Consider the following 72,089-nt stretch of genomic DNA (forward strand, 5'->3'; position numbering starts at 1 on the left):
CTATTCATACACATAAATGCTTATTTAAAAAATCAGTTTCAGCACTTTAAGTTTATAAGTTATCTATAATCAACTTATCCAAATGGGCTCTTAATCTCCCAAAGGACCACATAACTCAAAGTTGTAACTTTGTAAGGTCGAAATTATCTTGAAAATGTATTTAACCATGAAAAAAAATAGATAGAAATTGAAATAAAAAGAGAGTTGGTTTACAACCGGCTTGACCAGTTAGTGGGTAACTTATGAACGCACATTGCGCCACACATTATAGGCATTTTTATAAAGGATTTAGGGCGAAATACAGAACCGTTTTTTGCTGACTCACCCCCAATCCATTCCCTTATTCCTTTCCATTGTTTTTTTAAGCCAACTATTATGTACTAGTACTACTTAATTTACTCATTTCGATACTACACAAACATTTGAAAGAAAAATAAAAAATAAAAACCCAACAAAACATACCCCCACCGAAAAAAGAAGAGGTTTTAAAAGAGGCTCTGCTCTCCTCTGTGACTGTTCAAACTTCATCCCCCTGCTTAGCAGTACACACCACTCTCATGTAAACAAGAGGCTCCTTTTTAAGGTGTTTTCATACACAAAAAGTAATCTAATCTCTCTCTCTAGTCTATACAAAAGAAAAACCCTTTCGTTGTCTTTTTTCCATTGGAAAATCAATGGGTTCGTTTGTGGGCAGCCGTTTGTGTTGCATTGTTCTGCTCTTCACTCTTTGCTTCGCCGCTGACCCTTATGTCAATTTTGAGTTGGAGTACTCCTACATCACTGTTTCTCCTCTTGGCGTTCCCCAACAGGTTCCCCCACTTTCCTCCTCCCTCTCTGATTTGCATGAACCAACCGATTTTTTTTTTTGCTTTATTAGAAAAAAGAATCTTTATCCTCTTGCTAGTCAAGGAAGATTTGAGAAAAAAAGAACCCTTTTTTAAAAATATTTTCTTGGGTTATCGGGTTTTAACTTATGTGGTATGTTCCCATGGAGTTCTCTTTTTTTTCTTTTCGCTTTTACCCTTTATAACTGTTCATAATTTTGATACTTTGGTAGATGAAAAAGGTTAGGATCTCATTAGAGATACATGTCAATTTCAATTTCTCCTGATGTAATACTTTTTAAAGATTTTGTTCTTTATCTAGTGCTACTATCATCTGGTGTGTAAAAGTTTCAAGGGACCACTTATTAGGATCACTATTTGGGTCCCTTGTGTTAGTCAATTTTGGTCCATAGTGGTGATTTTTAGTTTTTGCTTCAGACCAAAATGCTAGAGTTACTTTAAAAGGTTTGCTAAATTTTGGTACATAGAATGGTGATTTTTGTACACATTTTGCTTGTATAGTTTATATATTCAGTTATATGATTATGAATTGGACCTAAAATTTACTAGGTGATTTCTTCCCCGGTACTTGTACTGGTTGGGAGGTTGTAGTTGAGGTACCCAGTAGGCCAGTACAATAGTTGTGTATTTACTGTATTGTGCTAAAAAAAACTTATTTAGGTGCTATGCACAAATATTTGCTGTCCTGTGTTTCAATTTTCCCAGAATGAGGGAGATAAATAAATAGAAAACAGGCTCTGACTGTTGGTTGATAGACCATGGTTTGACATATAATTGCAGGTTATAGCTGTGAATGGGAAATTTCCAGGTCCTGTCCTTAACGTTACGACCAATTATAATGTCGTGGTGAACGTGAAGAACAAATTGGACGAAAATCTTCTTGTCACTTGGTAAGTTTCATGTTATAATTTTAAGCACATTTTCTATGTTTAATAGGAAGATTGAGTGTTGACTTATGTGATATTAATAGCCTGTTTGGCCAAGATTATCCCCAAGCCAAAAGTGGTGCTTTTTTCGTCAATTTGAGGCGTTTGGCCAAGCTTTTTTTTTGGGGGGAAAAAGTGCTTTTGGCTAGGAGCAAAAACAGTTTTGAAGAAGGAGAAAAAGTAACTTCTCCCTAGAAGCAGAAGCAGTTTTGATTTTTTTTTCCTACCAAAAATACCCCTTGCAAAATATTATATATACCAAAATAACCTTACTTAGTTTAAACTAATAAGTAATATAAAATAATTTTTTGATATATTTAAATTATCTTGAAAGAATAAAGTACTTTTAAATTTTATTTTATATTTTACTTAATAATAAATATTTGTAATTATTTATCTACTTATATAATATTAACTATTAAGCAAATCTCTTTATGTCCTTATCTGTAATTTGACACTTAAAAAAGCACTTTTTGAAAAGCTTGATCAAACATAAATTATTGTTTAAAAGTATTTTTCAAATTGATTAGCCAAATGCAAACTGCCTTTCTCCAAAACTACTTTTTTTGAAAAGCTAACACTTTTGAAAAAAATATTTCTCAAAATAAACTTATTTTTCCAGTTTGGCCAAACAAGCTATAAATGTTATATACTTTAGGATTTTAGTTTTTTCTTTTGAATTTTTGCAGGCCTGGAATTCAGATGCGACGCAGTTCCTGGCAAGATGGTGTTCTTGGTACAAATTGCCCTATCCCTGCTAAATGGAACTTCACTTACCAGTTTCAAGTAAAGGATCAGATTGGTAGCTTCTTCTATTCTCCTTCCCTCAACCTACAGAGGGCTTCTGGTGGTTTCGGTTCTTTTATTATCACGAACCGTAACATTATCCCTATTCCTTTTAGTCCTCCTGATGGGGATATAGTCATAATTATTGGAGATTGGTACACTCGCGACCATAAAGTTAGTGTCTCTTCCATTTTTAGTTTTCTTTTTCAAGCAGTTAGACTTGTGAACTTACTTGTACCAGCTCTGATTTACTTTCAAATTGTAGGCTTTGAGGAAGGACCTTGATGCTGGAAAGCAATTGGCGATGCCAGATGGAGTACTTATTAATGGAAAAGGCCCATTTAGATACAACACGACGTTTGTGCCTGATGGGATTGATTATGAAACGATAAATGTTAATCCAGGTCAAGCTCTTCAGAACTTGCTAAATAAGTCTCAAAACTTGATGTAGTTGATTGGTTGCCCTTATACTGGCGCTTTGACAGGAAAATAAGCCTCATGAATTTGATCCGTCCACTTGAAATTGTTTTCTGATCACCTTTAGTTGTCTTTATCCTTTGTGTTTTTTAGTAAATGAAAAAAAAGTCACATTATGGAAGTGATAACAATTTTATTGGATTCTTTTGTATATTCAACTTTTGTTTTTCTTTCTAGCCTGTATCAAGCTTGTAGAAAGTTGAAGTGTGGTTGATGTCATATAAACATTGCAAAGTAGCAGATTTGTGAAAGCTGTTAGATTAAGAACTGGACCTTGTTATTTAACATTATCATCTTATTTGAAAGCAAATAATTTGAATGTTTCTGTTTGTTGTTTGACATAAATCTTAACCCTTTGCATGTGATAATATGTCGTTTTGCAGGCAAAACCTATCGGGTTCGGGTGCACAATGTTGGAGTCTCTACTTGTTTGAATTTTAGGATTCAAAATCATAATTTACTCTTGGTGGAGACGGAGGGATATTACACTTCACAGCAGAATTATACTAGTGTAGATATTCATGTCGGGCAATCTTACACATTTATGGTTACCATGGATCAGAATGCAAGTAGTGATTACTACATTGTGGCGAGTGCTAGGTTTGTAAATCAATCACTCTGGCAGAAAGTAACTGGCGTTGCTGTTTTGCACTATTCCAACTCCAAAGGAAAGGCAGCTGGCCCCCTTCCGGACCCTCCAAATGATGCTTTTGACACATCTTTTGCACTGAATCAGGCCATGTCCATCAGGTTCATTGACTGTTTCCTTTCCCTACCTATTGATTTCACTATATTGTTCAAGTAATACAAATTGGTATACTACTTAAGATGACTAATTTGGCTTGGAATTTGCAATTATTTCTTTCTATTCAATAATGTGATGCAATGTCTGTAGGCAAAATGTTTCTGCAAGTGGAGCTCGGCCGAATCCTCAGGGATCTTTCCATTATGGTCAAATTAATGTCACAGATGTTTATTTGTTAAAGAGTGTGCCACCAGTGGTAATTGATGGAAAACTTCGAGCTACATATAACGGGATTTCATTTAAAAATCCTGAAACTCCAATAAGGCTTGCCGATGTATACCATGTGAAGGGTGACTACAAGCTTGATTTCCCAACCAAGCCAATGAACAGACCACCCAAGGTGGATACGTCCGTTATCAATGCAACATACAAAGGATTTATAGAAGTCATATTGCAGAACAATGACACTGTGGCGCAGAGCTTTCACATGGATGGTTACTCATTTTTTGTTGTTGGGTATAGCTTTTGCTTTAAAAATGTATCATTCTATTATTTGTACCTTTCCGTCAAGTGAATGTTAATGGTAGTTATTTTCCTGTCTGCTGCAGGATGGGTTTTGGAGAATGGACAGAGAATAACAGGGGCTCTTATAATCGGTGGGATGCAATTTTCCGGTCTACAACTCAGGTTTGTTCTTCTGTAGTTGTCTTTGCGCATATAACCCTCTACTAGGTTGAAGGCTTTCAATTACTGTTTTTCCTTTGCTCATTTTGTATCTATGTAGCTCCTCTCTCTACTTACCTGTTCGCGTTCCTTTTAGGTTTTTCCTGGAGGATGGACAGCAATCATGGCATCTCTTGACAACGTTGGTGTATGGAACCTCAGAGCAGAAAACCTGGACAGGTGGTATTTAGGGCAGGAAACTTATATGAGAATCATTAATCCCGAAGATCATAGCAATAAAACAGAATTGCCAGTTCCTAGCAATGCTCTCTACTGTGGTGCCCTTGCTTCTAAGCAGAAGTATGATATTATCGGTTATTATCTCTTCTGTTACACATATTTTTGGTTACTCCTAACGCTCCTCTAAATTGATCATGCATGTATTTCAGGGCACAGAAAACATCTTCAGCGACAACCATATTTAGAAGCTCAGAGCTGTATCTTACGTTTATGTTGGTATTCTCTGCTGTTATCAGTCTCCTATGCTAGAGTTCAATTTCAGCTTGTGAAAAACATTGGAATAGCTGGAATTGGGAATTCACTTTCTTGTGGGGAGGAATGTGCTGATAGGATTTATGCTTCTTAATTTTTTTTCTTTTCCTTGAGAAAGTTAATTAATCATTAGTTTGCACAGTGTCCCTCCTTTTTTTTTTTTTCATTTTTTTTTAAAGCTTTGGAAAAATGTGAAGCCAACTAACAGACAGTATTTCGCGGGGGATCCATCATTCTTTGTCTCAATTACTGCATAGTTATTAGATATTATGATGAGCAACCCTTTGTGATTATTCTGGTTTGTTCTCTAATTTAATTTGGTATCATTAGTTCCTTTTACTTTGATCTTTTGAGATAAAACTCTTGTAATTATTTTGTTATTTCTAGAAGCTTTGTTGTGCCTCAAATTATAATTATTTGGTTTTAGGCCTATATCTGATGGCCTATTTAGCTTGAAAATTGGTCAAGTTTGAGATCAAGCATTCAAATATTTTTGGGTCAGTCTCATAGTGTTAGAGCCCATATCATTAAGTATAGGCCTCTGGTATTTACAAGGGATTTTTTCCTTCCTATACAATATTTGAAACTTATTTACTAAAATTGTCCCAATTTTCTATATTATCCGCCCTAAATAAGGTTTGCTTACAATTTGTATACAATCCATTATTAGTGCCTTAAATTAGGGACTGAGTTAGACCATTTTTGTCTTAAATTAAGGGATTCACTTACACCTTTTTCCTTTCCTTTTTTTAAAAAAAAAAAATTAAATTAAACACATATTTATCTAACAACAAACGTCCTTCGCTGACCAAATTCATTAACGATCTACATCCTTCGAGGATAATCCATTATGCCATAGTAGTAATATACAAGAGACACCAAATCATTGAACTCACGTTTAGATTTGATGCTATAAATTTGGCCACCTTCTAATTTCTCCAACCATTGGACTAAGGGAAGAAAACTGATCCTAATAGAATTTTGAATTCACCATTGTTTAGTGACTATTAACTTCCTATAACTACCATATACATAATTACTTCCTATAGCTACTAATCAGTTGTTACGATAGTGTATTTGCGTTGCTGTATTCATAAATACAGCAGCAAAAAGTGCCTAAAATCAGTGCAGTCTAGCTGTACGCACATGTATTCACATGTATTCGCGCCATGTATTCATGAATACAGTAACGACAATCACCTTAAAAGTAGGTATGTCCAACTGTCTAATAACGGAAATAATATCAATTAGCGTGATACACTCCTAATATAACTCAACAAAATCAATTCTAACATGCCTCATTATCTACCCAATTAATTAGAATAATTTTTTAGTTGTATATATCTGTTGTATTTAACTTTTGTATTTAGTGTGTTTCAATAAAAAAAATTATTGTTGCATTCATTAGATTCAATGTTTGTATTTACTGTATTCGCTATTTTATATTCAGTATATTCAAATGTATTTGTATTAACATTATTTTAGTTATTCCTAATACATGTTATTATTGCTGTATTATGTATATTTTATTGGTTGTATTCACTGTATTTTTATTTGTATTCAGTGTATTTTACTGTATTTTATTGTATTTTAAAATTAAATGTATTCACTGTTTATATTTTGTACTATTTTAATGTTTGTATTTAATGTATTTCAATGTTTATATGCATACTGTATGTACAGTAGGCATGAATACATGTGTATTCAGTTGTATTAAAAAAATACAGATCTTCAAAATACATAAATACAGATGGCGTGAATTTGTACAGATCTTCGAGTGAATTTGTACAAAATATAATGTATTTGTATTATTGTATGTGACTAAAATAGCAAAGAAGGAAGAAAGTTCGTCGGAGATGGCGTTTTCCGGCCAAAAAGAGAAGAAAGTTCGTCGGATCCGTACAATAAATTTTTGATAAGAGTTCATTACATTGTTCCTTTCCGTTCGAAAATTTACTCTTTTCTGTTTCATGGCTGCCTTCTACTCTATTCTAATGTCTCGTCGGCCATCAATACTAGGGCGTGTATCTTGAGTTGCTCGATGAGAGAGAGAAGGAAGAGAGGGAGAAAGAAGAAAAAAATATGAGAGAGAATCCTGTGTTAATTGAAAGAAAGAGGTAGGAAAAACATAAATAGCGTATTTCATGCCTCAATGGTAGTATATACCATAAATCTCTATTTTGCTATAAAATATAAAAGGTAGCTATAGAAAATAATATTTTAAAATAATTTTAGTTTATAATAAATATGGTGTATACCTTTGCTATAGGAGATAAAATTTCTATTCAGAAATCTAGGAACCAACAAACTGATTAGTGCTCAAGATGGAAGACATATTCTGTCAAGCGCTATAATTTACTAGTGTCCAACTTCTATTCCTTCTTCACAGTAAGCATTTGAGAAGCTGGATCCAATACCCAACCCAATTTGTATAGTATAACAACATACAAATTAAAAATAAATTTCGTACAAGTTTAATATATATATATATATATATATATATATATATATTTGGTACATTCACAACAACATATAAACTAAAAATAAATTTTATACTACTAATTATATAGTATACAACTAATTTGTAACTTATCTATAACTTTCATACATTATTTTTACCCAGGTAAATACAACTATAACATCATACAACTTAAATACAATTTTCATACAAATTTTATACAATATGTCTTTTGTATGTTTTTTTGTATATATATTTTGTATTTGGTGTGTTCTTCTTCCTCTTAATACAATTTTGATACATATTTTTCAACTTTCATACAACATTCAAATAAAACATATATATAACTACAACAAAATATAACTTAAATACAACTTAAATACAATTTATATATAACTATAATACAATTTCGTAAGTATATTATATGTCATGTTCTTCTTCTTCAATTGTTTACAACAAATTTTAGAAGTTTTTTAATGGTTGTCAATGGTGAGAGTCAAACACCTTCAAAATTTATTGATTGGCAATTTTAATTTGAACACCAATTGTGCAAGGAAAAATTCTAAGTTAAAACTTTATAGTAAAACGATTGACATCCATTGATGAATTCCATTAAAACTATATACAACAAGAAAGGATAAAAATCAGAGAACATCAAAGTGGGGAAAGAACAGAGAAGGACAAATAGAGAGACGGAGAGAGAGAGTATGTATATTCCTTCTTCAATTCCTAATATAAAGGGATACTCATTTAAAACTAATTTGTATATAATTGGTAAATTGTATATGACCATGTAATTAAGTTAAAAAAACTTGATTAGGGAGGGTAAATAAGTTTTCTATATAGTATTGATCGGTAAAAACACTTACAACAAAGCTAATCATCAGAGTTGCTGCTTTTCTGTATCGCCTTTGAAAAACAATGATCTCTCATTATATTTTTTACAATAACAATATTGTTAGGAGGCTATAAGTCTCGACTATTCTACTGAGTAGACTCAAATCAAGGATTTGAACTTAATGAGTTTGAGTTTAGAGTTCTACTACCTCTTATTTAATTTACTGGGTCTAAAATCAATTATTCGTACGTATATGCTGAATTCTTTTATAACATATACAAGTTCGGAGCTGAAGGTACTGAGTTTGAGTGTTCGAACCTGTGTATATTGTATACTAGATATCCACTTCCGATTATCGGACACCTGTTACCTTCTATTAGCACAAGTATAAGTTGACTTTGCGCACCAAAACTTAAGGCAGATGAGAAAGATATCCATTACCGAAGCTCAGGGCCTGATGTGATACCTCATTCATCATTGAAAATCCTTTGGTGGAATTCTTCCAATCCATACTTTCCCTTTGGTACTAAACTCACTCAAAAATTTGGAAAGTGCTTTCATACTTTATCCACCATTACAACTTCTCTCTATCATATTACCTCGCCTTTCTTATAAGCAGCAGCTTGTCTTTTACCCAACATTGCATCATGCCCTCAACAGATACTCTCCCTCATTTGCTAATTAACTTTCAAATATAACCGGCTGTAAATACCAATTAATTACATTACACAATAAGAAAAGCAGATCACTAGATAGACCCTTATAATATTAAGATCCAAAAATACATACATAAAGAAAGGGATATAGAACCTTAGAGTGCATATGGCAAACGAGCAGGTTAATTCCTTTTATCAGCACTTGTAGCTGGAATTCACACAAACAATCAACTACTTTGACCCAGAGGCGGATGTGACTGGTGATATAGGATTCATCTGAACTCAGTACTTCAGACGCAAAGCATAAATTATGTGTAAAAATTCATTAAAATTATAAAATTAGTATTTATGAACCCATAATTTTAAACATACAATGACTTCAATGCTAAAAACCTTAAAGATTGAACCCATAAAACTTAAATTTTGGATCCATCTCTGCTTTGACCTTCGTACTTCGAAACACTCTAAACAAAGTGGAATGGAGGGAGTAACCGAATAATTTAACATGTTAGCAAATATTTCTACGCTCATTAAGACTGATAGTCTAATAACGATATATTTGTATGGGTCAAAATCTGTCTCAGTGAGATTTAGTATGAAGCGGTATCGTGGAAAGCGATATGGTCAAGATCGATTAGTAGATAACGGGGCTCGTAGCCGAGTAGTCAATAACGGCCGAGGTCGAGTATTAAGGGCAGTGTTTAACTGCTAGTTTTTGCAATAGAATATTCAGAAGAATATTCTATTGAATATTCTTGGTGTCTGTACTTTTAGGGTTGACTAGGGAATGTCCCATATAAATAGAAAAAGAGATAGGGATAGATAGGGAGATAATATTCTCTCATAAGAATATTCTTGGAAAAGAAGACTCTCTTTCTAAATAAAAGACAATCACTACCTTTTTAAAGAGATTCGATTGTCTACTATTCCACACTTTTTCCATTAGATCCGAGAAGGATCCCAACATTCTAGCATTTGTCTATCATTCATCATTGTCAGAAAGAAGAATCATCCACCTCATTCAATATTGGGTGAATCATTCTCCTTATTTACTTTAATGCCATTTATCGTTATTTATTGCTTAATATTCCCCCATCATTAATGATCTTTAAACATTGAATATACATCACATTTAATCTTCTCTCAACACTGCTCTTGTGTTATTTGTGTTAATCGATTATAGACCAGAAGTTATTATCATTAACTAGGTTTAGCCCTTCGTCATACAAAATTAATTAGTTTAATCAAAAATCTATATTTTTTGGTCAAATAATTTGGCGCCGTCTGTGGGAATACCTAGTTAAGTTTTTAGTTTCTTCTAGATCTATAACTGGCACAGTTCATAAAAAAAGAGCTCCTACTTGACATGGCAGGTAATGGAGAAGAAAGAATGAAGGCAGTGGTCGATCTCACTACCAACCTCTTAAACACCATCAATGAGGTCTCCGTAACCGAAGGAAAAGACATAACGCCTAACACCTATCCCCGGCGAAGTGGGTCGCCCCTCCCTCACGTCAGTATCACAAAATCCAGTGGTAAAGGAGCTTCCACGTCTACAACGGAAGAGGCGCCACTAGCGGTGAAGAAGCTACTCGAGGCTTGGCTGACAAATACGCTGACCAGCATCCTCGACAAGCCCACCCAGGAGCCAGTTAGAGAAAATGAAAGGACTTGCATTGCACCAGAAATGACCAAGCAGCACGACTCTCCCCCTCCAGTAACAGGTATAACTCACAATATTAATAATGCAGGTAACGATACCCTCACGACCATTTTAAGGAAAATGGAAGAAATGGAAAATGAAAACAAAATGCTTCGGGATCAAATGAGAGAACACCAAAAAAGAGTCAACAAAATACTGGGTGCCCCAAAACTCTTGCCAAAAAGAGACGCTGGTCGGTTCGTTGAGCAACCCTACAGTGATGAAGCCGCCCCACATGCCATACCCAAGACCTTTAAGATGCCGCCTTATCTTAAAATTTATGACGGTACGGCCGACCCCGAAGATCATGTAACTCACTATGTCACCGCGGTAAAGGGCAATGATTTTGCCAAAGAACAAGTATCCTCCATCTTGTTGAAAAAGTACGGCGAAACCCTTACCGGAGGAGCATTAATTTAGTATTCACAACTGCCCGCGTGCTCCATTAAAACATTCGAAGAGATGGCCGACAAGTTTGTAACGGCCTATGCTGGGGCTAAAAAGTCGGAGGCAAGAGTGAATGATATATTTGCCATCAATTAATCACTCGAAGAGGGATTGAGGGATTTTCTCGCTCGATTTAACAGAGTAAGGATGACCTTACCGAATGTATCGAAAGGAATAGCTGTAGTAGCTTTCCAGAACGGGCTGAACAGGAATGGCTCAAGGGTGACCAGAAAACTATTAAGTCGGCTTATGAAATATCCTCCAACCACTTGGGATGTAATAAACAACGCCTACTGTGCCGAGGTCCATGCCGACGAAGACGACCTGAATGGGCCAACCCATCGATTGACCTCGGTATAAGCCGAAACCAGGAAAGATCGAAGAAATAATGCCAGGAGAGATCTTGCAGCTCCACGATCCAATCGAGAAAGGCATCAGCCATATGTCAGAAGCGCCATCATACCCCCTCCCTCCACGAAGAAGGCCCATCTAGGCCAAGGACAGGGACTCACCGAAACGAGAGAGGTATGTCCCCTTTACTATCCACTCACAATTTTTGTGTGTCACCCTCAGAAATAGTTTACGCATTGAAGAAGCTCGGACCAAAAGTAAAGTGGCCACAAAAGATGAGGTCAGATACAAGCACTAGAAAATCAAACGCCCTCTGTGAGTTCCACCAAGAGCGAGGTCACAAAACTGGGGACTGCATCGCCCTAAGACAGGAGGTCGTGGACGTGCTTCATCAAGGACACCTCAAAGAATTGTTGAGTGACCGAAGGAGGACCAACTTTTCCCGAGGACATGAACAACACCAGGGACCGCCGAAACCACTCTCACTGACTCGCACCATTCACATGATCATCGGGGGCGGGATGACGTTTTGATCAACAACGTAAAGTTCACCACAACCCACAAGCTCAAACGGTCAATCACTCATGAACGGTACGACGAACTCGAACAAAGTATCATCTTCGATAAGTCAGATACCCATGTTTTGGATTTCCCTCACTATGATGCCCTTGTAATCACTTTACGAATATTAGATACAAATGTAAGACACATTATGGTGGACGATGGGAGCGGCGCATGCATTGTCCATCCTCGAGTATTTGCACAAATGAAACTCGAGGATAAGATAGTGTCGCGCTACATCACGCTAACAGGTTTTAACAATGCAGTTGAACGAACATCCGGGAAAATCACACTCCCTGTCCTGGCTGGCGGTGTCACTCTGGAAACCACATTCCACATCATGGACCAGGATACGACGTACAACGCCGTAATAGGTCGACCTTGGATACACGCCATGAGGGCTATCCCCTCCAGCTTGTACTAAATTATCAAATTTCCAACCCCATGGGGAGTATTCAGCATACGAGAAGAACAACGCACATCTCGAGAATGCTATTGCATCACCTTAGATTGTACATATATCCAACAAATGAAGGGCAAAGCAGAGGATGCATAATAATTTACAGGGTCGAGGTCGAGCTGTGATGAAAAAACGGATGTTATCAGAGATCTCAAAACAATAGATGCCAAGGGATCAACCGTAGAAGACCTCGACCCCGTCCAACTTGATGAAAACGACCACAGCAAGAAAGCCTACGCCGGCCGCAAGCTTCATGTACCTGGTAAATTTCGTCAATTCTTAACTGCTAATGCGGACTTGTTTGCTTTTTTCTATGTACACATGCCAGGTATCCCGAAGGAGGTCACCACACACAAGTTGAACGTCGACCCGTTCTACCCCTGGTAAGGCATGTTAGGTGAAAGTTCAATTCCATAATAAATGATACAGTCCGCGAAGAGATCAAAAAATTGTTAGAAAATGGCTCCATCAGGGAATCAAAATACCCCCAATGGGTCGCCAATGTGGTCATGGTAAAAAAGAAGAACGTAAAGTGGCAGATGTGTGTAGACTTTACGAATTTAAACAAAGCATGCCCCAAAGATTCATTTCCGCTACCTCATAGTGACCAGCTCATTGACGCAACGACCAGGCATGAACTGTTGAGCTTATTGGATGCCTACTCGGTCTACAATCAGATCCTCATAGAAAAGGAGGACCATGAGAGACCACCTTCATTACCCACCAAGGAACGTACTGCTACAGGGTGATGCCCTTCAGACTGAAAAATGTGGGGGCGACATACCAAAGGTTGGTGACCAAAATGTTTAAAGACCAACTCGGAAAGACCATGGAAGTCTACATAGACGACATGTTGGTCAAGTCCAAAAGGAAAGAAGATCACATCAACCACCTGAAAGAAGCCTTCGATATACTCAGGCGGTACAGAATGAAGCTGAATACTGAAAAGTGTGCATTCGACGTGACCTCAGGAAAATTCTTGGGCTTCCTAGTATCGCAAAGGGGTATTGAGGTCAACCCCGACCAAATCAAAGCCATAGAAGGAATACCAGAGCACTGAACCAGCAAAAAACAGGTTCAGAAGTTGACCGACCACATTGCCGCCATGTCGAGATTCATCTCACGATCATCTGATAGATGCCATAAGTTTTTCGGCATACTCAAGAAAGACAACGAGCTCCAATGGACATTTGAGTGCGTTCAAGCCCTGAAGGAATTAAAGGCTTATATATCGTCACCGCCGTTGCTTTCCAAAGCGGAACTGGGGGAATGCCTTCTCGTCTACCTCGCCATATCTGAAGTAGCAGTGAGTGCAGTCCTGGTCCGAGAAGATAAAGGTACGCAATCCCCCATCTATTACATTAGCAGAACCTTAATCAACGCCGAGATGAGGTATCCCCATCTCGAAAAATTGGCCCTGGCCTTGGTCTTAGTTTCACGTGAGCTTAGACCCTACTTTCAGTGCCATCCCATCTTGGTAGTCACAACTTTCCCCTTGCGAAGTATTTTGCATAAGCCTGAGCTATTGGGCAGGTTAGCCAAGTGAGCCATAAAATTAAGCGAGCATGATATCACATATCAACCGTGGATGGCGATAAAATCACAAGTCCTTGACGACTTTGTCGCTGACTTTAGCGCAAAAATAATGCCCAAAGTCGAAAAAAAAGCCGCCCACGCTTCTTTGCGAACACAAGATCTATGGATTTTGTATACCGACGGTGCTTCTAATGCGTCAGGGGTTGGACTAGGACTTGTGCTCGAAGTCTAGACAGGCGAAGTGGTTCGCCAGTCCATAAGGTGCCCGAACATGACTAACAACGAGGCCGAGTATGAGGCCGTGATTGCAGGGTTAAGGCTAGCACTCAAGTATGGGGCGAGGCGGGTCATCCTATGCTGCGACTCTCAACTCGTCGTCAACCAAGTCAGAGGGACTTTCCAGATCAAAGAGCAAAGGTTACAAAAATACCAGGCCGAGATTTGCAAACTACTGCTCGAGTTCGACGAGTGCTGGCTCGACCAAATCCCTCGAGCACAAAACATCGAAGCAGACGACCTCGCCAAATTAGTGGCAGCAACTAAAAGCATAACCGGATAAGGAAACGTGGTCACCCTCCTCCACCCATCGATAGATCAAATCGAGGTAAGGACTATAAATCTAACCTAGGACTGGCGCAACCGTATTGTTACATACTTACCGGACGATGTACTCCCAGATGATAAAAAAAAAACCAAGAAGCTCCAGATGCAAGCGGCCAGGTACAACATCATCCACGACGACCTATACAAATGGATGTATGATGCCCCCTAGAGAAATGCTTAGGCCCGAATCAGACGCGGCGCGTCCTAGAAGAAGTCCATGAAGGCCACTGCGGAGCTCACTTAGGCAATCGAGCTCTATTCAGATGTCTCATACGGGCAGGTTACTACTGGCCCACCATGAAAAAAGAGGCCGTAGACTTCGTGAAAAAATGCGAACAGTGCTAAAAAATATGCCCCAATGATCCATCAAGCGGGCGAGCATCTCCACTCAGTCACCTCCCATTGGCCTTTCATCAAATGAGGAATGGACATCGTCGGCCCCCTCCCTGCGGGGCAAGGTAACGTACGATTTCTTTTGGTTTTAACTGACTATTTTTCTAAATGGGTAGAAGCATGAACATTCACCCAAATACGCGAACAGGAAGTGATAACCTTCATATGGAAAACATTGTGTGCCGCGTCGGCCTCCCCAAAGAGATCAGTTGCGACAACGGACCCCAATTTACGAAAAAAAGGTTGCCGAATATTTTGAGAAGTGGCATATCAAAAGAATACTCTCCATACCGTACCACCCCGTGGGCAACGGGCAAGCAGAATCCTCTAATAAATCAATACTTAACATCATGAAGAAAAATCTTGAGGACGCCAAGGGATTATGGCCTGAGCTATTACCAGAAGTCTTCCTCAGCATCACCAGCTTGTGGTGTAGCAGGGTCATAGCCACAAGAAAACCGAGCTTCACATGCCTTAGCACATGCATTCTCTAAATCGGCTTTCGAAATAGCCCCTGTCCCCATCAGATCCCTGAATATATCTAGTTGGGCCTCGGTATGAATCCATTCCTCATACAGATCTTGAGGAACATCTGGAAAAGCAGTACGGGATGAGGACGGCTGCGCCAATAACTGTGCCTTTTCGGCCTCGAGGGCAACAACTCGATCACTAAGGTCCGCAACCTCTTTTTCTACCTCCCCAAATCCACTCATCAAGCCGCTCCTCTCTGAGCCTAGCCGTCCCCATAGTGCAATCCCGTTCAGAACGGATAACACGGATCGTGTCCTTTAAATCTGCAGCTTTACACGTAGCTGATAACTGGGTCGACTCCACTTTCTCCAAATCCGCTACCTTCTCGGCGACCTCGCCACTCAAAACGGCCGCTCGAAGTTGACACTCCTCTAGCTCGGCACGCATCGAGACCACTTGGGCCTGAAGGTCGGCGCATTGGGCCTCAACCCCCCTACTCACCTCGAGCTCCTCCTCTTTGTCCTTTAGCGCCCCCTCGAGCTTACTACATTTTTTGATGACCTTCACCAATTTGTCTTCCTTCTCCTTTAGCTCGTTTCGGAGGTCCCGGAAGTTGCTACTACCACCAAGTCACCGGCAAAGCTCACGGTGCTTATTATGATATTCGCGATATTTCCGCTCCTTCTTTTGGAAAATAGCCTTACGCCTCTCCTCTCGGCGGGAACTTTCAATCTTCAAGATCACGGTCTGAAAAGAAAGCCAGAGCGGGTAAGAACAAAGTTAGAATCAACATAAAAAATAACTAAATAAGGAAACGGAATACCAAACATACCCTAAGAGCAAGACCGGCTATGCTCTTTGACAAAGTGGAATCCTTCAGTTTCTCGAGGGTCTTACCCTCCACATCGGAACAGAGTGGACCAAGAGAAGGGACCACATCCTCTGTGACAACTAATAGATCCCGGTCCAAAGGGATCGCAATAGTCCGTGTGCTCCCTTCCAACCTCACCTCAAGCCGGGTGAGCCCTTCCTCAATCATCCTAACCTCCTCGGTGTCCATATCGGAGCCCATCTCATGATCGTCTTCGGCAACACTTTTGCCTTTGGTATCAACCCGAGAGGAAGGGTCCTCGGTCGGTAACGAGGTCGATGTCTCACCCCCTTGTAAGGCATCAGGGACTCGCACCGACAACCCTTCAAAACCCGTTCTGACCTCAAGGAGCAACGTACATCCCTCGGCCCCCGACGGCGGCAGGATAATGGACAGCAGCTCGGTATCAACTTCAAGATCTATGGTCGCTGTTTCTCTGATGACAAAGCCATCCATCATCGAACTTCCCACGCGGACATTTCCCTCGCCGATACTGACGGATCGCCTCTTGCGGGGAAGCAAATTATCATCAGTCAGTGACGATCCTTCCTCATCGTCCTCGTCAACTAGATGACGCAGAGGGGAAGTGGAAAGATACGCCGCAGTAGTCGACGACCGAGTAGGTCTCACCGCAGCAGTAGGAACAGAAACGACCTTCCTCTTACGAAATGCCAGAGCATGACCTTTCCGCCTATTCGAAGATCCTCGCCCTGCAAAAGTGATTAGAATGGCAGACTCTCAAAGTCATGACGAATACGCGACCACAAGGTGAGGATGACATATGTAAAAAGTCACTATATGGACGGACAAACTCACCGGTCGCTGAAAGCTTGGGCCCAAACTTCTGGAAAAAGGCCGGCCACCCACGAATCCCCACTATGTGGGGCAAGATCTGGCTAACCCATTCGTGAATATCCGCGACCAAAGGAGGGGGCTCGGTCTCAGTTGAAGGAGAAAAAGACAGAATGGTTAGACTACGACCAGAATGAGCAAAATAAGCACTTAGTGAAAATAATTACGGGCGTAAATCCATTTGCGTTCGCCACCACGTCCTGAGTCTTGACGTAGAAGTAATTAAACCAGAATCGATGATTTGCTTTATTGTCCATCTTTACTACCAAACTTTTGCCTCCACGGTGACGAAGGTGCAACATCGTCCCTCTATGGAAACTCGACGCGAAGAGGTGAATAAGGTGGCGAAGAGAGACCCCGCGGCCAGAACGCGCAATATCCAGGGCGATGAATCTGCACCACATCGCGTCCAGCAGGGACCAGATCAAGGTGGACTGGAATTATGAAATTCGCCCTGAAATTAGAAAGGGCAGTCGCGTCCATCTCAGACTCTACGGCCTCAGGGTCATCATTGGGCAGCTTTGAGAAGTTAGTTTTAGCCTTCTCGCTACGGGGAATTTTTTCCTCCACCGTAGGAAAGCTTTCATCTTCTGCAGCAATGGCAATCTCACCGTCATGGGGAGGCATGCACACTACCAAAGGAACAAGGTCAGGTACCCCCCAAAACTGGAAGACACATTAACTATTTTGGTTTATAAATATATGGGATGTAAATGAAGAAGAGTCGAGTAGCAGGAACCACCGAAATCAGTGAAGGCAGGAGTACGAAGTAAGGTTAAGAAAGCAGAGATTCTGATTGAGGAAGAAGAAGATATGAAAATTCGATTTTTAGAATGCAAAGAGTGAATCGAAGGATTGAGTATCCCCATTTATAAGAGTTAGGGCATAAATATCGAGGAAGCAAACCACAGTTGCCCAGCCCAAAAATCGAAACGACAGAGGCGCGAGAAACGATATAGGGTATTGGAAAAATGCGTAATAATGACGCATGATGACATGACATTACTCTGAAACGACGTGACCCTAGGTTGTGGCTCACGGAAGGCCACGTTTTCTTCCCATCCGAAGCGCTACTACTCGACCTGCTCGCATAAAGCTTCTCAACCCTAACTGACAGAGTCCGCTAATCAAGGTCGCCCAGGGTCGACATCAATAAGCGAATGGACTAACTGTATTGGTCAGAATCTGCCTTAGTGGGATTTAGCATGAAGCGTTATCGTGAAAAATGATATGGTCGAGGTCGATTAGTAGATAACGGGGCTCGTAGCCGAGTAGTCAATAACAATCGAGGTCGAGTATCAAAGGGCAGTGCTAACGACTAGTTTTTGTAATAGAATTTTCAGAAAAATATTCTATTAAATATTCTTGGTGTCTGTACTTTTAGGGTTGACTGGGGAATGTCCCATATAAATAGAGAAAGAGATAAGGGGAGAGAGGGAGATAATATTCTCTGATAAGAACATTCTTGGAAAAACAAACTCTCTCTCTAGATAAAAGACAATTACTACTTTTTTAAAGAGATTCGATTGTCTACTATTCCATATTTTTTTCATTAGATCTGAGAAGGGTCCCAACATTCTAGTATTTGTCTATCATTCATCATTGTCAAAAAGAAGAATTATCCACCTCATTCAATATTGGGTGAATCATTCTCCTTATTTACTTTAATGTCATTTATCATTATTTATTGCTTGATATTCCCCAATCATTAATGATCTTGAAACATTGAATGTACATCACATTTAATCTTCTCTCAACACTGTTCTTACGTTTTTTGTGTTAATCGATTATAGATCAAAAGTTATTATCATTAACTAGATTTAACCCTTCGTCGTACAAAATTAATTAGTTTAATCTAAATTCTACATTTTTTGGTCAAACAATATTTTGGTTCAATTCTCATATATTGTTTCCTTTCCTTTCTTATGTCGTAATTCAATAGGAGAACGTTTTTAAAAAAATCATCTTTTGTCCGCAATTTCCCTTAGTGGATGCAAAGACGTCAAATAACTAGCAAATTACTGTCTCCGTAGTGGGGCGTCACTTCGTCTAATACCAAAGTGCTGTCTCCTTTCGTGGCAATAAGTTTTTTTTGACTCTTACTCTGTCCCGCAAGTTTTGGACAGGAATGTGGAATATGTATTATTTTTTTCTATCCACAATAAGTAATTTTTTGACTGTTTTCACATAAATTAAAAAATTTATCTTTTAATATTAATTAGCAATGAATTTGATCATATTAACCTTTACTATCTCTTCACATAAACACTCTTAATACATACTCCAACACTATTTATTTCAAGGGCAATGTAGAAAAAAAGTAATTAATTCATTATTGAAATTTAGAAAAATCAGATATTTTAGGCTACAAAAAAAAAAAGGCAAAAAAAAATCACTTATTGTGGATCCGAGAAAATACTAGGTAAAGTGTTAAACCAATTGTGCTTTATTCATATATCAAAATAAAAAAGAAAACTATAATGAGACGGTATTTTATCCAAATTTAATTGTACACGTAGTTTAAAAAAATTTAAAAACTTTTGAATGTAAATATATACTTCCGTTTCAGTTTATGTAACCTTAGCTTTTTACTTTTCGTGGGTCAATTTGAGTAATATTTGAAGCTAGATTGAATCATATTAACTTAATATTTTAAAGTTAAAATTTAAATATTCAAAAACGATACCAAAAATGCTATATGTTGTAATTCGTGAAAAATATGTTTTAAAATAATAGTCAAGTTTACATAGTTTTAATGTTGAAAAGTGAAAAGGTTCACGAACCGAGAAATACATAGTATCAAAATTATCTTTCTAAATGAATGATGATGCGAGCAGCACATGTCTCTTCATTTAAATGAGTACTAATGAAGGTGGACCCAAAAAGTCTTTTCACTACGGATAATTGGAATGCTTAAATTAAATAGTTTTAAAAGAAAAGTATTTTGTTTTTTTGGGATAGACTAAAATAAGAAAATATGTCAATAAATTGGAAGAGGTGCAACTATTCTACAAGTGATTTATTGCAAAACGATTGAAATAAATTTACACAAGTATTTGATTTCCGACAGTTGTTTCTATTCCTATTTGTAGGCTAAGTAAGATGTGCTGAATTTACTAAAAATTGATCAGTTGACGATCAAAAAATGGATTAATGACAGAAAATTATTGGACGCAGAAATATTTACTCTCAATTAGTGTTTATTTTTTTTCTCAAGAGAAGAGTAAACGAAATTATGAATGCAAGACAAAGCCATTTATCGAAGAGCATAATAGCAGTCACATGGGAGTTTGTTAATGATGTTAACTTAATTTACACACAAACATAACTTCCAAAAACCTTAATTATGATCCCCAGGTGCTCATCATCTTCATGTCATGCGTATTTACACGCCTATATATGTTTTTGACTCCTAAAATCCGCACTTTTTCAGACTCATTGACTTAATATAATTCTTCTTTTTATCCTAGGATACCATTCTATTGATTGAAATATTACTGTATTATTTCTCTCTCTCTCTCTCAAGTTCCAAGGATTGAGGTCAATGAGTAGGGAAACACAATTATCTACCTTTGCTTGAAATTATCGCTAGCAGAAAAAGCCATGTCCCAATTAGTCGGACTCTCCACCTTAATTTTCATGGTATTTAGTCCAGAGGATTTTCTACAATCAACTCTGACTTCCCTTTCATTTTTCTCTTGATTTATCAGTTCTTCAGCAACTTCGGAGGATTTCTAGCTAATGCATGTTGAGAAAAGGTTTTTGTGAGTATCATCTCGACTATCTTACTTAAGCCTTTTTTTTTTAAAAGATAATGTTTTTGTTTTCAAATTTCAACTCTGAGGAGACTTGCATGCAAACTGATTGTTGGTAATTTAGCATAATATACTTTAGAAAAGGAACTGACACTGAGAGCCAGTTTCACGGTTTCACCGTTTCAGTATGTCAACATGTTGGAAAAGACCATCTCATAAGAGGTCTAAGAATGTGTTCATTTTTTTTGAGAAGAAAAAAAGGAAACACCTTTTGTTTGAGACGAAAGCTTTTACTGTTGGTGTTGTTGGTTTTTTTTGTTTGTATAAATTCTATGCGTGCAATGTATACGTGAACTTATTTACTTTTTGATTCGTTCCAAAAAGAATGATCCTTTTTAAATTTGGAAACAATTTTGCTTAAACTTACAATTCTATCCTTAATGAGAAACTTTTATAACCACACAAATACTACTGGATAAGTCTCACCTTCAAAGTTACATATTATATTCTTGAGCTGGTGAACCGCAAATTAAGCCGGAAAAATAAATCATTTTTCTTTTCCCATTTTTTTTTAAAACCAAAGGCAGACTTAACCTATAAGCCAGTGGCGGAGCTAGAATTTTCGTTTAGGGGTGTCAAAATATATAAAAGTAAACATACCAGAAAATTAAGTAGAGTCAATACATAGTATATATATACATATAATTTATTTTTTTTACCTACCTACAGTATTTTTCCGCGAAGGGGTGTCATTTGACACTCCGCCATTGCTATAAGCAATGCATGTTTATATTTGCAAATGCTTTACCCATATATAGTTAAACTTTAACAAGGAAATAGGTCTACTTTTTCTTAGAACTTTTGAAATTGGTTTTATTTTTATTTTTTAGTTATATAGGGGTAGGAGAAGGGGAAACTGGCGAAGGAATTACAAGGTGGGAAAACGAACCCTTACAAACAAGGTGAAATTTGGGTAGCAGAGCTAAGATACCCCAAATTGGTATTTAATCAGCTCTAAAACATGCCTCTTTTTTATCTTCTAACGAGACAGGTTAGAGCCTAGATGAATCCTGTAGGAGTATTTTGAGCTCTCATGCATTTTCATCAATGTCGTCTTTGTTCTTTGAAAGTACTTATGGGTTGTCCTTTTGACACCATATTGCCAAGTTCGTACTCATGCACTAATTAAGCCTTTTCTGACTTTAGGCATGGAACTCAACGGTCCAGTTTAATTTTTACCCTTTATTTGTGGACACAAAATTTTTCCTAAAGAAAGCCAAGAACTGAAATTGGAAATTAATCTCCCATTTAGGACCTTTTGGAGTTCCTTTAACTGGATGAATAAAGAACTACATAAACATGGCTAATGTTAGAATTCAACATGGATTTAGAGAGGTCAATCAAGTAGCCGACGCTCTAGCAAAATGGAGTATTGCAAAATCCAGATCATGTATTTACATCGGTCAATACTCGATCTACCTCAAGGAGCTAAGGGACCATACAGGTTGGATTTGATGCAAATGGCCTCTCTAAGACATAAGCATAGGAAAAACTGTTTTTTATAATAGGATGTCCTCATTTTGTTGAGTTACCTGTTGTTAATCCTTAGCAGGTTTTGTAAATTTTTGTAACCTTTTTATAGAGAAGGTTAGTTCACATAAGGAGGTAAAGTAGGATAGCTGTTTTGGATGAATGAAAGGAATACGCCACCTATGGCGTAACTTTATTTAAAAAAAAAAAGGATAAATACCAATATAAAATAAATTCAAAAAATAAAACACAAATAGATATTATTAATCTAATATCACTGCATAAGATAATATTTAAACACATTCGAAATATCACTGGTTTACATAACCAAAGCAATAACTATCATACCATAACATCGATAGCCATGCCTGATAAAATGCAAATGCTTTAATTACATCTCAAGCAGCTAATAAAGATGGCTTGCATATATAATTCACCTATTCTTTCATCACCAAGCAGTTAATTCATGTTCCCTTAACTTAATATTAGTAGAAGGGCCATTTATATAATTTTCTTAGTAGTATTATTATGTACAAATAATACTTGATATTTAGTCAACAAAGAACTGTACTTCCTATGATCAGTATTTACTTTGTCTTCATTAGGAGGATTTCGATTCACTTCCACATATCAATCTGAGAAGAGGAGGATGCCGTTGAAGTATTTTCCGTAGCTGCTTCTTGCTTGTTCAAATTTCTGACCATATTCAAATTTGAGTCATCGGTAGGAACATTTAAGGTATTTGCTGCATTTGAGTAATCATTTTCCTTGGAAACTTCCTCTTGGCTAAGTTGAGAAGCTACAAATTTGTCAAGCACTCGCCAATCCATCAATTGATCATCTCCAACTAGTTGATTAGTATTGGTACTAATATTGTTGTTGTTGTTTCCATACTGATGCACATGATTATTAACGTTAACGGCAAACACTGGCATTGAACTGCATGGAGGTGGTGGAGGAAATTTAGGACTTTCTAAAAGAGGAAGTTGAAGAAATTGCTGCTGGTGATGATGAGGAGGAGGTGGGATTTGGTAATGCAAATTATCTAGCTCTTTCTTGCAAGGGTAATTAGGATAGTGGTAAGTGAGGCTAGACTGAGAGTGCTGACGTTGCTTTGGTGAATCCATGAATGAGACTTGATCATGATCGTACCATATTGGTGACTCATGTTCACTTTCTTTCCTTATGGTTGCTATTCTCTTCTTGAACACTCGGCATACCACCCATCCTTCTTCCTGTGGTTGTTTTAAGAACAATCAATGAGTGGTTCAATTCAAGAAAGCGTTTAATTTTTATACATTTACACTAACTAGTACTCCATCCTTTTTCAATTTGTTTAAATCTTTTCGAGTACGAGGGTCACATTGACTATGTGAATTCTGGATTCTTTAACTTTTTTGAAATAAAGTTAGTACTATTTAGAAAGTCAAAGAAAATTTCCTTCGATCATATTTTTTGCTAACACTTCTCAAATATATTGTATTGCCGACTATATTGGGACTTATAACTTTTACGTAATTCCTAAATATGTAAATTTTATTTTCAAAAATTTGAAAAATTTATACCAGAATTTACACCGAAAGTCATATTTCTAACTACATCACATAAAGTGGAATGGAAAGAGTAATGCGCAAGGCCAAAAAATCATTTAATTTGGCTGAGTTATGGGTTTGATTTGCTTAGGAGGAGTTTGCATGAAAGATACGTAAAGGCATAATTAAGGTTTGAAATTATATACAAAATAGAATAATTAACTTGCCTGAGGGGCAGCATTTGGATCAGTCTCAAGTCGGTATTCATGCATAATCCAGTCAGATTTTTGACCATTTGGAGCCCTCCCTTTGTAAAACACCAATGTCTTCCTCATGCCAATCAAGTCATGCTTGGAATAAATAGCTTTGTCTCTTCCAGTTGCTTTCCAGAATCCTGCTGCTGTTGCTCTATTTGTTCTTGTACCTGTTGGATATTTTTTATCTTTGTGGCTGAAGAAGTACCATTCATTCTGTTCTTCTGTCCCTATTCTGCATACTTCTATATATATTCAAAGAATATCTCCCCGTTACATCATTTATATTTTGAGTATATATATGAGTTATCTTAATATTAATAGTAGTACGTACCTTGAAGATCCCATGGTTCAATCTTGTAGAGGTCCACGTCTTTGATAACATCTAGGTCAATCCTTCTGGAAGTAATTTTCTTCCTGAGGTAATAATCTACAAGTTCTTCATCAGTTGGGTGGAATCGAAATCCAGGAGGAACATGTGAAAACGAATTCATGATCTTGCAATCAAATATTTTATGACCTGTATATTCACAAGAATAAATGAATATCAGCTTTCACTACTTAAAATGAAAGCTTGGTAAGGACATCAAAATGCAGACTGAAAGTTTCTATCTACTTTTTCGATTTTCATATTTATTCCCAAATTATGAGATACTTAACATAGCACGAACAAATGCATCACTACCAATTAATTCTTGGACAAGTACAGAAGAGCTACAAGATTTGGAAGTCCACTATTTGTTTATTCAATTTGGGCAAGCAAATAATCACTTAAAATTAAGTTTAATCGCCGTTTCCACATGCTTTGTATATCTTTTGGATCGCAAAAGAGTTCTTGTTCTAGTAGAACCACTGACATATGCTGATGGGTGTGGGGTGGGAGGGCTGCAATTTGTGCTCTTTTTTTATTTATTTACCAAAATCGTGTAATAGTCCAATTAATAAAGACCTGCTAATGATATTTCACCAACAATTTTTTTTTACCGTTCCCTAGTTTTGCCGTACAAAATAGTATAACTTACTTCATTTATTAACTCTAAAGCGTAACCTTAATTCGTTTCTTTATGATTAATATCATGTTTAGCTTGCTAAAAAGAGGTAGGAGAAGAGAAATTAAGTGTTGAAGAAAAAGGATGTTCTTGGTTCGATTCAGCAATCAAATTGATATTCTCCCCATCAACTCTTAGCTTCCACCCTACAAAAATTTCATAAAAACTACATATACATAATGAGAAAGACAAATACTTCACCTAGAAGAGGCAAAATCAATAACATTGTATTATTCATCTTTTGAACCACACAACATGATACATGTCGTAAGAAAACTGTAAGCCTAAAGAAATTATAGGCTCAAAAAACTTTCTGAACTCTATAAATGCCAAAGATGGTTTAACCTATGATTTAAGTGTTCCTGCATAAGGCTGAAGCACCTAGGGCTGTTTTTCAATGAAGTGTTTACAAAAGAAGTGGTCTAGGGTACATAACACATTTTCATCAACGCATCTTTTAGGACTGGATGTGTTTAATTTTGTTAAATGAGGTGCCTAATTAATAGTTTCCTAAAATATTAGGGAAGTAGACATTTACTCTCTTTATTAAAACCTTTGGGTGGATATGGATATTTTTTTCCTTCAATATTTCCCTCATAGATCACTTTATCCTTTTGATTTCTCGGACAATTTTGAACAAACTTTGATCAAAGTGCAATGTTGTTATTCTCAGGATCTACTTGCATATATCATCAGCAAGTTGAAATGAAAAATCGATTAGCTTAACAGATTCAATTAATTTCTAGCAAATATTACTCAGATCAAGGACCGTTTTACCTAATCACATCGGACTGCATAGTGCTTGGACAGCACATTCCAACGTCCAACAAAGACAAGAAACAAGCTGATAATGGAGAACAACATTGATAAAAGTGAAAAATAAGACAGAAAATTAGATAGTTATTGGCAAAGAAATTCTAATTCCTGCAAATTTGACACAAGGAGCGCATGCTTGAAATAGATTAATTATTTTCATGGACTAATGCTTTGATTGTTGACATCTAGTCTATGCCTCTTAAGGATGGTTATAATTTAATCCATGAAATGAAACAGTATCTGCATTTAAGGAATTTCAGGTCGCAATTACTATCCTTTGACTTTATTTTACGTATAGGTTAGAAAAAGAATAGTAAGAAAGATAAATCTTTGTAGCACGGTACATAAATTGGATTAATGATTTTAAAGGATAATTTTAGGATCAAACTTTTTCGGAAGGGGGGATTACAGAAGGAGGGTCTTCAACTAAATCTCTTTTTCCTGCGTACCAACGCCTCTTGTCACTCCTAATTAACCAAAGAGAAATCAAGGTTTAATATAGTTATTATTGTTTACCCGTCTCTAAATAGATTATTGCGAAGCATATGATAGTGTTGGAGTGACAATAATAATGTCTGTCATCATTTAGCACGTAATATCAGCGGAGACGCATGAAAATGAAAGAAATCACCAAGAATGAGTGCTATTCTTATTACAAGATCAATTACTGGTTATTACTTGAAAAAAAACCAACAAACACATTTAATTACTTATGACTCATAAGCATATAGATTTTGTTCAAATCAAGCATAAAGAGAGAAAGGGGAAGATCTCACAGATAGATCAAACCTTAGTTTCCAAGTGCACAGATCTGAGCAAAGTCAATTTTGAGCAGAGAAGAATAGGGTTTTATTCTTTTCTGCGGTCAGAAAGTAAGCTCTCCAAGTCAAGAGAAGGGTCCAAGAACTGGTAAAAGACAAGAGACAAGACAAGACAAAAAGACTAAACTAGGAAAAAGGAAGAGTTCAAAGTTCGATCCTCGGGAATTGTAGAACTCGTAGTGGTCTCTCGGACCAGATCCCGAGGAGAGGAAAGCTAAGAAGATGACAAATGAACAAAATGGAAAAGGGCTGAAGGGAATGGAAAAACGATGAACTAATAGGGTTATATAAAGCCACCCCCCACCCAACAAAAAGAAAAAAAGAGAGAAAAAAAAGCCCTAATGATGAAGGATAATGTAATAGAGTAGTAACTAGTGACAAGAGCTCAAAATTTAATTGATCATATATGTTGTCATTTTTCTGTTTCTCTATTTTTTCTTTTTTTCTTCCAACTTGGTGTTCGATATCTGTTTTGAGGCTGGACTAATCCTATTTCGAGCATAGAAATTTCTTTTTAGGGGTAAACGCTCCCTACAAAAAATAATATCATATCCATAACTCGAAAAATCAAACCTGAAGCTCTGATTAAGGACAAAAAAATATTTATCACTCCACCGTAACCTTTAATAGTCATTTTCTTTTTCTCTCACTTAGCAGAATTGTTGGGAAAGCTTTTGGGCGCCAAAAAAGGTGGCCAAAAATTGGCACACAGCGTGTGGGCAACTGCTATCTCCACTCACCCACCATTGATAATGACTTTCTTATATTTTTCCTTTTCTTTTCTTGGTTGTTTTTAGTTATAGTCATAGAGAGAATAACATGGAAGAGAATATTTTGTTTCTGTTTGAATGTCTAAAAAAGAGAGGAGATAATGAAAACAGTTCTATGATAAAGAAAGGAGGGTAAACCGGGGATGTCAAAGAGAGTAATGGCACCAGACCAATCAGCTTAATTGAATTTGCACAGATGATCTCCCGTAAGACCCTACAAAAAGGAATCTTATTGAAATTGATTAATTCAATATATGCGAGTAATAAAGTTTTATCTTGGTTTTGTTCTTTTACAGTGGTGACGTAATGGAACAAGATCTTCAGGGAAAAGAATTTTAGGATTGGACAATATTCTTCTCATGTCTAAAAGAGGTAAAGAAAAGGCGGCTCAAACAAGTCAAGCCATGGTCATTCTCCCTAGTCCCTACCCTTTCTTGTTCCTTACTGAAAATACTGCTACTTGGGACCAGCTGAACCAACGAGCTAACATTCATTTTCCAACCAACATCGGGTACTTGCATTGGGATCTAACTAACTCTAATTAATTCACGTAGGGAAAGTCTCACATTGAGGGGAAAAAATGATCCCTAATATATTTGATTCCATACCTATGATTCCAACCGAGACCTCTAGTTAAAAAATAAGAAATACTTACCATTTCACCCAAATTCCAATTTGTTGGACCTCTTGTTCTCACTAAAGACATTTCATGACTACGAGGCATCATTTCACAGCAGTAACAAAAGAACGTGCATTTTCACTATGTCCGAATTTGCTTTACTTTTCTCTTTCATTTCTCTTTTCTTCACCTTTTAGGTTCTCTCGTGGATGGGGTTTTGTAACTGAATGCTAAAAGTTTGGACCTTTACTTGATAAGGTGAGGATTGATTTAAGTTGTATGAACAAAGCGGCAATGATTCGACTTAATAACCGATAGAGAATCATAACGATGGGAGTTCTGTTAATTATAGACTCCAAGTTTGAAGTTAAGCACCTCAACTAATTTACTAATGAATTCCACCTGCTAAAGAAACCAGCTTAAGCTAAAATTATTAAAGTGTACCAATAAAAACAAAATTGCAAGTCTCTCTAGATTGTTTACGAATCTTTTTAAGGATTCCAATATTCTGTTGGTATATATACAGTTAAAAGCAGAAGAAGAGGGAAGAAATAAGCAGGAGTAGATATTTGGTTTCAAGTTGAATTACCATATCAATCAAATAATATAAATGTACGAGACATGATTGAAGTGTGGCAGTTTTTGTTGTTGCCCGTGACTAATACGCTTCCTACACCACCACCGACTGTCATCATTATACAGCTCTCTCTATATGGCTACTAATTATATACTTATATATGTAAACCTACACTGTTTCAGCTGATGGAGAGTCATGAAACGGAGCTTGAAGCCCGTTCCAACAGTTTGTAATTTGGCTGTTCCGTTGCCTATATATGTACCTAAACTTATTGCCCTCATGACTATGGTATTGACCAAAAAAAATCACAAAGACATTAATCAAGTCAGAGAATTCCTTCTTGATCAGGTGAAGTTCTTGCGTTTAAAAATCTGAACTCATAAAGAACAAGTCTGGAGGTATTTGGTATAGTTCAAAATGTTTTACATAGAAAATAATTTGTGGCTAAGTTTTACATGATATGGATGATACATTGAGAATAATGTTCTAGGGATACTTTTAATTTCTCTAAGTTAACAACAATATCTAAGTATTGATTGAAGTATAATCGAGTAAAATTTAATACTATCAGTAAAAATACGATGCATACTCATAAGTAGCAAAAATCATCTTCTTCCTTTTACGGGAAAACAACGAAAACACATCCAAGAAATAATTCAAAAAGAAAAAGATATTGGCCAGTTGAAGCCAAGCAAATAATGCGCCGGCTTGAGGTGGTAGTAAGTTTAGCCGAGAAGAAAAGGGGTAATTGACAATTGGGTGGAAAGCGGGACCCAGGGAAGGAGAAATGATGGGGGTGTTTGGAGCCCGTTCACGTTGCGGCTCTACAGGGTCTAGCGTGGGCTAGCCAGCATCATTAAGCTCACTACTCCTCTGGCTCACCTTCTGCCTTTGCGGGTCCCCGTCCCGTTATTCCACCAAAATATATCACACGTTCCAATTTTGTTTACGTTCCTATTTCTTCTCCATTGTTATTCTTGTTTGACCAAAAATATGGATTTTAGTTCTAATAATTAAATTTATATAAATGAGAGTTAATTTTAGCTAACAATAATATCTCTAAGATGAAGTTTTTAAAAGAGCACAAACACTGTGCAGATATAGTCGGACAATGGCGATAGCATGCAATAAATATTCCAGAAATCAAAGACAATAATGTATCATTCAATATCAATGAATATCAATAAATGACATTTCAGTAAATAGAATGAATGAGTCACCCAAGAAAGGATGAAATAAGTGAATGTTCTTTCTGACAATGATGAATGATGGACAACCCCTTGAATATTTGAGTTAATCTCGAATTTGGTGGAAAAGTATAGACAAGAATCTCAGTGAAAAGGTAATGTTTGTATCATAGCAGTGAGACCCGATTCTCTTTCTCAAGTCAAAATTTATTTTTACAAATGAATATCACATGTCCCCTATCACTGTATCTTTTTCTATTTATAGGGAACATGCTCCTAAGAAAGTCTAATAGTACAAGTACAGAGAATATCCACTAGAACATTCTCTTTAATATCCTATCTTGAAACTAGCCATTATAACTGTCAAAGGTACTCGACCTCGACCCTTGTTGACACCTTGACTTCAGCCCTTGTTGACTCTTCGACCACAGACTTCGCCGCATCTTGGGCCATTTCGACAAACGACGACTTGGAAACACTTCCCCTACTACTATCTTGGATTAAATATTCTAAAGATAGATTTTGACCCATACAGTTAGTCCCTCAACTTATTGAGGCCGGCTTGAGGCGGATTGGATAAGCAGATATTGTTCTTTGTGGTCGAAACAATCGAGTGAGCTATGCAGGTCGTGGTGGTTGCAGCAAATTGGCAGCGTGGCCCTATGTGGGCCACATATTTCAAATGCTTCGATTTTCCCGGGCGATTTGCTGGAATTATGTTGTCCACGAGTTAGGATGACGTCATGATGTCATGTGTCATTATGAGGCATATTCCTGATGTGTTACTTCATTTAGCGTGTGACCTCTGATTAAACATGTCGCTTCGGTTTTGACGCCAGTTATAATGAACCATTTTCAGTTCTGGTTCCTAGACCTTTTTAAATAGAGGTATTTGGATGTGATTTTGAGGTTTAAGTTTTCTGTTGTTTCGAAACCCCATATTTTTCTCTTACTCTCCTCTTGCTTCGAACTTCCCTTCTTTGTTCCAGTGATTTGTATTGTTGTTAACTCTTTCTCGTTTGATACCTCTATTTCCTACATTATACTATGTCTAACGTATCTTCTGAGTCTGGTGAGGGAAGTCATGTGGCCCCTTTGGCAGTGGTGTTTCCCCTATTAGGAAAGTGTTCCTGCCACCGTTGAGGATGGAACCTTCCCGTCGGTGGGAGAGATAATTCTATGGAATACTGATTCCAGATCCGATTTCACCAAATCACCTGATGCTGAACCTGGAGCCTTTCGGTCAGTGATGACGGTGAAGGAGTTAAAAGAGCTTAAGTCTAAGTTTGGCCTTCCCAATCACATTGAGTTAATCCCGATTGGGTGGGATACAGTGCAGGTCCACCGTCCTGGCTATTACGCCTTCTACGCCTACACTTTTCCAAGTTGGCTATTCCCTTACTCTCCTACCCTTGACCGAGGAGTTCTGTCGTTATTCCGACATTTGCTCAGCTCACCTCGCGCCGTACGTTTATAAGCTTATAAAGATGCTTACCAAATTTGTCGAGCTAGCCGGGGTCGTGTTGACACTTCGACACTTAATACTTCTATTCGCCCCTAGCTTTTATAGGGTATCGATGTTGAATCTTCGCCACCGAGGGGGAAAGTTCTTGGTGGTGAATATGGACGACAAAACCAACCGTCAATTCTGGTTCAACTTCATTTTTGTCAGAACCAAGGATATGGTGGTCAATGTCGATGGTTTTCCTCAGGCTTGAAATTATACTCGTAAGTACCTAATTTCCCTGCTTGTAGGTATTTGAATTTTCTCCTGTGCTTGGTCGTGGGTTTTGACCTTTTGTATTCTTCTTATGCAGCCAAAACCTCGCCTCATCCTTTGGTCGCTCACATTTCTGACTGGGTCGATCAACTCCTCCCTCACATCATAGGGATTCGTGAATAGCCAAGCTTTTTCAAGAAGTTTGGGCCTGTTCTCCCTTCGACTGGTAAGTTTCTTTTACCATTGGTTTCATAGCTTTTTTTTTATTTACCTTTGCTGATCTTTCCCTTTCCTTGTGTTTTCATATCTTCGGCCAGGAGATCTTCGAGGAGGTCGAGAGCTCCCACACCCTCGTTCTGGAAGAGGAAAGCTACTATGTCTTCGACTCCCGCCCCTTCTTCGACTGCGACTAATCTTGCTTTTGCCTCGGTCCCTCCTATTATTGCGTCCAAATCTGTCCCTCCTTAGGCTGTAGAGACTTTGGCCGCGGAGACCTCGGCTTCTCCCTTACATGCCCTCATAGAAGAGGATGACGAACCTTTTCCCGGTGATGAAGATTTGGTGCCTCGTAAGAGGAGGGCCGTGGATATTGGAGGAGGGAGGTTGGCGGCCACCGATGTAGGAGAATGTGGTTTTGTCCTTCGGGAGACGACCACAATGCATATCAGGGAGATCCCAGAGGCTAGTCCCGAGGCCATTTGTTTACAGGATACAGATATACGACTTGTGGGGGATGCGGTCGAAGGTGTGATGGGCAGTGGCAACCCTGTTCTTCTAAGACAGGAAGAGGCCTCGTCTTTTGGGGTTGCGGTGGACGTACCTTCTTTGACTAATGATAGAGGGAAGGTTGTTGCTGAGGAGGATATTGGATCCCATTCCAACATGGATGTGGACGAGCTGAGGATGATCGACGAGGGGCTTATTAAGCTTGAAGTAAGGTTGGAGGGGGGTTTAAGGACTATTACGATCCCGATGGATCGTAATTTTCTCGTGGATACCAAGAAGATTATACTCTCCCTTGTCCCTCTTAGTTCTGAAGTTGAGGGTACGACTCTCAAGACTATGAATGACAATGACCTGTTGAATAACATTTCCAACCTCGCCCTTTGGGTAAGTACATTTATTATCCGTTATTTTCCTTATGTTTTGTTCTTTCGTAGGCCCTAACTTCATTCATTTTGTAGACGGTAATCCTTGAGATTGAGAGTGCTCGTAGGGAGAATATATATATATATATATATATATATGTGAAGTTGAAGGACAATTACTTCAGATTCGTTGAGAAGTACCGAGAGCTTCGGTGCCGACTCCGCGAAAGTGGCAATGTGCGCCAATTGAGGGATGACTTAAAGGCGAGGGACAAGGAGCTAGTGCGGATGGTGGGGAAGTGCAACGTCTTGGAGGGGACGTTGATGAGAAAAAAGGAAGAGCTCGAGCTCAGCAAGGGGGTCGAAGCCCTGTGCAATGATCTCCAAGCTCAAGTGATTTTGCTGCGAGCCCAGTATGAGGAGTATCAATTCAACGCGGAGGCTCTTAGTGGTGAAGTCGCCGAGAAGACGGAGGAGCTAGAGAAGGCGGAGTCCTCTCGGTCGGAGGCTTTGAGAAAGGTAGAGTCTCTTGAGGTGGTGATCCGGACTCTCCGTTTCGAGCGAGAAAATGACTTAACAACGGCAAGGCTTAAAGAAGAGCAGCTCGATGAGAGTATTAGAAAGTTGGAGAAGGAGACTTCTATCCTCTACGATCGAGTTGCTGTTTTGGAGGCCGAGAAGGCCTAGTTACTGGCACAACCGTCCTCTTCATGTACTTCAGATTTTCCTAATGTTCCTCGGGAGTTATACGAGGAGTGGATTCATGCCGAGGCCCAGTTAGATGTTTTTTGAGATTTTCATGCGGCGGGATCTGTTTATGAGGTTGCCCTCAAAGATGTTCGTGTTAAGGATCGTAAAGCTCGAGTCGCTTGTGGGTATGATCCCGCTACGCCAGAGGCCGGTAAGGATGAGGGGGACGTGGGTATAGACTGGCTCTAGGAGAATGCCTGGTATGATGCCGCATATCCTGAGGGTGAAGATAGCGATGATGAGGGTATTGATAGTCAGGGTGGTGACCCTGTTGAGGGCCAAGTTGGCGATGATGTTGAAGGCTTTAATAGTGGTGACCAATAGTTTTTTCTTTTGATTTTTTGTGTATTTTTTGCCGGCGTCTTCATGAGCCTATTGTAAAATGTTTTAAGTATATGAAATATCAAAGTTGTTCCTTGTATCATCTTCTCTTCATGTGGTTTATTTTTTGTACTTATGTATATTTTTGTTTCTTTGTTGGGATGTGGCCGAGGACCGATAGGTGTTTGTTCGAGCGAGGTCGAACATGATCTTTCATTAAATCGCGGCCGAGGGCCGGTATGTGTTTGTTTGATCATAATCGAACATAACTTTCATAAGATCGCGGCCGAGGGCAGGCATGTGTTTGTTCGAGCTTGGTCGAATATAAGCTTTCGTTAAATCGTGGCTGAGGGCCGGTAGGTTTTTGTTCGAGCTTGGTCGAATATAATCTTTCGTTAGATCGCGGCCCAGGGCGGTAGGTGTTTGTTCGAGCTTGGTCGAACATAACCTTTCGTTAGATCGCGACCGAGGGTGGTAGGTGTTTGTTTGAGCTTGGTCGAACATAACCTTTTGTGCACTCACAGCCGAGGGCCGATAGGTGTTTGTTCGAGCTTAGTCGAACATAACCTTTCATTAAATTGTGGTCGAGGGCCGGTAGGTATTTGTTCTAGCGTAATAGAACATAACCTTTCATTAGATCGCGGTCGAGGGCCGATAGTTGTTTGTTCGAGCTTGGTCGAACATAACCTTTCATTAAATCACGGTCGAGGGCCGGTAGGTGTTTGTTCGAGCTTGGTCGAACATAACCTTTTGTTAAATCGCGGTCGAGGGCCGGTAGGTATTTGTTCGAGCTTGGTCAAACATAACCTTTCATTAAATCATGGCCGAGGGCCGATATGTGTTTGTTCGAGCTTAGTCGAACATAACTTTTCGTTAAAGCGCATCTGAGGGCCGGTAGGTGTTTGTTCGAGCTTAGTCGAACATAACCTTTCGTTAAATCGCGGCCGAGGGCTGGTAGGTGTTTGTTCGAGCGAGATCGAATATAACCTTTCATTAAATCGTGGCCGAGGGCTGGTAGGTGTTTGTTCGAGCTTAGTCAAACATAACCTTAACACGAAAAAGGTGTGCTGATAAGCGTAAGTTTCTCATTTCTTTGACATTGTTGCTTTGGTTACATACTTAGAAAAATTTATAGATTTTGGGGGTGTTGGCTGGCGTTCTAGTCCTAGTCCTAGTCTATCTAATCCCTTCATTGGTTAACCTGGAGAGTATTGAGAGGTCAAGCAATGAAATAGTAACCATGACCCTACCTTCGCGTACTTCGACTCGAAGCGTTCCCTTTGTCGCCTCGTTAAAAACCTCCTTGAGAAAACCCAAATGGGATAAAACTCAAGTGATTTTGTATGGACCATCCCAGTTTGTTCCCAGCTTGCCTTCTCGGGGATCTTTGCTCGCTTGAGTTTTGTCTTTCAGTACGTAGTCCCTGACTTTAAGCGGGCGGACCTTTGCTTTCTTGTTGTAATAACGTTCTACTTGTTATTTTTGGGCGATCATTCTTATGTAGGCCATGGCTCTTCGTTCGTCAATTTTGTCGAGTTCCTAACTTCTGCTCTCGTCGTTACTCGCGCCCCTTTTATGGGAGTACCTTAGGATGTGTTCTCCAACCTCGACCGGTATTACTACCTCAGACCCATAGACCAAAGAGTAGGGCGTCTCTCTTGTGCTCGTCTTCAGAGTTGTTCGATAGGCCCATAATACTTCTAGTAGCATTTCCGGCCACAAACCATTGACGTCTTCGAGCTTTTTCTTCATGATGTTTAGTATAGACTTATTAGAGGATTCTTCTTGTCCATTACCCACTGGATGGTATGGGGTTGAGAGTATCCTCTTGATATGCCATTTCTCGAAGAATTCAGCGGTTTTCTTTCTTCCGAACCGGGGTCCGTTGTCACATCTGATTTTCTTGGGTAGGCCGAATCGACATATGATGTTTCTCCATATAAAGGTGATTACTTGTTGTTCCCATATTTGGGTGAATGCTCCTGCTTCCACCCATTTAGAGAAATAGTCAGTTAAAACCAAAAGGAATAATACATTACCTCTCCCTGCTGGAAGGGGCCCCATGATGTCCATTCCCCATTTGATGAACGGCCAAGGGGAGGTGACCGAATGGAGGTGTTCGCCTGCTTGGTGAATCATTGGGGCATACATTTTGAATTGTTCGTATTTTTTCATGAAGTCTGCGGCATCTTTTTTCATGGTGGGCTAGTAGTATCCTGCCCGTATGAGGTATCTAACCAGTGCTCGATTGCTGGAGTAAGCTCTACAATGGTCTTCATGGACCTCTTTGAGGATGTGCTGGGTTTGGTTCGGGGCCAAGCAGTTTTCCAGAGGGCCGCCGTAGATCCTCTTGTATAGGTCGCTATGAAGGAGACTTTATCTGGCCGCTTGCATTCTTAGTTTCTTGGACTCTTTTTTGTCGCCTGAGAGTGTGCCGTCCTGCAAATATGCGATAATACGATTGTGTCAGTCCCAAGTTAAGTTTATGGTTCTTACCCCGACTTGGTCTAATGATTAGTTAAGGAGGTGGACTATGCTTTTATCTCTGGTTATGATGCTTTTGGTAGCTGCGGCTAGTTTAGCGAGGCCATCTACTTCGACATTCTGTGCTCGTAGGATTTGATCAAGTTGGCATTCGTCGAACTGAGGCAATAACTTACAGATTTCGGTCTGGTATTTTTTCAATCTTTGTTCCTTGATTTGGAAATTCCCTGTGACTTGGTTGACTACGAGCTGGGAGCCACAGCGGAGTTTCAATAGTTTTGCCCCATATTTGAGTGCTAGCCTTAACCCTGTAATTACGGCCTCATACTCGGCCTCATTGTTAGTCATATCCGGGCACCTTATGGACTGGCAAATTACTTCACCTATTGGGACCTCGAGTATGAGTCCTAGTCCGGACCCTGATGCGTTGGATGCGCCATCAGTGTATAGGACCTAGAGGTCTTGTGTTTGGAGGGAAGCTTGGACGGCTTCCCTTTCGACCTCAGGAATTATTTTTGCACTGAAGTCGGCGAGCACTTGTGAGTTTATCACCGTTCGTAGATGGTATGTGATATCATGCTCACTTACCTCGATGGCCCATTTGGCCAGCCTCCCCGATAGCTCGGGTTTATGCAAATGCTCCTCAGGGGAAAAGTTGTGACGACCGAGATGGGGTGGCATTGGAAATAGGGTCTAAGCTTCCGTGAAGCTACGACCAAGGCCAGAGCCAATTTTTCGAGGTATGGGTACCTCGTCTCGGCGTCGATGAGTGTTTTGATAATATAATAGATGGGAGATTATGCACCTTTATTTTCGTGGATCAAGACTGCGCTTACTGCTACCTCGGATATGGCTAGATAGACGAGGAGTTTCTCCCCGGGTTCGGGTTTCTAAAGCAGGGGCGGTGATAATAGGTATGCCTTTAGTTCTTACAGAGCCTGGACGCACTCAGAAGTCCATTCGAGGCCGTTGTCCTTCTTGAGTACGCCAAAATATTTGTGGCATCTATTCGATGACCGCGAAATGAAACTTGATAGGGCGGCGACATGACCAGTCAATCTTTGGACTTGCCTTTTGGTGGTTAAGAGTTATGGTATCCCCTCGATAGCTTTGATTTGGTTCGGGTTGATCTCTATCCCTCGTTGCGACACCAGGAAACCCAAGAATTTTCTCGAGGCTATGCCAAACACGTATTTCTCCGGGTTCAGCTTAATTCCGTATCGTCTGAGTATGTCGAAAGTTTCTTTCAAATGACCGATGTGATCATCTGCCCTTTTAGACTTGACCAATAAATTATCTATATATACCTCCATGGTCTTACTGAGCTGGTCTTTGAACATCTTGGTTACCAACCTTTGATAAGTAGCCCCCACATTTTCTAGTCCAAATGGCATGACCCGATAGTAATACGTTCCTTGGTGGGTGATGAACGTGGTCTTCTCCTGGTATTCTTCCTCCATGAGAATTTGATTATAGCCTGAGTAAGCGTCCAAAGAACTCAATAGTTCATGACCGGCTGTTGCGTCGATGAGCTGGTCGATGTGGGGTAATGAGAACGAATCCTTCGGACATGCTTTGTTCAAGTCTGTGAAATCCACGCACATCAGCCATTTTCCATTTTTCTTTTTGACCATCACTACGTTGCCAATCCACTTGGGATACTTTGAATCCCTTATGGAGCCATTTTCTAATAATTTTTCCACCTCCTCGCGGACTGCATCGTTGATGGCGAAGTTGAATTTACGTCTGACTTGCCTTACTGGGGGTGGAATGGGTCGACATTTAACTCGTGTGTGGCAATTTCTTTTGGGATGCCGGGCATAACTGCATAGCTGAAAACAAACAAATTTTCATTAGCTATTAAGAATTGACTGAATTTACCTGGTTCCTGGAGTTTACAACCGATATAGGCCTTCTTGCTATGATCGTTGAGGTCCATCTGAACGGGGTTGAGGTCTTCTATGGCCGAACCTGTATCCTCGACTATGTCGGGATCCATGATTACAATCCTGATTTCTTCTTGCTTCGACCTCGACCTTGTTGATTGCTATGCCTCTTTTTCTTTGTCTTTTTTCTGTTGGATGGTCGTACTGTCCAGGATGCTGTAGCATTCCCGAGACGTGCGCTGTTCTCCGCGTATGCTGAATATCCCCCATGGTGTCGGGAACTTAATTACTTGGTAAATGCTGGATGAGATGGCTCTAATGGGGTGTATCCATGATCATCCCACTATAGCATTGTATACAGTGGTATGGTCCATGATATGGAATGTCGTCTCCAGAGTCACACCACAAGCCAAGACGAGAAGTGTAATTTCCCCCGATATTCATTGAATTGCATTATTAAAGTCGGTTAGCATGATGCAGCGCGACACTATCTTATCCTCGAGCCTCATTTGGGTAAGGACTCGGGGGTGGATAATGCATGCACCACTTCCATCGTCCACCATGATATGTTTGACATCGGTATCTAAAATGCGTAAAGTAATAACGAGGGCGTCATTATGAGGGAAAGTCAAACTGTCGGCATCCGACTCGTCGAAGATGATACTTTCTTCGAGTCTGTCATACCATTCGTGGGTGATAGACCGCTTGAGTTTGTGAGTGGTGGTGAACGTCACACCGTTGATACATGCATCGTCTCTACTACCGATGATCATGTTGATGGTACGAGTTGGCGATGACGGACCTTGATGTTCACGTCCTCTGGCGAATTTGGTCCTCGCTTTATCGCTTAACAACTCTTTGAGGTGCCATTGCCGTAACATGTTTACGACTTCCTGTCTGAGGGCGATGCAATATTCTATTTTGTGCCCGCGTTCCTGGTGGAACTCATAGAGGGCTTTGGACTTTCTAGTGTTCGGATCTGATCTCTTCTTTGGCGGCCACTTCACTTTTGTTCCGAGTTTCTCAAGAGCGTAGACTATTTCTGTAGGCGACACACAAAAATTGTGAGCAGATAATAAATGAGGCATACCTCTTTCGTTCCGATGAGTCCCTATCATTGGTCTGGACATGCCTTCTTCATAGCGGAGGGAGGGTGCGGCGTCCGTCCTGACATATGGTTTGTGCCGTTCCTTGTTAGGTCGCAGAATCGGATTATCGCTTCTGGTACTGTCTCTTCATTCTTTTCTAGATTCGGCTTATACCGAGGTTAGCCGATGAGTTGGTCCGTTGAGATCGTCCTCGTCTGCTCGGATCTCAGCATAATAAGCATTGTGGATTTCATCCCAAGTGGTTGGAGGATACTTCATCAATTGGCTCAACAATTTTCTAGTTTCTCTTGAACCCTCTTTACTCAGCCCGTTCTGAAAAGCTACGACCGTCATCCCTTTGGATACGTTTGGCAGAGTCATCCTTACTCAGTTGAATCGCGCGAGGAAGTCCCTTAGCCCCTCTCCCAAGGACTGCTTAATAGAAAATATATCGTTTACTCTCGCCTCGGCCTTCTTGGCTCCGGCATGGGCGGTTACGAACTTATCGGCTATTTCTTTGAAAGTTTCTATGGAGTGGGCTAGTAGCTGCGAATACCATGTTAATGCCCCTCCCGTGAGGGTTTCGCCAAACTTCTTTAGCAAAATGGAGGACACTTGTTCCTTGGCAAGGTCGTTGCCTTTCACAACAGTAACGTAGTGAGTCACATGATCTACATGATTAGTCATTCCGTCGTATATCCTGAGGTAGGGCGGCATTTTGAAGGTCTTTGGTATGGCATGCGGTGCTGCATCATCGATGTACGGATGCTCTACGAACCTACCAACATCCTTTTTTGGCAGTAGCTTAGGAGCGCCCGGTATCTTGTCAACTCATTCTTGGCATTCTTTCATCTGGTCCCGGAGTGCTTTATTTTCATTCTCCATTTCTTCCATCCTCTTTAGAATGGCAGCGAGGGCATTGTCACCCGCACTATCAGTAACATTGTGAGTTATACCTATTATTGGAGAGAGGGGTCGGTTGCACTACTCGTTTGTTTGTTGTATCGTGCATGCCCTTGCGGTTTCTGCAGTCATGCTTGGAGCGGGTTTGTTGAGGACACTTGCTAGCGTGTCGGTCAGCTATGCCTCAAGGAGTTTTTTCACAGCTGGGGGCGTCCCCTCCTCTGTAGATGTGGAAACCCCTTTTCCTTTGGGTTTTGTTACGCTGTAGTGCAGGGGTGGTGACATCTCTCGCCTAGGGGACGCGTTGGGCATCGTGTTCTCACCTACTGTTTCGCGGCTTTCATTGATGATATTTATGAGGTTGGTTGGGATGTCACTTGTTATTTTTATCCTTTTTCCTTGGTTACCTGTCATGTAGGGTTTTGTATACACAAAGAAAGGGGATCTCGGGGTTTTCTTTATGTTAGTGAGTTGCATTAATTGTAGATCTAGAGGAAACCAAAAATTTAACTAAGAAATCCCCACTTCCGACGCCAAATTATTTGACCAAAAATATGGATCTTGGTTTTAATAATTAAATTTATATAAATGAGGTTTATTCTTAGTTAACAATAATATCCCTAAGATGAAGTTCTTAAAAGAGCACAAACAATGTGCAGATGTAGTCGGACAGTGGCGATAGCATGCAATAAATATTTCAGAAATCAAAGACAATAATGTAGCATTCAATATCAATAAATATCAATAAATGACATTTAAGTAAATAGAATGAATGAGTCACCCAAGAAAAGATGAAGTAAGTGAATGTTCTTTCTAACAATGATAAATGATGGACAACCCCTTGAATATTTGAGTTATTCTCGGATCTGGTGGAAAAGTATAGACAAGAATCTCAATGAAAAGGTAATGTTTGTATCTTAGCAATGAGACCCGATTCTCTTTCTTAAGTCAAAATGTATTTTTACAAATGAATATCACATGTCCCCTATCATTGTTTCTTTTTCTATTTATAGGGAATATGCTCCTAAGAAACCCTAATAGTACGAGTGCAGAGAATATAAACTAGAATATTCTCTTTAATATCCTATCTTGAAACTAGCCGTTATAATTCTGTCAAAGGTATTCGACCTCGGCCTCGACCCTTCTTGACACCTCGACTTCGGCCCTTGTTGACTCTTCGACCACAAACTTCGCCGCTTCTTGGGCCATTTCGACAAAGGACGACTTGAGAACTCTTCCCCTAGTACTATCTTAGCCTTAAATATTCTAAAGATAGATTTTGACCCATACAATTCTTTTGGTCCTACTATGATACTATTTGCGCACGGCGAGAACGACTTGATTTATCGCGTAGTAAATAGAGAAAAGTATTTAATTTATATACACGAAAAAAGTGAAAAAAAGTGGGTGTGCCACTAATGCAAAAATTCTTTTTAAGCCCACGGGAAATTTATATTTACAGCTATTGTGATCATTCAGTTATCTGGTATTAGTGTTCTACTTTATATGACAAAATAACATTATGTGATTTTGGTGTAAAAGACGTCTAGTTATGTAGTAACTATTTGTGAAGTTTATCCAGATATATATATAGAAAAATATGTCAATTTTAAATTTTAGATAGTTATTTTTAGGTTAGGAACCAAGAAGATGCACACAGGTACACAATAAGAGAGCTCCATACGCATGCAGCTGCTCATGTGCATTATATATTATATATTTATATACATATATATACCCTTACATTTTTGTGCAAATCTAGAAACAGACAGAAAAAAGAAATTTTGCTTGTGATCAAAAGTATGCGACATGGATGAGAAACGTCTTGTAGTAGCTTTTATGACCTTTTTGTTTGTATCCAGTACAAGATATCGTTGTGGAAACTCTTTTTACTTTTTTTTTATTGCATGTTAACTGAGTATAATTTGGTCAGTTTGTATTCTAACAAATGTAAACATCGTAATAGTCAGCAGGAGAATAATATGACGTATTACTAGGTGAAGAAGGATCAGGATATTTATAACATTTTAGTATAATTTGGTTTACCATCAAAATCGGATAACAATTAAATTTGTAAGTGGTTTAAAGGATATATACACGGATTAATTTGATACAAAGCGATAAATTAAGTTACTATTGAACAAACAAAGATAAAGTAAATTCAAACCATACGAGTAGGATAGTTCCAGCCTTAGTGAAATAATCACCCTCGAGCCGGGCTCACCATGACCAGCACCACTGAAAAAGAGAAAAAGCTAGTGACAGAGAAAATAATAATATATTGATTTGGTAGGCGTGTTACAGTATCTTTAATGAATTATCAGGCCCCCTTTATATAATAGTGGAATCCTACTCTAGGTACAACTTTATAAAAGGTAAAAAAAATCCTCTGATTAGCTGATAGCCAGTTCTTTATCGATACGTGCCGAGATCCCTGCCGTGATATCCGGTGGGTCACGGATATTACGTCCTTCTGGTGGCCGTGCTCGATTGCCTGACAATGTTCTTCGAAGTCGTTCAAGGCTAAGATCGATTCCGAACCGTGACCTCGATATTCTCGAGGGCAGGCGTCATGCCCCCGGATTCTGACTCGATGAGACTTTTGCCTCGATTTCGGTCCCATATCATCATGTCTCGAGCTTGATTTGTTTTATCGGAGATCGGGGTGTACTATGAGCCCGATTTTACCCGTATACAGATAGTTCCCTCATTTCTCGGAGAGTAAGCGACGAGAAACGACATGAGCTTACGATTCTTACTTCGACACATCACGATTGAAACGACAAAACATCTAAAGCATCTCGTCAGTCAAGTCATAATGGCATTAAATGCATGTCAACCGCCGGTCGGCCGTCCCTGGACGTGAAACGTCGCTGAACTCCTATAAATACCCCATCTTCTATCCATGTTTCACTTTATATCAAACCTTCTACCCTCGTACCCTCAGGATTGCAAAACTCTTTAGCACTTTTACCCTCGTTACTCAAGGTCCTTTGCAAATATTTTAACCCATCTTCTTTTAAGCCAACAAGTCTAATCCTTCAACTTCCTTTCTTTCTTCATCTTTTCCAGATTTTCCTCCATTTTTACATTCTAAAGGAATGGAAAATACTTCCAAAATCGTTCCCCAGAAAGAAGCTCCTTCTACTTCGTGGCCGGCCACTGAGGTCGAGGTGACCGCTCCGGGCATGGCCGTTGATGAGTCAGTACCCGAATCTCCTTTGAAAATATTTATCTCCGCGGGATGCTCAGCCAACGACAATTTTAAGGTTGAAAAGCCTTCTTCCGTACAAGGTCAGTGTGAGGAGGTCTCGAGATACATCTGCTCGATTACCGAAGAGGTCCTCCCTACGGTCCGAAAAGATTTCAACTAGGCCGATAAAAGCATAGTGGTCCCCGACCCTAAGGAGGCCTTTACCACCCATGTCGAGGGATACCTGAGTATTTACACTAATCCTTTTACATTGGGACCAATGAACCCGGTCATTTTAGATTTCTGTAAGAGATACGAGGTGTGCCTCAGTCAGATTCATCCTTAACCTCCTTCGATTTTTTGTGAACAGAATTGACTCCTGCCGGTTCACTATGGATCACCTACTCCGTTTGTACAGTCCCTGAATATTCTGAGAGGGGCTGATAAAGCTTGTGTATCGGGTCAGTAAAGCCCTGTTCTCAAGTATTGATGAGGACCGGGATCGAGACTGGCAAAGCTGTTTTGTCCGAGTGAGAATTTCGGACTTGATTCTGGCTGAATGCTGGCCATTCCCCCAGAAGTGGAATACGTCACCTTAGTAGAACTTTTCTTGGAATGTTGATTTTATGTTTACTTCTCTTTTCCTTATTGGTATTCGTGGTGGTGCAGCCGTCGCTCGGGTCCCAAATGTTGTCCCTCGACTCAAGGAGTGGGTCGATGGTATCATTTCACAGATTCCCTACTCCAAGCGCTCATGGCGCAAACTCTCGAAGGGTCGTTGGGAGGCCTGTTCCTAAGTGAGACACCTTTCCCGAGTAGGTTGTGTTAGGCTTCTTTTTTTTTTAACAACTAGTCCTTATGTCCTTTATTTCTTTTTGCAGGCATGCCTAAGGATGTCGAGCTTAGGCCTCCAATAAGTGGCAAGAACTTACCTGTTGAGTCTCCTGCCCTGGGGCAGGTCGGAGAGAGGAAAAGGAGGAGGGCTCCAAGCTCCCTGAGCTCGGAGAAAAAGAAACCGAAAAGGAGGCTAGTTCACTAGTCAAAAGAAACCTCCAGCTCCCGAGTGCTTGACTCAGACTCACTCCTCCGGCTTAGGGACGAGCTTGAGGAGGACGAACGTTTAGTGGCCCAAAAGCCATCAGTCCCCGAAGAACGGGCGGCAGCCGAGGAGGAAACGATAGAGGCTAACCCCTTTCAAGTTTGGAAGCCCGATGCTGCAGTGGGGGCCGAGACCTCTCGAGATGCCGGCTCCACCACGCCTAGTGTGATATACGGGATCGCCTTCATTCACGGACTCAATGTTCGATGAAGCCCGAACGACAAAGGAGCGATCGAACGAGGGGGACCACGGAGTGGACAATACCCTTCGCCACTTCTTTGACGGCGTAGACTAGTTCGCCCTAGAGGACTTAACTGGATTGGGTGATTTAGAAGTGCCGATGAAAAGTCTATCCTCGGAGGTTGGCGGGCCACACTCGAGACCGAAGTTGGTCAACCAGTTCCCGGCCCCGAGTACGGATCCTAGACGGAAGCGGTCAATCGTCATCACTGTCCTGGAGGACGCCCAGATTCTTTTCGCGCCCGTCGGGGTAGCTAGCTACCTCCGGTGCCTAGTAACCGATGAAGACCAGGCTAAAATGAATGAGGTGGATGCCCCATGCCTGTTCAATGAAGCACAACAGGCGCTGAACTGGGTAAGGTGTTACCAAACTTTTGTATTTTACAACTTTAGTTCTTGACGATCCTAATATCTCTTCTCGTATTTGCAGGCCTCGGTGCTTCACCATGAAACCTTACTCCAGTATCGGGATGAACTGAACCAACTCGAGGCTGAGGTCATAGAGCTTGATGAGAAGAGAGATACGTACAAACGTCTCAGCGAGCAATGTGAAGGAGAGGCTAAGAGCCTTCGAGCTGAGTTGGACACGGCTCGGAAAGAACACGCCAACCTGGTTTAATAGGTAAAAATCTTTGAAGTTAGTGATGATGAGATAAACACGGTGACTAATGGTCAAAACCTGCAGGTCCAACAGAAGATTGATTGGATCGACCAACTCCGGGTCGTGATAGATGTAATCAAGGTCAAGGCTGAATAGTGGAAAGGCAAGATGGACTGCTTGGCCTCGAAAAAGGAGACTACCTGGGTGCAATTGGTCTCAGAGGAAGCCCAACTACGAGCGACGAGGGAGAAGGCTGAGGCACGGTCCTAGAAAATTGAGGAGCTTCAGTTTCAGCAAAGACCATCCCCAAGGAGCTTAAAACGGCCAAGTTGGTGGCTGAAATAACCAAGGCCGATACCGATGATATGGTGGCCCAGTACAAAGATGATGCCGAGGCAGCCCAGGACCGCCTGAAAGAAATTGTCGAATATGTGAAGCTGCAGTACCGAAGGGAGGCCCTCGAGGAGGTTCATGCTTGGGGTTTTGATTTATCGGCCGAGATCGAAAGTGCTAAGGGGCTCGAGGCCGAGGCTAAGAAGTTGGCGTATCTCGAGGACGAAGAAGGCTCTGAGGGTTCGGGTGGATTCGGGGGAGTAGAAGACCCCGATGGTCCCGGTGATGAGGCAGGCTCCGGCGAAGACCAAGATGTTTAGGTGCCTTGTAGATTTTTATTTGTTTTTGCACCTTTGTATTTTTTGTTGAGGCCGTTTGGCCTTTGTAAATATCTTATATATATATATATATATATATATATATATATATATATATATATATATATATATATAAAGGCTCTTTTTCCCTTCGACATTTTATAAGCTTGTTTCTTTTCGCTCTTTTCTATATGATCATAAAGATATCGAATGCCTTAGCACGTAATAATTAGGTCTTGTTCGGAGGTTCGAACATGCCTTGTTCTCGATATTATTTTGCTCAAGACTTGTGGGGGGCTTGGTATGACCGTACGTTTTCCCTAAAGTACTTAGAATATTTTAGATTATAATTTGCCGAGGGTAGCCTTTTGAACCGGTTTAGAAGTTTTGAAGGCCTTATATTTTGGTTACGTGTCTCGGACGTCTCCGAGCCGTTCTAGGACGGCCTTAGCCTTTCTTGTTCGGGTGTTGACTAATGTGATTGTTACCTCGAGTCGTCCGGGCTTACCCAAGACAACCGTCCCCGAATTAGGATAACCATAGACTTTAAAGTTCGAGCATTACCTAATAAGCTTTGTGCCCCCGGGCTTCGTTATCCTGGGATGTTTGAACCTTCCTTGGGTGGCAGTCCCCGAATGAGGTGGCCTTTGGTCTCGACGTCTTTAGGGGACCAAATGTAAGAAAGAAAAAGGAATTTTTAAGGGACAAAATATTTATCCGCAATGTAGAAACTTTCTTTCATTTTTGTGTGTAATATACAAGGTTACACATGTGTACAAGCTTTGTGTCAAGGCTCGGGCGGTCTATGTTGGGCACAATTCATTTGACCATTTGGCCCTCACAGTAAATTCTATCGATTGAGCCTAGGCTATTCAAGCACAAAGTTTCTTTCCTTGCCAAAATCATTATCCGAGGGTGATGCCTCCAGTGTTCGAGGCAGATCATAGAGAATCCTCGGATACTATTGATGTGATCCTTGATACCGGTTCATATCCGATCTTCGATTCTAAGTTAACACGATCCAATGTTGCCTCGTTAAAAACCCTACCGAAAACCCATTTGGGACAAAATCGGTTCAAGGGAAAAAGCGTACAACGCGTGCTTTCAAGCCTATTGTATCGTTTTTTGACGGTCACCTGCAAGTGTTAGTCCAAAATGTAAATAAATAAAAGAAATTAATGGGGTCGTACCTCAGCAGTAGTATCATTTCAAGTGAGTTATGTTCCAGTTGTTTGGTAGTCGCTCACCATTCATTGCTCCGAGTTTGTACGATCCTTTTTCGGTGATCTCGATAATTTGATACGAACCTTCACAGTTAGGCCCCAGCTTCCCTTTATTTGGGTTTCAGGTGCTTAGTATGACCTTCCTTAACACGAAGTGCCCGACATTAAAGTATCGAAGGTTGGCTCTTCGATTGTAATACCTCTCGATCCGTTATTTTTGGGCGGCCAACCGGACGAGGGCGGCTTCGCGCCTTTCATCTAGCAGCTCAAGGCTTGTATTCATGGCCTCATCATTTGATTCTTCGATCGCATATTGGAAGCTGAGACTTGGTTCCCCTACTTTGACCGGTATTAGAGCCTTGGCACCGTAAACCAATGAGAATGGGGTGGCCCCGGTACTAGACTTCGAGGTCGTACGGTATGCCCATAGGACTTTGGGCAAAATTTCTTTCCATTTTCCTTTGGCGTCGGTCAATCTCTTTTGAGGTTTTGGAGTATGGTTTTGTTGGTGGACTCTGCTTGCCCATTACCACTAGAGTGGTAGGGTGTTGATAAGATCCTTTTGATCTTATGATCTTCGAGAAACTTTCTTACTTTGTTGCCGATGAACTGTTTCCCATTGTCGCACACGATCTTGGCCGGCATTCTGAACCGACATATTATGTGGTCCCAAATGAAATCGATGACTTCCTTATCCCTCACTTTCTCATACACCTGGGCTTCCACCCACTTAGAAAAATAGTCAGTCACCCTGGTCCCACTTAGTGAGAGCATCAGCCTCACTGTTTTTATCCCGAGGTATATATTGTAGAGTCCACTCCTTGAACCGATGTAGCGTTATCTGTAATTTATCCAGGTATCTTTGCATTCTCTCCTTTCCGACTTTGAATGTCCCATTAACTTGGTTCACCACAAGGGGGGAGTCGCACTTGGCTTTGATCACCTTTGCCCCAAGCTTTTGGCCAATTCGAGACCTGCAATCATGGCCTCATACTATGCCTCATTGTTAGTCAATTTTACAATCCTAATAGATTGTCTAACAACATTACCAGTTGGTGGCTTCAATACCATGCCAAGTCCGGACCCCTTTGCATTCGAGGCGCCGTCCGTAAAGAGGGTCCAGATTGTCTCTATATTGTTATTCTTGCCATGGTGGCCAGACTCAGCATCCATGTTTAGAGAGGCAAATTGGGAGTTCAACATTTTAATGCAGACCTAAAATCAAACATGTTACGGAAATTTACATCAAATCACTGCTATTATCCTTAGCCCCACGGTGGAAGCAAAAATGTTTACCCTTAAAATCGGATAACAATTAAATTTGTAAGTGGTTTTAAGGATACGCGGATTAATTTGATACAAAGCGATAAATTAAGTTACTATTAAACAAACAAAGATAAATTAAATTCAAATCACACGAGTAGGATAGTTCCAGCCTTAGTGAAATAATCACCCTCGAGCTGGGCTCACCACGACCAGCACCAGTGATAAAGAGAAAAATTTAGTGACAGAGAAAATAACAATATATTGCTTTGGTATGAATGTTACAGTATCTTTAATGAATTATCAGGCCCCCTTTATATAGTAGTGGAATTCTACTCTAGCTACAACTCTATAAAAGGTAAAAAAATCCTCTGATTAATTGATTGCCGGTTATTCATTGATACGTGCCAAGATCCCTGCCGTGATATCCGGTCGGTCACGGATATTACGGCCTTCCGTTGGTCGTACTCGATTGCCTGACAATCTTCTTCGAAGTCGTTCAAGGCTAAGATCGATTCCGAAGCGTGACCTCGAAATTTTTGAGGGCAGGCGTCATGTCCCCGGATTCTGACTCAGTAAGACTTTTCCTTAATTTCGGTCCCCTGTAATCATGTCTCGATCTTAGCTTGTTTTATCAGAAAAAGGGGTGTACCATGAGCCCTGTTTACCCGTATACAGATAGTCCCCTCGTTTCTCGGAGAGTAAACTACGAAAAATGACATGAGATTCTGATTCTTACTTTGACACATCGCAACTGAAATGACAAAACATCCGAAAAGTCTTGTCAGTCAAGTCATAATGGCATTAAATTCATGTCAACCGCTGGTCGGCCGTCCCTGGACGTGAAATGTCGCTGAATTCCTATAAATACCCCCTCTTCGAAAGGTTTGATATAAAGTCAAAAATGGATAGTAGAGGGGGTATTTATAGGAGTTCAGCGATTTTTCACGTCCAGGGATGGCCGACCGGCGGCTGACATGCATTTAATGCCATTATGACTTGACTGACGAGACGTTTCAGATGTTTTGTCATTTCAGTCGCGATGTTTCAAAGTAAGAATCAGAAGCTCATTTAATTTCTCATCGTTTACTCTCCGAGAAACGAGGGGACTATCTGTATACGGGTAAAATCGGACTCATGGTACACCACGGTCTCCGATAAAACAAGCCAAGCTCGAGACATGATGACAGGGGACTGAAATCGAGGCAAAAGTCTTATCGAGTCAGAATCCGGGAGAATGACGCTTGCCCTCGAGAATATCGGGGTCACGGTTCGGAATCTATCTTAGACTTGAACAACTTCGAAGGACATTGTCAGGCAATCGAGCACGGCCAACGGAAGGCCGTAATATCCGTGACCGGCCGGATATCACGGCGGGGATCTCGACACGTATCGATGAAGAACCAGCAATCAGTTAATTAGAGGACTGTTTTACCTTTTATAGAGTTGTACCTACAGTAGGATTCCACTACTATATAAAGGGGGCCTGATAATTCATTAAAGACACTGTAACACGCATACCAAAATAATATATTGTTATTTTCTCTGTCATTAGCTTTTTCTCCTTTTCACTGGTGTTGGCCGTGGTGAGCCCGACTCGAGGGTGATTTTTTCACTAAGGTTGGAACTATCCTACTCGTGTGGTTTGAATTTACTTTATCTTTGTTTGTTCAATAGTAACTTAATTTATCGCTTTGAATCAAATTAATTTGCGTATCCTTAAAATCACTTATAAATTTAATTATTATCCGATTTTGAGGGTAAACAAGTCTTTTATTAGTTCTGATATATTTTGTGCAGGAAAAAGTTTTTGCTACTGTTGTGGAAGATCGTGGGTCAAATAGCACACAATCACATATAAAGCAAATAGAGAAGAAAAATCAACACAAAGATTTAACGAGGTTCGACTAAGCCTAATCCTCGGGGCAGAAGCAGAGAAAGTTTTCCAATATGAATGAGAAGAAAAGCACAATACAATCTCTAGTATCCCCAACTAAAACCCCTATATATAGATCCCAAATAGTGCCAAACCTATAAGAGAAGGGTTTCCCAATTTGACAAGGACAATAGGTTTTCCTTTCCCAAATCTATTAGGACAATGGGTTTTCCTAAACCTATAGGGATTATGGGTTTTCAAAAAATACAAGGAAATAATGCAAGCCACAAAATAAAAAATCTTCCCCTTGGCTTGAATTCTCTTCATTAACAGGAACAACGTCTCTCTACCCTGCCCTCAGCCCTCGTGAGGGCTCTACCCATTGCTGCACACATCAACCAAGTCTAGGCAATGCCTAAACTTGTTAAGAGACTCAATCTCTTCAGCCATAACACTAATCCGTCGATTTGGTTCTATACCCAGAATAACTTCTGGATAGGTATAACACTCAAAAGTATCAACGGTCTCTGCAACTGCCAAAGCAAATCCCACAGGATTCGTATATCCAAGAAGATTCCCATCAACTACATTTGCAAACCTTTGCGGTAGGTTGATCACTCTTTTCTCTCTGCCTGTTGCAATGCTATATGATTGTTGTTGCGCAGGTGCATCAACGTTATCATCTTGATCAATATTTTGCACCTCCTCCACTTTCTCTACTTTAGTACTACTGGGTTGAGCTATTGGAGATTCAATTTCTAGCTCTATGCGGTCACTGACACCACAATTAGTTTCTACTATTGCCTTCTCCCTCTGACTTTCCAGTGAAACAGACCCATTGAATGTTACATTCCTACTGATAATTAGCCCATGAGTCTTTTGATCTGTGCACCACAACCTATAACCTTTCACTCCAGTTGCATACCCTAGAAATATGCACTTATTTGCCCTCGGCTCAAGTTTTCCATCCCTCACATGAGCACAAGCAGGACAACCAAATATCCTTAAATTTGAATAATCAACAGGCGAACCAGACCATACCTCAAAGAGAATTTTGAACTCAATAGATGTGGATGTAGATCTGTTGACCAAATAACAAGCTATATTGATTGCTTCAGCCCAAAAATCCTTACTAACACATGAGTATGAAAGCATGCTCTGTGTCCTATCACAAAGAGTTCTATTCATACGTTCTGCAATACCATTTTTTTGTGGTGTTCCTACACAAGTGCGGTGTCTCACTATGCCCTCTCTGCTGCAGAAATTATCGAACTCAGAATTGCAAAATTCCAACCCATTATCAGTTCGAAGACGCTTAACTTTTCTTTCCGTCTGCCTCTCAACCATCATTTTCCATTTAACAAATGTCGGAAATGCCTCATCTTTTGTTTTCAGAAAAAACTCCCACACCATCCTTGAGTAATCATTAATAAAAGTCATAAAATACCCGCACCACTTTTGGAAGAAACTCTACTTGGACCCCACAAGTCTGAATGTATATAATCTAACTTGTCTCTGGTCCTGTGCTTGACCTTCTTGATGAACTTTACCCTTGTATGTTTACCAAACACACAATGCTCACAAAAATTCAAAACTTGATTTTTGTACCCATTCAGCAAATTTTGCTTACTCAACAAAGACAATCCCTTATCACTCATATGACCAAGTCGTAAGTGCCACAACTGAGGCTGATTCAGATCACTTTTCTCAGAAGCTACAACAGCTTCCCCTTCAACTACACTGGCCTGAAGATGATACAATTTAGAATGCAGTTTACCCTTCATGAGTACCATTGAGCCTTTACACACTTTAGGTATTCAATTCTCGGAGTGAAACTTATATCCCTGGTCATCCAAAGTCGAAAGAGAAATCAAATTTCTCTTTATTCGATGAACATGCCTACACTCATTATTTCTGATAATTCCATCGAACATTCTCAATCTGATATTACCAATCCCCTCTACTAGTAATGGATTGTCAACTCCCATGTAGACAGTCCCACTGATCTGCTTGTAAGTTGCAAACGAATTCTTCTGTAGACACATGTGGAGAGTAGCACTAGAATCAAGAACCCAGGAATTCCGCCCATGACAAGAACCCACGGCACAAATGTCCCCTACATAATCACTATCATCAGAATTATTGACAGTGTCAACAACATTTGCCGAATTATCTACTTTCTGCTTTCCTCTTTTCTCTTTCAGCTCGGGACACTCTCTTGTAGCGACCTTGCTCCCCGCACTCATAACAGTTCTGCTTCCTTGCTCTAGACTTTGATCTGGTGATTGATTTTTTCCTGTTAAAGTCCTTTTGTTGTGTTCTTCCTCTACTCACAAGACCCCCGCCCTCAATTCTGCTATATGGAAAGCTCTTTTTCAAATCTTTAGAATTTAGTGCATTACTAACATTTTCCAGTGAAATATTGTCTTTCCCATATAGCAGCATATTAGCAAAAGTATCATAAGATGGTGGTAAAGAACATAACACAATCAAGGCCTGATCCTCACTCTCAATTTTGATATTCATATTCTTCAGGTCCATTATAATTGAATTAAACTAATCAAGGTGAGTTTTAACAGGTGTACCTTCGTTCATACGGCGATTGTATAACCTCTTTTTCAGGTAGAGGCGATTTTTTAGCGATTTCTTAGAATATAGATCTTCCAACTTCTTCCATGCCATTGCTGCAGAAGTTTATTCAGCAATTTCCCGAAGAACGCTATCTCTAACGCTCATGAAGATAGCACTCAAAGACGTCTCCTTCAGGCCAACCTTTTCTGTCTCTTTCTTCTCTTCAGGAAAATCCTCATCAATTGCCTTACATAACCCTTGTAACACCAGGGATGATTTCATCCTAATCTTCTATAGACTGAAGTTAGAACCCACGTCAAATTTCTCTACTTCGTACTTTGTTGAAGATGACGAAGACATCTTAACCCTAGATTATATGTATAAATCCAAACCTTGCTATGATACCAATTATTGCGGAAGATCGTGGGTTAACTAGCACACAATCACACACAAAGTAAATAGAGAAGAAAAATTAACACAAGTATTTAACGAGGTTTGGCTAAGCCTAATCCTCGAGGTAGAAGCAGAGAGAGTTTTCCACTATGAATGAGAAGAAAAATACAATATAATCTCTAGAATCCCTAACTACAACCCTTATATATAAATCCCAAATAGTCCCAAACCTATAAGAGAAAGGTTCCCAATTTGACAAGGACTATAGGTTTTTCTTTCTCAAATCTATTAGGACAATGGGTTTTCCTAAACCTATAGGGATTATGTGTTTCCTAAAAATACAAGAAAATAATTTAAGCCACAAAATAACATCTACATATCCTAAGAGTGATATGCAACTCATATAATGATACAGAAAAAAGCAGATTAGGATCATACCATAACCCTATTTGTCGTCTTTTATTGAACACAGACAAACAAATATAAAAATGTGCATTAGCAATTTAGTAAGATACTTATAAGGGGAAGTAGAAAGAATAACGGTAAATAATTACCGTCGTGTTTATACCAAATTAATTCAATTTATTATGATTAAGTTATATAATAAATTAAAAATATATATTACTTAATTATAATAAGTGATAAAATTCTACGTGCAAACACATGTTATGCTTCTATTAGTTTAGTATAAACACATGCTTTCTTCCCTCCAGTTGCAGAGTTATAGCACTTTATTTAGATACTTTTGTGGGGGACTACTGTATAGGGTAAAATATGATATGATACATGGTCGTTTAAAGGGAGGACACATGGAACCCAAGACAGGGATGGATGAAGACCAAATGCAGCCATTTCGCTTGTCACCGGAAAAGATAACGTTCATAAAGGCATGTTAAATGCTCTGCACCTGGTAACATTTAATAGGAAATATTCTGCAGCATTAAGAACAACGGTCTGTTATAGAGCATTTAACATTTATGTTCACCGTTACGTATTCATCAATGACCCTCATAATTGACATTTAAGGAGAACATGATCCTAGGACTTCCTTTCCTAGAGATAGCTATAAATAGTAAGCTCAGTTATCATTGTAGAGAATGCGAATTTTCTCGCAAAACTTACACTTTATTCTATACAAAGCTTTATACAATTTTACTTCTTGCTTTTTGATCTTGTCATCGCTGTGCCCGAAAATACTGTTCCCAAAATTATCATCTCTGTTGTTTTATCCATATTTCAAGGCTAAGTATTATATATTTCTTCAATTATTGTATTATTTCAGGATTAAATTGGTTCACTTAACTAGAAACCGCATATAAATTTAACTGTACCATTTTATGGGTAAACAGTTTGGCGCCAACCGTGGGGCCTAGACAGCTGTGCAATTAAATTGATCCTTACCGTTTTTACTAACGTGTTTTGATTACTTTGTCTTAGAAAAACAAATCACAAAAAATGGAAGATAACACTGTTAACGACACACGCAACCCTAAAATTTGAGGGGATCAGCCTCATTTCGAAGATTCAATCAGTGACACCCGTAGTGACGGGAATGACGCGACACCGGTGCATGATAAGAGGTACCCTCGATAGGTCCGGGAGATAACTCCCGATGATGTTGATGAGGATCGAGTTGCGAATGCGGTAAGGGTCTTGCAAGAGCAACATGAAATCATTCTAGGCCATCTGACGCGGCAAGATAAGGTTATGACGGAACTGAAGCAGGCGCTATCATGTGTTTTGAATAATGCAAATAGATGAGATCTAATTACTCCTGTTGTTCTGCAGATCAAACAACACAGAGAGTCGACAACAACACTCCCAGGGGTGAAGTTGGCTCCGACGTTACTGGGGGGAGCAGATCCGATTTCAACAATGATAACGATCCGTTCAAGGATGAAATTTTGCGGTTCATGAGGGAAGTAAATGCCTGCATGGATCAAATCTCGGGTGCACCACCAGTATTGAAAGGCCCAAACTCGAAGAAGTATATTCAATTACCGTACAAGCCGAGTGCGGCACCAGAACTAATCCCAAAGCTGTTCAAAATGCCTGAAATTCCAAAGTATGATGGAACTTCAGACCCACAGGAGCATATTACTACATATACAACAGCGGTGAAAGGAAATAATTTAGCTCCTCACGAAATTGAATATGTGTTGCTAAAGAAATTAGGAGAAACTCTCACGAGGGGAGCTCTAACGTGGTATTCATTATCACACAAGCATTCCATAGATTCCTTTGAGATGCTCGTGAATTCTTTCATTAAGGCTCATGCCAGAGATAGAAAAGTGCAAGCCCGGAAGGCAGACATATTTGGGATCGCACAGGGAGAATCTGAATTATTACGAGAGTTTGTTACTCGATTCCAGAAGGAAAGAATGTTGCTCCCGGCCGTCCCGGATGAATGGGCAGCCAAAGTACTCACCAAGGGTTTGAATCCAAGAAGTGCAGACGCTTCCCAGAAGCTGAAGGAGAGCCTGCTTGAGTTTCAAGTAACAACTTAGGCAGATGTACACAACCGGTATGAGTCAAAGATAAGGATCGAAGATAACCAGGTCGGTTCTACATCATCGGCCAAAGGACGGGAGAAAAGCAGAGAAAAATCAAAGGATGACTACGACGCGGATAGACGGACTTCGAGGGTCCGATTTTTGCCCTACGAGCGGATCGAAGGCCGTGGCAGAAATTTTCGGGTAGCAAACAGGTTCATCGCTGACAGAGGGACCGATCATGGTCAAAATAATAGATCACTCCAGGATAAGGAGACGTCGGGGTCTCGGGATCCTTCTTACCCCAAGTTAGCGAAATATAACTTCAACGTCAGTATAGTGGAGTTGGTGTCAGCCATGAGAAACATTAAAGATGCACGAATCCCGAGAGCTATGAGATCCGATTCCAGCCAGAGAGATCTCAACTTATGGTGTGAGTATCATGGGATGAACGGTCACCGGACATGGGACTGCCAACACCTCCGACAGGAGGTGGTAACATCATTGAAGAATGGTCACTACAGAAAATTCTTGAGTGACCGAGCCAAGAATAATTATGGTCATAATAAAGATAACGCCGAACTTCCGAAAGCAGGAGAAGAACCCCCACGCCAAACGATCAATATGATCTTCGGGGGGAATGAGATTAACAAGGTCACCCTTTCGGCAGCAAAGAAGATGAAAGTATCGATAACTCACAGTAAAAGACTCCAAGAAGACGATATCACTTTCACGGAGGAAGACGTAGACAAATTGCTATTACCACACAACGACACACTGGTAATCTCTTTAAATGTGTTAGATTATAAGATCAGACGTTGTCTAGTGGATCTAGGAAGTTCGGCTAATATCATACAATGGAGAGTATTGGAGCAAACTAAACTCACCGGAAGTATTATTCCGGCAATAAAGCTCCTTGCTGGTTTCAACCTTGCAAGTGTGACAACCCGGGAAGAGATTTTGCTGCTCATAAACGCTGAAGGAGTAATGAAAACAACTCTCTTTGAAGTAGTAGATGGCGACATGAGGTACAACATTATCCTCGGAAGGCCATGGTTACACGAGATGAAAGCTGTACCTTCAACATATCACCAATTGCTGAAGTTTCCAACACACGAAGGGATCAAGCAGATACGAGGTGATCAATCGACAACAAAGGAGATGAATGCAATTTTAGTTTCTAGCAGCAAAGGGAAGGAGCGCACGACATAGCAATTACAGGAACCGATGCCTTTTCCCGAGTTAGAAGGAGTTAGCCCAGGAGCAGAGTCGTCAAAACAATATCAGGTGTCGAGATATTTCCAAGTTCCGGAAGAGACGGACGCAATGAAGTCCACCGCGGAGGAATAGGAGCAAGTGGCATTATTCGAAGAATTCCTAGAAAGAAAATTTCATTTGGGGACAGGACTACACCCCGTACTCAGGTTTGGTTTTATTGAATTCCTTAAACTTAACGCTGATTATTTTGCATGGTCGCACGAGGATATGACAGGTATCCTGACGCAAATAGTTGTGCACAAGCTGAGTTTGGATCCCAGCATACCTCCGGTAAGGTAGAAGAAACTCCCTATTGCCGAGGCTTGGAATACATTTGTCAAAGAAGAGGTAACCTACTTACTTAAAATCTGTTCAGTCCGAGAGGTAAGATATCCGGACTGGATAGCCTATGTAGTAGTAGTTCCTAAGAAGAAAAATAAATTTCGCATGTGCGTAGACTATAAAGAGCTTAACAAGGAGTGCCCGAAAGACTCGTTCCCATTGCCAAATATCGATCAAATGATTGATGCCATGGCCGGGCACGAGTTGATAAGTTTCCTTGATGCTTATTCCGGGTACAACCAAATTAAGATAAACCCCGAAGATCAGGAAAAAACTTCATTTATAACAAATTTCGATACATATTGTTACAATGTAATGCCCTTCGGGTTGAAAAACACCGAAGCCACTTATCAACGGCTCGTAAATAAGATGTTTGAAAAAGGAAATAGGAAAGACCATGGAAGTTTATATAGACGATATGCTTGTTAAGCCTATGAATGCAGGTGACCACCTTAAGTATTTACAAGAAACATTCGACATCCTGAGGAAGCATAATATGAAACAAAACCCCAAGAAGTACACTTTCGGGGTCAGTTCTGGTAAGTTCCTAGGGTTTCTGGTCTCACAAAGGGGAATTGAGGTAAACCCCAACAAAATCAAGGCCATAGACGATATCCCAGATCAATTGTCAAACATAAAGGAGGTTCAAAGACTCACAGGAAAGTTGGCAGCTTTGAGCAGGTTCATTTCCCGGTCGTCGAAAAAATATCATTGCTTCTTCACATTGCTCAAAAAGAAGAATAATTTTGAATGGACACCGGAGTGCCAACAGGCTTTAAGGGACCTGAAGAAATACTTATCAAGCCCTCCATTACTCTCGAAACCAAAAGAAGGTGAAGCATTGCTTGTCTACCTCGCTGTTACAAAAGTTGCAGTAAGTGTGGTTTTAGTTCGGGAGGATGAAGGTACGCAATTTCCCATTTATTACATTAGCAAAATTTTAACGGGAGTAGAAACTCGCTACCCACATTTGGAAAAACTGGCCTTAGCTCTCGTAGTCTCCGCTTGGAAGTTAAGGCCCTACTTCCAATGCCACCCGATAACTGTGGTGACTATTTTCCCTTTACGGAACATCCTCCACAAACCCAAGGTCTCGGGTAGATTGGCCAAATGGGCCGCCCAAATGAGTGAATTCGACATAGAATATAAACCAAGGACTGCAATTAAGTCACAAGTCTTGGCTGACTTCGTGGCCGATTTTAGTCCAGGACTACTAACTCTGGAAATCAAGAAGGCAGTAGGGGTTTGGACCTTATTTAAGGATGGACCTTCGAACGTAAAAGAATCTGGGCTCGAAATAGTCTTAATCATTCCTTCGGGGGAAACCTTAAGGCAGGCCATCAGAACAATCCCTTTAACTAACAATGAAGCAAAGTACGAAGCTTTGATTGCAGGGCTCGAATTGGCCCGAGGACATGATTCTGAGGTTATCAAAATCAAATGTGACTCATACCTGGTGGTAAATCAGGTCTACAGAATCTTTGATACCAAAGAAGAATGTATGCAACAATACGTGATAAGGGTCTAGGCTCTTTTGGCACGATTCCAGGAGTAGTCAATTACTCATAACCCGAGGGAGGATAACGCAGAAGCAGATGCATTAGCAAACTTAGGATTATCGACGGAAATAAAGGGATCAGAGTACGGAACGAAGGTACAACTGAGGAGCTCAGTCCTGGATACAGATGGTTACTATGAGGTGAATTTGGCTAGTCTGGTCTTGGACTGGAGAAATGAAATAATCAACTACCTTGAGCACGGAAAGTTGACCGATGACTCCAAAGCATCACGGGCGTTACGCGCTAAAGGTGCACGTTATAACTTCACGGAAGGCCAATTGTATAGAAAATCTTTCCATGGCCCGCTGGCCTGGTGTTTAGGAGCGTCAGAAGCTGACTATGTCATGAGAGAAATCCACGAAGGGATATGCGGAAATCACTCAGTGCAGGGTCTTTGGTACTGAAACTGGTACGGGCAGAATATTATTGGCCTCGGATGGAGCAAGATGCCAAAGATTTCGTACAAAAATGTGATAAGTGCCAATGCTATGCATCACTAGTACATCAACCGGCAGAAACCTTACATTCGGTTCTGTCCCCATATCCATTCATGAAATGGGGGATGGACATCATCGGACCGCTGCCACGACTCCAGGAAAGATAAGGTTTCTTTTAATTTTCACTGATTATTTTTCTAAATGGGTGGAAGCAGGTTCTTATCAGAAGATTGAAGAACGTGAAGTGGTTGATTTCTTATGGGAAAATATAATTTGCAGGTTCGGAATACCAAAAGAGATAGCATGTGACAATTGGCCACAGTTTATTGGTGAAAAAGTTACAAAGTTCCTCGAAGACTTGAAAATAAAGAGGATCACATCTTCTCCTTATCATTCGAGCTCAAATGGTCAAGCGGAGTCAACGAATAAAGTGATTATTCAAAACCTCAAAAAAAGGTTGGAAGCAGCAAAAAGGCAAATGGCTCGAAGAATTGCCCGGAGTTCTATGGGCCTATCGAACAACGGCTAAATCGAGCACATGAGAGACTCCTTTTTCCCTTGTTTATGGTGATGAAGCCCTAATCCCAGTAGAGTGGGCAAACCCACTATGAGATATTCTCAGACAAATAGAGAATCGAACGATGAAGCAATGCTAATCAACTTGAAACTGCTCGAGTAACGCAGGGACTTGGCGCATGTAAGAATAGTAGCTCAAAAGCAGAGAATGGAGCGATATTATAATAGAAGAGCCAAATTTCGTTATTTCAAAGTAGGAGATTTGGTTATGAGGAAAGTAATCCAAAATACCCGGGAGCTCAACGTGGGAAAGTTAGGTCCAACGTGGGAAGGTCCCTACCAGATTTCAGCTATCACTGGAAAAGGTTCATACGAGTTAGAGAACCAGAATGGAGACAAGTTGCCCAGTAACTAGAACGTGGCATAACTCAAAAGATATTATTACTGATGAACATTATTCTAGCGGAAAGTATGTGCTGCACTCTTTTTCCCTTCGTTCAGTTTTTGTCCCAGTTGGATTTTTCTGGCAAGGTTTTTAATGAGGCAACGACAGAAAGAATACTATGAAGACAACAACAATAAGACCTTTGATAACAAGTCAAACAAACAAGCTTCCACTCGGGGACGATTATATAATCTTTGGTTCGATAGGAAATTCCCACCGGGAAGTTAAGTTTGCTACCGAAAAAGGGTTACCCGACCGTTCACGAGCACAAACCACTAGAGGACTGTTAGGTATTCTTTCGCTCGATAGCATGGATTCCTAAGGGGAAGTAAGGTATGTTTCCGAGTGAAGGATTACCTAGCAATTCATTAGTAGAACCTTCGAAAATACAAGACTTCCAGTGTTCCAATTCGCACTCTCCGCATTCGAATACTGGAGGGGGGGATGATATGAAGATATGACAACAATGACTGCCACGTCAACCGGGAAACGAAAATTCGGAAACAAAATGCATCATCGGGACCGGGGACTGTGCAGCCAGCCCCATAGAAATAAGTTATACAAGATAGCCACAAGTAATGGCAAAATAACCACAAGTAATGGCAAATAGACACAAGTAATGGTAATTTCTTTTCTACATAGCAAGATGCTTATGTATTTTTTGAAATAGAAGGAATAAAATGAAATCCTTTTTCTTTTATCTTGTTTCTTGTCCAAACGATGAGCTAACTTTGTCATTTGAAAGTTAAGAAAGTACTTCAAATGTTAGTGCCGTAATGAACAAGAGACGTCCTCTTCAAGAGCACTATAAACATAAGAGGACCCTCTTTTATAAAAACCCTCACGTTAAAGGATTGGTTCCGGAAGAATCAATGCCCGAAATCTAAAATGCCATCTGGGAAAAATACTCCCGAAGCCGCATATGAAAAAGATGCAAAAAGCAAACTTTGCGCAAATATTCATAGAAACCCTCACGTAAAAGGGAAACTTGCGCAAATATTCACGGAAACCCTCACGTAAAAGGGAAACTTGCGCAAATATTCATAGAAACCCTCACGTAAAAGGGATAGTACTTGGAACCAAAATGCTTCAAAGAAAAGGCATCTAAGACTACACATAGTAAAGTGTGAATAGAACAACATGCACAGAATGCTTGAGCAAGTGCGAAAGTTAAAGACTTGCATGGATATTCAAACGAGAGTAAGACACAAACGATACTTAAGCATAAATATGTCTTTATTTATAAGAACGGACCAAAACAATAAAAGTACAAAATGGGAAAAGAAAGAAAAACTAAACTGCAGCGCCTTCGGAACCAGGAGGAAGAGAAGAATCTGCATCCCCGGGAAAAGTAGGTGTTTCCACCGATGGCTCAATATTTTTCCTAGTTTGGTCTTCGGCATCGTCGCCTTCCGATCCCTCTTTAGTTTTCGAAAACTCGAAACCGAAATCGAAAGAACCTGGAGCATCAGACTGCGCCGGAAGTCCATTTTTTGCAGCCAACTCAAGCTCTCGGGCCTTAGCAATTTCGGCATCAACATCAATAATACCAGCTTTGGCCTCTTCCAAGGTTTTTCTCCTCATGCTGTACATGGAATAAGTTTTTTCAACAATGAGGGAAACCGCTCGGCACTTAGATTCTTCTTTGAGTAGGGAAACCTTGGCAGAAAGGCTTTCCCAGGCATATCTAGCACACTTGAGGCTGACAACAAGATCGCGAACAGTTGAACTAAAGAGCCTGTTATGCTCAATAGTTTTCCTGTACTTCTCTTCTAGTTGGGCGTATTCTCCCCCCCCCCCCCCCCACAACAACAAGCTCTTCGATTTTGGAGTTCAAGGATGCTTCTAACTTGGTTACGTTTTCAGTAGCAACAGCCTCGCGCTCGGTTGTAGCAAGAACGACGTCCTGGACTTCAACCCATTTGGCCTTGGCTTCATCAAATCTAACCCTCAACATCCCAACTTCTTGGCAAATGGTTACCACTTCTTGCTCGCTTTGCTGCAAATGAGCATCCAAAATAATGGCCTTAGTAGATTTGGTTTCCAGTTATGAGAGGCGGAGAACAGTTTGTTCTCGTTCTACCAAAAGCTAATTCCGTTCATAAGTAAGTTCTTCTTTTTAACGAATAAACCTTTGAAGGCCATCAGAAGCAAAAAAGTTGGCCTACAAGACAAGAACCAAGTAAAACTTTTAATACATCCATACAAAATTAGAAGAAGTAATGAGGGGAGAAAAGAACGTACCGCTGCGGTGTTGTGCATGGCATTGTTCAACAAGCACTCTCCCAAGAGTGCCTGAATCTTTTCCCAGTCTTTTTCTGAAGCCAAAGGCTTCAGATAGTTAGCAAGCTCCACAGGCCAGTATAGCAAGTTGCATACGGTAGAGATCGAAAGAGTAACGTTCCTCCTCCTTTGCGGATCTTCAGAAGGGGCAGCATAGTTTTGCCCCAAATTCCCATGAACTGGGGACTGTGGAAGACAAACGCCTTCTTCATGGTCAGGTGCAGCTGACGGAGGTGATGTAGCATTTGCCGGTGGAAGAATGGATGAAGATGGAAGTGATGTAGCAGTTGCTGATGTTGATGAAGGTGGAGATGAAGCTGATGGAGTTGAAGAATGAGAGGCAGCCGCATCAAATGCAGTGCCGGTTGTTGGATGCTCGCCAACCAAAGACGGCAAGGACCCGGTGCTCTTCCCCGCTGCACCGGTTACAACAACTAGGATCCGAAAATAGGAGTTGGCATATTCTACCAAATGAGATTCTCCCCAAAGTGCCGAGACATCGCCTTCAGTTGGTGTAACTATCTCAATAGGTCGAGCATCCTGTTGAGATAATGAGGATCGTTACCTTCTATGTAAAGAAGCTCCATCATCAATAGCTTCTTCATCATCATCAATCATCACGATGTCTATAATCGGCCCGGAAGGAGGACCATTTGTCATCGCCATTGGAGATGACTCGGGGGCATTAGTATTTGCCCTCTTTTTCTTTTCCCCGGTCGCGGAGGAACGTCTTCTCTTTGGTTGCTTATACTCCGTCCAGGGACTCCGTAAAGAAGAGTTTGCGCCCGAAGCTGGCCCGAAGATACCTGTTCGAGTAAGTGCTTCCTGAAGCAGCCTCGTTGCAGCAGCAGAATCAGCCAAAACATCCTCCTCGGGGACATCAATAGAGCCTGCAGGTAGACCTAATTGCATGAACAAGTGAGAGAGGTTCAACCAAGTTCTTCCTAATGGAAGCAAGGTAAATTAGAATTACCATAATATTTGGCCTTCTACCCGTATTTAAGGGCTAGTTCTTTCCATAAACGAGTTTCGGACGTTGTGACGTCCAAAATCTTTTGAACCCACCGGTCCAAACTTGCTACCACCGGTGGGATCCATCGAGTTGCTGAAACATGCGAAGGGTGAAGAGTTGATACGACCATAAAAGAATATCTAGCAAAAAGGGAATAATATACGAAGAACTTACGAGTGCGGTTCCAATTAACCGGAAAGGATGAAGCCATTGTCGGAATGATGTCATTGGTGGCAACTGCAATAAACCGTTTCATCCACCCACGATTGTTGTCATCATCCATGCTAGACAGCAAAGTATGGTGGCCACGCTTGCAAAGATTTTGGGGGGAATAGAGATTCATCATATGAGCTAAGGTTATCTCCTTTCCAGTTTCTTGGCACAAACGTCGAAGGCAGGCGACCGTCCTCCACACTGAAGGACTTACCTGTGCCAAACACATCTGGTAACTAAGGCAAAACTCTGCAATTACGGAATAAAGCTCTCCTCTCAAAGAAAACGCACCAAAAGTAAAGAAATACGTGAAAAAGTATGTAAAACATTCCTTGGGAAGGGTCACTCGCTCCGATAGATCAGGAGCAATAATATCTAACTCATGGTAGAGAGAGTCCTCCTTCACAGCAGGAATACTGGAAGGATGAATAGAAGAATGGTACCTACTAACAGCCCATGTACGAGGGTTAGCAATAGAGAATTTTTCTTCAAAATCATTCGAAGTACTAAGTCTTCTTGGGATGATGGAACCCACCGTTAGAGGAACATAGTCCTCGGTTTTGTTTTTGTTCTTTGTAGAACTAGCACGCTTAGAGGAAGAAGTCATTGAAAAAGATGATGGAAAAGGTTTTGTGTTTGAAGAAAACTAGAGGAAGAATAGAAAGCAAGGATGCAAATCGGGAGTTCGAGAAATTATGAAACGAAAAGGAAAAGAATGTGGCGTATAAGTAAAATTTTGGCGGCTAAATTCATGGCCATGATTACCTCGATAATCGAAAAAAGCTGTACTGAATCATGGGATGACGCGTGTTCGGGGCATTAAATGCAGAGTGACGTGCGTGTAATCAACTGTCAGGGACTTTCAGAGAGAGTTATAGTAATTCCCGCCAAAAAGGTATTTCTACCAACTTTTCGATAACACAAAGTTATGTCACCGGAAAGCAGGGAGACTATATGTATAGGGTAAAATATGATATGACACGTGGTTGTTTAAAGGGAGGACACATAGAACCCAAGACAGGGATGACCGAAGACCGAACACAGTCATTTTGCTTGTTACCGGAAAAGATAACATTCATAAAGGCATGATAAATACTCTGCGTCCGGTAACATTTAATAGAGAATATTCTGCAGCATTAAGAGCGACGGACCGTTACAGAGAATTTGGCATTTATGTTCACCGTTATGTATTCATCAATGACCCTCATAATTGACATTTAAGGAGAACATGATCCAAGGACTTCCTTCCCTAGAGATAGCTATAAATAGTGAGCTCAGTTATCATTGTAGAGGACACGAATTTTCTGGCAAAACTTACACTTTATTCTATACAAAGCTTTATACAACTTTACTTCTTGCTTTTTGATCTAATCATCGCTGTGACAGGAAACACTGTTCCCGAAATTGTCATCTCTACTGTTTCATCAATATTTTAAGGCCAAGTATTATATATTTATTCAATTATTGTATTATTTCAGGATCAAATTGATTTATTTATCTAAAAACCGCGTATAAATTCAACTGTACCATTTTACGAGTAAACATCTACATTATATCCTTTTTTCGTAGATTTAATCAGATGGAACATATTTGTATTTGACCTTGAACAGATAAACGCATGAAAATACTCCTTAAATATTTTGAAAAAGGACTAATTCCTGCCCAAAAATTGAAACAAATAAAATTAAAAGAAAAGTGATAAAAAATACTCCTGCTTTTATACGGGCAGGCCGGAACGGGGGAGGACCAGATGACGTGCATATAACATATTGCTTCCGTTTCGTTTAATGCGAACAACGTAACTGCTGACATGGCCCCGTTTGGATGGTTTAAATTAACCGCAACCAATCTTATTGCGGCAGCTATAATACTTCTTTGGGCCCTACTTGAGGCTCCATCATAGCAGGGCTATTCTACTCCCCTACATATGATTTTATTCATGACTTGTTCTAATTTATAGGTCACACCCTTGATTTTTTCATGTAACATTTACAGCCAATTTGCAACAATTACAGTGGACAGAAATAATACAGAACAATGAATTTTCTTTTATTTTATATTCTTACACAATATCATTCCCTCCTGAATTTGTTCTTGTATTCGATGTCCTTGATGCGTTGACCGCGACCATTTTCCATGTATTACATTTATAAATTTGGTAAAATTTATGCGGAATTCATTACTGCAATGGATTCCCATAGTATGGTATGTTTTTCGTAGTGAATGAGGTGATGCAATTAAATTACAAGCTATCTCTTACTGAGGGAGATACGGTGCTGGTCATAAGGCCAAAAAAAGTATAAAAATATGGTATACAATGCTTGGCAAAATTAAGGTAGTGAATTCTCCAGAAATGTGGAACAAGTATGGTGTACCTGTAAATAATCAGAGGTGGAGTTATAATTTTAAATTTATGGGTTCGTGATTCTAATCCTTTTAACTTACTGAGTTTTAAATTAATTTTTGTACATAATTAATAAATTTTTAAAAGATAAATATAACGTTAGAACCAAAGTTATTGAGTTCGACCAAACCCGTAACCGGCTCAGTAGCTCCGCTCCTGCCTGTAATGAGTATAGAGTACTCATGTTAAGGAAAGCGTATGAATACAAGTAGGACTTAATGGATAGAGACTTTTCTTATGCCTCATCATATTGGGTAGAGGACATCACTCGATAAAAACGCGTTGTTTACTGCTCCATTCGTTTTAATTTATGTAAACTCATTTAACTGGGCACAAAGTTTAAGAAAAGAGATAAAACTTTTAAATTTGTGGTGTAAAATGAGGTATATATATTTTGTGTGGTTATAAATCATTGCATAAAGATAAGTTGATTCCTAATAAAAAAAATAAGTCATTCTTTTTTGACACGGATTAAAAAAGAAATAAGTTCACCTAAATTGAAACGGAGGGAGTAGTAGTATACGTATGCCAGGTAAAATTCAAATTTCAGTACCCAAAACCAAAAAAGAAACCAAAAAGGAAGAGAAGAATGATGAGAAAGAGGTTCTAAAACTTTAACGCACAGAAAAGTTTCCTTTTTATTTTCCTCATAGGACACGGGATATTGTTATCAAATTTTCAATCAATACTCACTAGATATAGGGATACATTCTATGAAATTAACATAAAGAGGAATGCCAGTATACAAGGTATTTCACGTTCGCACAAGATTCGAAAAATGGTCGCACTCAAGATGTGTGATGTATTATATGTATTAAATAATCATCTTATTTATAAGGTAATTTATATGTAGAATAAAATTTTATGATAAATATTAACTGGTAACCCGATATAAACTATAATTAACTACTATTACAGTAATTACTAGCGGTGTAGAAAACTTTGTACTATTATTGTATATAACTTAGATTATTAAACACTAACCAGTGTTTTAAAAGGCGTTTTCGGGCGAGCACCGGGGCGAGCTCTGGGGCGAGGCGCACCAAAAACGCTCTGAGGCGATGGTGTGGGGCGAAAGTCTCAAGAGGCGTACACCAAGCAATTCGGGGCGTAGACCCAGGCGTTCGGACATATTTTTTTAGTAAGGCGTAAGCCCCGGAGATTTTTTCAAATTAAAACAAAATTGGTTAATAAGTCCTTCATATAATACCCAAATTATCAAAAGTTAGCTTGGTAATTACTCAAAAGTATTAAAAGGGAACTGAAATGTATTAAATTTAAAAGTCAAGACCTTTTTTATTCGTTGAAGCCCTAATTCATGGTCTTTCCCAATTTTTTATCTTGTTCGCTGGTCTGCTAATATCTCATAAAATCAACGAATATTCAATTTTTTTTACAAATACAAATAGAACGACATTCTCCTTCATAGCAGCAAGTTCAAATTTTAAATTGCAGGTTAGTCATCCTTTTTGTTACTCAATGTAGAAAACTTTATTCTTTACGACTCAAGTTACTTTTGCTTCTAAGTAGTGTATAATAGATTGTTTTGACTAGTCTTTTTGTGGGGATGGAGCGCGCGCGCGCGCGCGCACACACACACACACACATATATATATATATATATATATATATATATATATATATATATATATATATATATATATATATATATATATATATATATAACGTATATTTTTTTTAATTTTTATGCAATTTTACCCGTTTATAAATATTTACTGTAATTATATTATTTTATAAAATATTAAAAATTAAATACCTATGAGACTTACATATATATATTTTAATACCTATGGGGCTTACGTCTCGCTGAGGCATACCTATGGGGCTTACGCCCCGTGCCTCTGGGCTTACGCCTCGCTGAGGCATATGTAAAATGTCTCGCCTCATGCCACACCTTTTAAAACACCGACACTAACTACCCATGTATCCATACTTGCTTTATCTAATACTACCTTCTTCTTCTTTTAAATTTTGGCATTTTCCCTTTAATTTGTTTTTTATCCTCATTAATTGTCAACAAATGTTTGGTGTACCCCTGTACGTAAACTACCGTGAGAGTCACTTGATTGCGCAAATCGGGCATATGAAGATTATGCTGGGCAAGATAGCATAGCCCCCAACAAGCATGTCAATTTGGATTAAAAGCTGTCTGCTGCATTTTCTCAATTTTTGATCTAGAAAAAAACTGCTCTTTTAGCTTTAATCAAGTGCTTTGTTTGACATTTTTTGAGAAGCCATTATTGATTCATGCTAACTTTTTGTCTTTAGTTGAGGTGAAGGGCCTTCTTCACATGTAATTCTCTCTCCCTCTCTCTCTCTCATTAATTTAAAATTCTTAGTATCTTATCTGTCTAGATGGGGAACATTCACTTTCATACCAGTCTCCAGTGGAGAAAAATAAAAAAGAAAAACAAAAACATAAATGAAGTTTTCCCTATACTTAATTTTGATAGAAGTTGGATCAAATATCAAGGCAGAATTGAATTTGAATGCATTTTTAGCTTTGTCAACAAAGTGTATAATTAATCTCTTTTGGCACGCACACGTAGGTGTTAAAAGAAAAGTTGCTAGACGGACAATGGCTAAATATCAATCGCTACTGTGATCTTATATATATATATATATTCGATAAGCTATATATACATCTTATATAAGATGTATACTATATATACATCTTATATATATATATATATATATATATATATATATATATATATATATATATATATTCTTATTCACTATTAGTAACTTTTTGGAAGAAAGGAAGCCCTCACCTAATAACCTATATGATTATACTATAGGATTTACTATGATTGCATTTTGGTTTACAAGTCTCATTCAAAATTATGCTCACAATTATGGCTGTAATAATATGAATAAGAAGCAATAACAGTTCAGGGTTAAAATAGTGGACAATCAAATGATTATAATTTCTCCTTCAATTCAGTAAATTTGTGGAATCGTATATAGTTTTTCAGTTCATGTGCGTAAAATGCCATATTGCAGACGCAAGCAAAGGAAGACTTAAAAGACTGCATCTATTTTCCTTTTAATGATAAAAATTCCTAGGTACATATATCAACCGTATTTATGTGAAAACGTGAAGGAGAGCTCTTAAATTAAGCTACACTGCTTATAAATACTTTCAAGAAAATAGTCAATTTTTTTTTAAGTCGTTTGGATCTTAGAAACTAAACTTCAAGATTACAATTTCACTTTAGGAGCATGACCAAATTCCGTTAGGTTTAAATAGCGCCTCTTTGAAATTGGGCTTTTTCATTTCTCTGAAGACACCTTGCGTTCAATTTCCACTATGTAATCTTATTTCTACTTTTCAATAATATAAATGCTTAAGTTTCCAGCAAATTGTTCCCAATTACACATTAAAAACCCCCTCATCATCCTCAAAACAATATGATCATTATAAGAGTTGATCATAGTATCCAATGCTTTGATACTTATTCACCTATTACAATTAATACATAATTTTTACAAGAACACATGACTTATCGATTAAGAATTGCAAAACAAAACAACATCGACACCAATTATAAAAGAATCATGTTATTAGAGACCTGCACGAAATGGCACGTTGGTTGCAGGCAACCATGATCGACCAGCAATAAAATTTTCCACACTGAACTTTGCTGCTTCATTTGAATTTGTGATCACTCGATACCCGCGCCACCTGACTCTCCTACTAGTCGATGCTCCAGCTCCACTGTTCCTATATTCTCCATAGTACAAAGTATTTAAAGCAAAATTACCATCCCATTCTAGCCAACCAGCAGGATCCACCAACGAATCAAGGTACGTTTTCATAAAAACAGTACGTGAATATTGTTTCCATGGTCGTCCCAAATATGTCTTGAATGTATTTAACACAGGCCTAAGGTCAGAAGCTGCCATAACTCGCGAATTATGTATTGAAATTCCAGTATTTTGGTTAGGATCAGTGCGGCCTTGTGCTGTTATAGTAATCTTTTGTTTATCCATAGGTTGCCTAGCAAATATCATGCAGTTTTGCAAAACTACTGCAGCGTTACCAAAAATGAAGTCAACTGTCCCGTAGATATAACATTCTTTATAGAATTGTCTTTGTGAATGGACGTAAAGTGTGTCTTGATATCCTTCAAATCCACAACGATAGAAAACTGATTGGTCAGATCCAGAACGCAGTGCAACTGCTTGATGATTTTGTGGACCAGCTGTGTTGCGGAATGTGATGCCTCGAGCAATAAATCCTTCCCCAGTAACAGCTGCAAGTTTGTAAATTTTTGCAATATATAATATTAGTAACAACTAACAATATGATATAAGAAGTGATCTCCAAATTAGGAGCAGTTATATTTAGTTTGAACATGAATATCAAAGTAAATTATCTCATGATTTTAACTCGTTGTATTAGAGATTTTTTATAAGTAGGGTGAGACTGAAATAACTAATTTCGTAACAATCAAATACCTCTAGGAAATTAAGTCGGAATTTTTTTGGAGAACCCAAAACAGATGGTACGAAATTTGGTTTACAATTTCTTACATGTAAAGAAATTAGTAGTAACTAAATTAGTAAATCCTTTACGATTAGTTGTGACGTTAAGAGATAACATGTCGTTTTTGGAGCTCTCTCTCACTTTACATGCTTTATTTTAATTCGGCAAAAACTTTCATGAGATTGAATCGTTAAGATTACTTCCCTTATGTAATGAACCTCCTTAATTTTTTGTTTTTAATTTAAAATGACATTTCATTAGCAAAAAAGAAAAAGATAGGATAGTGGTATGCTTACCAACAGTAGCAGATTTAAACGTGGTAGAACCTCCAACTACACTGCGGCTACCCGTGATAATGGTGTACCTCAAACCATCACCAACCAACATAATATTCTTCATTTTGCTTCCAATCTCCAAATTCTCTCTGTAAACTCCACGCTTCACATGTATAATAAACCTTCCATTTCCACTTCTTTTAGCAGCAGCATCTAACGCTGCTTTAATTGTCCGGAAATTCCCCGTACCATCTTGAGCCACCACTATATTTGGCCTTACGGTAGATGATTGCAACAATTTTCTGTCACCTGGAGAAAACCAAGTTGGGAAACCATATTTATAAGTTTGCTTCAAAGTGGAGCCATTATTGTTGAGTGCCAAAGTGTTACAAATTAATTCAGACACATTGTTTGACATGATACTAGGTAAAATGTAGTCTGAATTAACGCCTAGCTCAACGAACCCGGTTCGACAAGTTTCAAGATTTGTTAAGGCTGTACTTAACCATGTTTGTGTATCAAAATCGGTACACTTGGTATTTGGGTCGAGTGTTTTATTGAGTTGGAGAATTGTGCTCTCGTAGAGGTTAACGCAATCGGACCAAGCTGCCTTCTCGCGTTCATTCCTACACTTTGTACCTAGTTGTTTGGTGTAAGTCTCAGCTTGGAGTGCTCTTTCCATGGCTATTTGCATTGCCATTTTCTTGAAATCCGTGTTGTGCTTGGGTGCAAAATGATACGGACCATGGTTCATGAAATACTTGCATTGATTGGGATAAGGGGCTTTGTTGCACCAATTATTGATGTCATTGTCAAAAAGGGTAATGGAAAAAGCAGGAAAAAGGAATGCAGAAAAGGAAATGAATAGTACGAAGAAACCAAGCTTTGT

At 39.6% G+C, this 72,089-nt stretch overlaps 4 protein-coding genes and 1 long non-coding RNA gene across 5 annotated transcripts in view; 3 read left to right on the forward strand and 2 right to left on the reverse strand.

The window, feature by feature from the left end:
* The first annotated feature begins 413 nt into the window (after positions 1–413).
* Positions 414–5,287, forward strand: LOC104095242 (monocopper oxidase-like protein SKS1). The gene is made up of 9 exons (XM_009601325.4): positions 414–809; positions 1,626–1,735; positions 2,461–2,731; positions 2,823–2,961; positions 3,418–3,784; positions 3,930–4,295; positions 4,388–4,466; positions 4,600–4,802; positions 4,892–5,287. The coding sequence occupies exons 1-9, from the start codon at positions 675–677 to the stop codon at positions 4,989–4,991; spliced, it is 1,770 nt and encodes a 589-aa protein (XP_009599620.1). The 5' UTR covers positions 414–674; the 3' UTR covers positions 4,992–5,287.
* Positions 5,288–22,738: 17,451 nt separating this feature from the next.
* LOC104095243 (NAC domain-containing protein 7-like) lies at positions 22,739–27,253 on the reverse strand. The gene is made up of 4 exons (XM_009601326.4): positions 26,919–27,253; positions 24,599–24,784; positions 24,238–24,509; positions 22,739–23,713 (listed from the first exon to the last, which is right to left on the reverse strand). Exons 2-4 carry the CDS (start codon positions 24,756–24,758, stop codon positions 23,096–23,098), a joined length of 1,050 nt encoding a protein of 349 aa, XP_009599621.1. The 5' UTR covers positions 24,759–24,784; positions 26,919–27,253; the 3' UTR covers positions 22,739–23,095.
* Positions 27,254–27,770: 517 nt separating this feature from the next.
* LOC138908767 (uncharacterized) lies at positions 27,771–29,054 on the forward strand. Its single transcript, XR_011415166.1, has 3 exons — positions 27,771–27,926; positions 28,017–28,092; positions 28,866–29,054. It is a non-coding gene; the product is annotated as an uncharacterized lncRNA (long non-coding RNA).
* Positions 29,055–56,301: 27,247 nt separating this feature from the next.
* LOC138908020 (uncharacterized) lies at positions 56,302–57,156 on the forward strand. The gene has a single exon (XM_070198650.1). It carries the CDS (start codon positions 56,302–56,304, stop codon positions 57,154–57,156), a length of 855 nt encoding a protein of 284 aa, XP_070054751.1.
* A 12,678-nt stretch (positions 57,157–69,834) lies between these two features.
* Positions 69,835–72,089, reverse strand: part of LOC104118444 (probable pectinesterase/pectinesterase inhibitor 17) — a 2,290-nt gene continuing 35 nt past the window's right edge. Inside the window, exons 1-2 of the mRNA XM_009629674.4 lie at positions 71,222–72,089; positions 69,835–70,692 (exon numbers count right to left, since the gene is read on the reverse strand). The exon at positions 71,222–72,089 is cut by the window's right edge and continues 35 nt beyond it. Coding sequence (XP_009627969.1) covers positions 70,001–70,692; positions 71,222–72,089 — 1,560 coding nt within the window. The 3' untranslated portion in view covers positions 69,835–70,000. The remainder of the gene's footprint in view (positions 70,693–71,221) is intronic.

This window comes from Nicotiana tomentosiformis, chromosome 3, assembly GCF_000390325.3.
Source record: "Nicotiana tomentosiformis chromosome 3, ASM39032v3, whole genome shotgun sequence".
NCBI lineage: Eukaryota > Viridiplantae > Streptophyta > Magnoliopsida > Solanales > Solanaceae > Nicotiana > Nicotiana tomentosiformis.

What these genes read in the sequence shown, in the direction of transcription:
- LOC104095242 (XM_009601325.4), top strand. Translation starts at nt 675, where the DNA reads ATGGGTTCGTTTGTGGGCAGCCGTTTGTGTTGCATTGTTCTGCTCTTC. An exon ending in AACGATAAATGTTAATCCAG is followed by an intron (nt 2,962 to 3,417) that starts GTCAAGCTCTTC and finishes GTCGTTTTGCAG; the next exon opens with GCAAAACCTATCGGGTTCGG. An exon ending in GCCCTTGCTTCTAAGCAGAA is followed by an intron (nt 4,803 to 4,891) that starts GTATGATATTAT and finishes CATGTATTTCAG; the next exon opens with GGCACAGAAAACATCTTCAG.
- LOC138908020 (XM_070198650.1), top strand. Translation starts at nt 56,302, where the DNA reads ATGAGAAACATTAAAGATGCACGAATCCCGAGAGCTATGAGATCCGAT.
- LOC104095243 (XM_009601326.4), bottom strand. Translation starts at nt 24,758, where the DNA reads ATGAATTCGTTTTCACATGTTCCTCCTGGATTTCGATTCCACCCAACT. An exon ending in TGAACCATGGGATCTTCAAG is followed by an intron (nt 24,510 to 24,598) that starts GTACGTACTACT and finishes GAATATATATAG; the next exon opens with AAGTATGCAGAATAGGGACA. An exon ending in ATCCAAATGCTGCCCCTCAG is followed by an intron (nt 23,714 to 24,237) that starts GCAAGTTAATTA and finishes AAACAACCACAG; the next exon opens with GAAGAAGGATGGGTGGTATG.